Here is a 72,089-nt window from a genome sequence, read left to right on the forward strand (position 1 = left end):
CTTGCTGCGTCTGCCACTCGATTTGTATGATTATTTGCGGATACTTCACTGAATGCACTGCTCTTCTTTGTGTCTCTATATTTCCTCTCTGAAACCTATCTGGTACGGATTCCAGACTGACAAGCCACATTCAGATTTTGGTGGAACGAGGGTTTTGTAAACTATCTCCTTTGTGGGCAGACAACATATAAGGAGGATTCTTCCAATGAGTCTCAGCCTGTCATCTGCCTTAGCTGCGATTAGTTTTATTTGGTCGTTCCACTTTAATTCGCTAGATGTTTTATGGACGTGACTGATTCCACTGATTGTTCTGTAACCGTGTAATCATACAACAAACGATCTTCCTGCCTGTGTATTCGCTGTATGTTACATTTGTTTATGCTAAGGGTCAATAGCCAATCCCTGTAGGAAAATTCGATCCTCCGCAGGACTTCCCGGATATTGCTACAATTTTCTAGCTTGGTGACTTTTCTCTTTACAACGGCATCATCCACGAAAAGCCTCATGGAACTTCCGGAGTAATCCAGAGCTCTATTCCTTTGTTTTATCCTTGCCGGCCATATACTGGTGGTTGGGGAGCGTAGTGGTATTTCCTCATGCATGTCAATTGCCTCTTGACAACGGAATAATGGCCGAAATTGAGTAATATTGGAAAATAGACGGTAATTACAGTCTGTGTCGGAAATATTGCCACTCAAGAAAGTGTGGACATTGTTGCGGCCAGCAACGACAAAGTCAGCTACAAGACATACTCCGTAAACCACCGTGAAGTGCATGGCAGAGGGTTTGGAGAGCGAGTGGGCTGTCGCGTTTGAGGCGGGGAGTTCTGTGAAGTCATTTCGTAGAGTACGGTCCATGTACAGGGATTGGTCGAAAATATGGAACCACCACGAGGAATGAGTGCTTTAAGGTAACTGCAGATGCTAGCGAAGCTTCCAGGTGGCGCTGTTGTATTTGACTACTAACAGCACCTGTACAATGCCCTCAGTACGTTGCAATTGCAGTGTTCCGCGTAGTTGCAACTGCATGATGTTGAAGCTAACTGAATTCGAACGAGGGCACATCACTCTCACGGTGGGTGCTCCCGTAACCAAGGGAGCCCAAATATTTCCTGTTTCAATGGGCGCCGATTCGAAGATTTATACCATTTACAGAGAAAGCGGAAAAACATCATCCGCTAAGTAGATATCTTAGGTGTTGCGAAACAACTCAAATCACTTACGAATGGCAAGTCTTCCAGGCCAGATAGTATGCCAATCAGGTTCCTTTCAGAGTATGCAGACACAATAGCTTCTTTCTTAGCAATCATATACAACCGCTCACTTGACGAAAGGTCTGTTCCTAGAGACTGGAAAATTGCACAGGTCACACCAATATTCAAGAAAAGAGTAGGAGAAACCGATTGAATTACAGACCGATATCATTGACCTCGATTTGCAGTAGGATTTTGGAGCATATACAGTAGTCGAACATTATGAATCACCTTGAATAAAATGACTTACTGATACATAACCAACACGGATTCAGAAAATATCGTTCTTGTGCAACGCAACTAGCTCTTTATTCCCATGATTTAATGAGTGCTGTCGACAAGGGATCTCAGTTCGATTCCATATTCCTAGATTTCCAGAAGGCTTTTGATACCGTTCCTCACAAGCGACTATTAATCAAATTGCCTTCATTTGGAGTATCGTCTCAGTTGTGTGACTGGATTCGTGATTTCCTCTCAGAGAGGTCACAGTTCGTAGTGATAGACGGTAAATCATACAGAAGTGATATCTGGCGCTCCGCAAGGTAGTGTCATAGGCCCTCTGCTCTTCATAATTTACATAAATGATCTAGATGATAATCTGAACAACCCCCTTAGATTGTTTGCAGGTGACGCTGTAATTTACCGTCTAGTAAAATCATCAGACGATCAATTCCAATTACAAAATGATCTAGAAAGAATTTCTGTATGGTGCGAAAAGTAGCAACTGGCACTAAACCAACAAAAGTGCGAGATCATCCACATGGGTACTAAGAGAAATCCGATAAATTTTGGGTATACGATAAATCGCACAAATCTAAGGGCTGTCAATTCGACTAAATACCTAGGAATTACAATTACGGGCAACTTAAATTGGAAAGACCATATAGATAATATCGTGGGAAAGGCGAAACAAAGACTGTGCTTTGTTGGCAGAACACTTTAAGATACGACAAATCCACTAAAGATACAACCTACATTACACTTGTCCGTCCTCTGCCGGAATATTGCTGCGCGGTGTGGGATCCTTACCAGATAGGATTTACAGAGAACATCGAAAAAGTGCAAAGAAGGGCCGCCCGTTTCGTGTTATCGCGCAATAGGGATGAGAATGTCACTGATATGATACGCGTGTTGGGGTGGCAATCGCTGAAACAAAGGCGAGTTTCTTTGCGGCGAGATCTATGTACGAAATTTCAATCACCAACTATCTCTTCCGAATGCGAAAATATTTTTTTGACACCCACCTACGTAGGGAGAAATGATCATGATAGTAAAATGAGGGAAATCAGAGCTCGAACGGCAAGATTTAGGTGTTTCTTTTCCCACGTGCCATTCGAGAGTGGAATGGTAGAGAAGTAGTATGAAAATGGTTCGGCGAACCCTGTGCCAGGCACTTAAATGTGAATTGCAGAGTAACCATGTAGATGTGGATGTAGAAGTCACGACGAAACTGTGTGTTGACTAATCGCGAAGGAAGGGCATTGAAAAAGATCGTGATGAAAAATTAGAGGACGACATCCGCGAAAGTACTGCATCCACCAAGTTACAACGCAGACGAAAGTGTATATTGCGTGGTCGTGACGGACAGACATTATAGAGGACTGTGAGGAAAAATGAGAGGACAACAGCTGCAGAGGACACAGCAAAAATGAATGCCGCACACATGAAGCCTGTCAGCACCGAAACAACACCAGGGGAGCTCCAAAAGTGGTGGCGAACTGGTATTCCGTAACCACTCTTCAGTAATGCCCAGTACCCTTAACAGGTAAACGTGGTGCCGAAGCCATAAAAGCTGGACTATGGAGCAATGGAAAAACGTCATTTGGTTATATGAGCCTTGTTTCAAACTGTTTCGAGCTTCTGGTCGAGTTTATGTCCCAAGAGCGACTCATGGCGGGGGTTCGGTGATGATTTGGTCAGCCACATCATGATATTCCATGGACCCTTGGTTATTTCTGCATAATGCCAAGCATTATGTGATTATTTTGGCTGATCAGGTCTATCTCATGGTACAGTGTTTGATCCCCAATGGTGATGCTGTATTCCAAGACTAAAGGGCGCCTTCTCACACAGTTCGCATCGTCCAGAACTGGTTCTGTGGACACGAGGATGAACTGCAGCACTTCCTCTGGCCACCACAGTCATCAGATCTCAGCTTTTGTGGTCTGCTTTGGAGAGAAGGGGACGTGATCGCACTCCACCTCTATCATACTTACCTGAACTTGCCTCTATTTTGCAGGCAGAATGGTATAAGAGTCACCTGAAAACCATGCAGGACCCGTATTCATCAGTTCTGAGATGGGTGGAAGGCGTTTTGAATGCCAACAGTTTTTCTATGTCGTGTTAGGCACCAAAAGTGTTGTGTTTTTAGTGTTTCCGTATGTCTGACCAACACCCGCATTGGAAATATATGGAATAATTGTGCTAGTACTTCGACGAACTTTTTTTGTTTACGGTGACGTGAAATGTATCCGAAACAGGGATAACACAAATTATTACAGACAAATCGAGTTTAAGTAGGTATAATTTAAATCCTCATCGGGTTGCGCACTTTCAACGGCCATAAAGTGATAGTCGAGTAAGCTTAGGGCATTTACTAGATTGATTTTTGCAACCGCGAGTGGGACTGATTTTTGCAACCGCAGCTGTCTAGGTGACTGCTGTCTTTCTGGACACCAGATTCACGCTGGTTATAGACCCATGTCTCTAGTAATGTGCAAATTCAGAGGCAGCGCTGTGGTACCCAAAATGAATTTATGAATAATTAACTGATATTTTCAAAATAAATCGAAGACTAATGAAACTATATTTTGTAACTCTACTTATTTCAAGTTTTGCTCTGACTAATATTATTTAATATTGAGTCAGAAATTTAACTCTGATCGCATTTGTAAAGTACACGCGATCATTCTCAGCAAAAATTGGAATCTACGGATGTGCGCCCCATGTCTGAAGTCGGTCGAACTATAGTGGCAAAAACTAGTAGACATCTTGGAACAAGAAATTTAGTGACACAGAATTCGTTCGTTCATGGAGACAAGATACGCGTGCCTAAGAATAAATATTTTTTGATTATGATTTGTTATGTAATAGGTTGTTTTTGGGGGGGGGGGTGAATTCATAGCTTTCCTCAGTTTTTTCCTATCACGTGCTTTTCTCATAGCGTGGCTTCGTTATAAACTAAATGTAGCAAATAAAATCCAGTTGTGAAGAAAAGTATTTTACTTTTTCAATTTGATAAACTTTTTATTTAAATATAAACATCAAAACACCTCTTTATTACATAGGAATTGTGTACCCATGGCTTATACAATAACGGAACGATTATCCAAGTAGCGATGAACCAAAATATCGCTTAAAAGTGTGCCAGTAGGCATAGTAAGCGCGCTATGTGCCACATAAAAATTCCTGAAGGCAAACTGAAGCTGTAGCACTCGCGCAGTCTTTCTAAACCCGCGGACCGCGCCAGCGTGCACGCGGCCTCACAAACACAAGCGTCAAGAGACGCAGTTCGGCGGCAAAGAATCGTGAAGATATAATAAGGGTAGTTGTTATGACGTCACAGACTTGAAGCAGACCTCCGTCATGTTGCTTGCCGTAAACGTTAGCTGCTGGTGAAAGTGTTTCGATTAAAAATACCTGCTTGCGTCATTTACGCGTGTACTAATCATTCTGATTATAGTCTGAACTGTACAGGAATATCATTCATTCGTAAATAGGTTTGTTTTATCGATGTTTTCTTTTGTAGACTTTAATTTTGGCTTTAGATTTCTCATCAGTCCAGCTTGAAAAGCTCTCGGGTTAACGCTCTGAGAAGGAAAAATTAGAAACCCACCAAACATAGCAAACTATGCTCTCAGCATTTTCGGGAAGTGGACGTATGCCGAGCCTCAGTTTCGCCAGTCTGTTTTAAGCAACATGCTGGATTGTTAAAGTAGCCTTGTCACATGTCATACTTCTTATTTAGTCGAAACATGTAACGAAAAGAAAGTTACGTCAACGAGGCCAAATGTGTCATGTCACTGGATTAAACTTGCATTTAAGACCAGAAAATCTTCTGAAAATACCTTTCTGACTCTATGTTATTCACGAAAGTGTTGTAACAGCTACTATTTAAAGCAACTGTTGCGTTTAAACGGTTGAAATTAAGAATAAGAAGTAACTGCAGGCAGCAGTCTGCTAATGTTTTGGGGCATCTCACATGGCGGCGCCAGCTTCAAACAACTTACAGCGCAAGTCTGTAGCGCCATCTCCCCTTATTATATCTCTTTGCGACGGACTCAGCGTAAACTGAATCCGTGTTTACGCAGCCGAACCACGCTGGTATAGCGATGTGTAATTAGAAGCTGTACGAGGGCGATGTCTTTGCGCGTTTATTGAAGACTGCGCCGCATTCTACTCTTTGTCCGGACTGAAACTCCTACGTGTGTTAACTAAATTCACCGCCGAACGAATTTACACTACTTCCTTCGACCACTGAGTCCCAAAAAGATGAAGTCGACACAATAATTTCGACATTGTAACACAGCATTCAGTGAGTGGTGTCAATGCCGTGCTTACGGACTGGCTGGGCTGTGAGTACCTTTGGTGTTCTGTGCATCTTTCATGGATTGCACGCATCCTGTGCCCGACGTGTAAAAGGCCACACTCACAGAGTATCTTGTAAGCCTCAGCTTTACAGAGTATCAAGTCGTCTTTAATGGAACCCAAAAGTGCTGCTGTCTCCCTCAGAGGACGAAAAATCGCATTATGTTTGTGACTGTTAAGAATCCGACCTATTTTTGACAACAGGCATCCTACATATGACAAAAAGCAATTAATGTAGCTCACTCTATGCCATTTTCCTCATTCCTTAAATCCACCTTTAGTTTTATCCATAGTGCCGTAAATATCTAGAGAAGCTCAGCCAAAGACTTTCTCACCAGCCATGGTATGTTCTCTGTGAACGGAAGTTTTGAGAACACCCGTTACCTGGGATGGGTCGTGGAAGCTGGTAGCATCTAAATACAAGTCCACGTGAGGCAGCTTCCGATAAACTGCGTGTCACGAGGTGCCATCATCCTTGCGATGAACCGAAATATCTCCAAATAGAAGACATCATACCTTCCCCCGATTTTCATTGTAAACTGAATTTTTACGTGAATGGAATTTGGATGATTTACAAATTCCTGTGGTTTAAGCTCATCATTGGGTCACACTTCAAATGTGTCGTCAGAATATCCTCAAAGTACTGTGAGTTTCAAACTACAAGAATCTAGCCTCCATTTCTCGAAGTTTCCATAAAAAAAAATTGGTCACTGGGGAGCGACCCAGGATAAAATGGGTAACCTGTTAAAAAAATTCACTGTTAAATGATTTCGAAGTCGATATCAGAACTTTTTTGAATAAAGAAGTAACATTTTTATGAAAACTTTGCCAATAAGAGGACAATTCTCACAGGGTAACTGTGGTGAATAAGGAAATCATTTAAGCCTGACAAGAAAGTCTGCAGAGTTGCATTTATGATGAGCATATTTTCTCACAAGAATTCCTAATGACGAGGCTAAACGTCTGACACGATCGTAATTTGGAGAGCCATTGTTACTCACTGTTGGTCACAGGGGAATATCTTTCTTACGGATTTTTGGGAGTCTACTTGCGTTCAATCTTCGCACACCCTGTAGAGGTAAAGGAGTGGTGTTCAAAAGCACAGCAGTCTTCGATACAGCATTAAAACAGTGTCTTTACCCTTATCGCCGGCCGAAGTGGCCGTGCGGTTCTAGGCGCTGCAGTCTGGAACCGCGAGACCGCAGGTTCGAATCCTGCCTCGGGCATGGATGTGTGTGCTGTCCTTAGGTTAGTTAGGTTTAACTAGTTCTAAGTTCTAGGGGACTAATGACCTCAGAAGTTGAGTCCCATAGTGCTCAGAGCCATTTGAACCATTTTTTTACCCTTATCAGCTGGAAAAGAAAGTTTCTAAATGTTCTGACGAAGTGAGACTTGAGTTTCTCCTGTCGTATACGGTGTTCAAATAACTTACGGGAATGCAGCAGGGTAAAGTCGTCGACAACCGCCCATATTTCGATAGGAGCACTCGGTCATTGTCAAGGCAAAAATGCCGCATGAAAGCGTCGTGCAAGGGAATTTAAAAACACTGTAAACACTAGCGTCATCACAAACCAAAGATGAGCGATGTCTGAAGTTGAAGATAGTAAAATTGATAGTCAAAGGGTGAAGTAGCACAAACTCTGTCCCTATCGCTGTTGATATACTTTCCGGGATGTGAGGTCGTGGTCCAAGAACTTTTCTGCTCCTTACGTTTCGTCCAGAACTGCGCTGGACTTCCTCAGAGGCGCTGCTCCGCTGAGTCTTGCCGAGTCTTGCCGCCTGAGTCGGCAAGACTCAGCGGAGCAGCGCCTCTGAGGAAGTCCAGCGCAGTTCTGGACGAAACGTAAGGAGCAGAAAAGTTCTTGGACCACGACCTCACATCCCGGAAAGTATATCAACAGCCATGTCACCCGGTCGTGAAAGCCTTCATTCTACAATCTGTCCCTATCTTTTCTGACAAGGGAGAGAGCAGGTTACCATGCAGAATTTAAACAAAAACCACCATATCTGTCTATAAGATTTCTTGATAATTTAATTTCAACGGCTTCCTCAATAACAGTATCCCAATAGCTGCAAGTGCATGCCAGAATCTCCGTCTTGTTCTATTCCATACGATGACCAGTGCCAAGACAATGTTCTGCTATGGGGGATTTTATCAGCTGTTTCAAGTGTGTATGGTACTTATGCTCGGTTCACCGGTCCTCCAACTGCAACGAATACCGTAGTCACCCGCCTCACGCAAACCAAGACTGTCCTTTACGGAACCTAAAAGGACCCCCACCCTACATGGAGGTCACAATCCTTCAAATCATATTTTCGCAAAATACAACCAATCCTGTTCGAAAAGCTCCCCGTGTAAGACAAAAGGCCGTAGACTTTGGCGCCATCTCGGTATCACCATGACTCAACCAGCGCACAGTTGGTCCATACCGCAACGCACGTCTAATCTGTCATTCATTATCTACATCTACATCCATACTCCGCAATCCACCTCACAGTGTGTGGCGGAGGGTACTTTGAGGACCTCTATCGGTTTCTCCCTTCTATTCCAGTCTCGTATTGTTCGCGAAAAGAAAGATTGTCGGCATGCCTCTGTGTGGGCTCTAATCTCTCTGATTTTATCCTCATAGCCTCTTCGCGAGACATACGTAGCAGGGAGTAATATACTGCTTGACTCCTCGGTGAAGGTATGTTCTCGAAACTTTGACAAAAGCCCGTACCGAGATACTGAGCGTCTCTCCTGCAGAGTCTAACACTGGAGTTTATCTATCATCTATGTAACGCTTTCGCGATTACTAAATTATCCTGTAACGAAGCACGCTCTCTCCGTTGGATCTTCTCTATCTCTTCTATCAACCCTATCTGGTACGGATCCCACACCGGTGAGCAGTGTTTAAGCAGTGGGCGAACAAGTGTACTGTAACCTACTTCCTTTGTTTTCGGATTGCGTTTCCTTAGGATTCTTCCAATGAATCTCAGTCTGGCATCTGCTTTACCGACGATCAATTTTATATGGTCATTCCATTTTAAATCAGTCCTAATGCCTACTCCAAGATAATTTATGGAATTGACTGCTTCCGGTTGCTGATCTGCTATATTGTAGCTAAATGATAAAGGATCTTTCTTTCTGTGTATTCGCAGCACATTACATTTGTCTACATTGAGATTAAATTGCCATTCTCTGCACCATGCGTCAATTCGTTGCAGATCCTCCTGCATTTCAGTACAATCTTCCATTGTTACAACCTCTCGATATACCACAGCATCATCCGCAAAAAGCCTCAGTGAACTTCCGATGTTATCCACAAGATCATTTATGTATATTGTGAATAGCAACGGTCCTACGACACTCGCCTGTGGCACACCTGAAATCACTCTTACTTCGTAAGACTTCTCTTCATTGAGAATGACATGCTGCGTTATGTTATCTAGGAACTCTTCAATCCAATCACACAATTGGTCTGATAGTCCATATGCTCTTACTTTGTTCATTAAACGACTGTCGGGAACTGTATCAAACGCCTAGCGGAAGTCAAGGAACACGGCATTTACCTGGGAACCCTTGTCTATGGCCCTCTGAGTCTCGTGGACGAATAGCGCGAGCTGGGTTTCACACGATCGTCTTTTTCGAAACCCATGCTTAACATAATATGTGTTCCAAAATTCTACAACTGATGGACGTTAGAGATATAGGTCTATAGTTCTGCACATCTGTTCGACGTCCCTTCTTGGAAACGGGGATGACCTGTGCCATTTTCCAATCTTTTGGAACGCTACGCTCTTCTAGAGACCTACGATACACCGCTGCAAGAAGGGGGGCAAGTTACTTCGCGTACTCTGTGTAAAATCGAACTGATATACCATCAGGTCCAGCGGCATTTCCTCTTTTGAGCGATTTTAATTGTTTTTCTATCCCTCTGTCATCTATTTCGGTATCTACCATTTTGTCATCTGTGCGACAATCGGGAGAAGGAACTAAAGTAAATCTTCCTCTGTGAACCAGCTTTGGAAAAAGACATTTAGTATTTCGGCTTTAGTCTGTCATCCTATATTTTAGTACCTTTTTGGTCACAGTGTGTCTGGACATTTTGTTTTAATCCACTTACCTCTTTGACGTAAGGCCAACATTGCTTAGGATTTTCTGCCAAAACGATTCTGCGAAAGGTACCCCGAGATGTGCTAACTCAGCTGACAAACTCTCAGGGGCTGAGATGACGGCCCTGTGAACCCAGGCACTAAGTGCCCCTTCACGTTGAGCCGGATGGTGACAACTATCAGTCTGCAGATACAGGGTGTTTCAAAAATGACCGGTATATTTGAAACGGCAATAAAAACTAAACGAGCAGCGATAGAAATACACCGTTTGTTGCAATATGCTTAGGATAACAGTACATTTTCAGGCAGACAAACTTTCGAAATTACAGTAGTTATAATTTTCGACAACAGATGGCGCTGCAGTCTGGGAAACTCTATAGTACGATATTTTCCACATATCCACCATGTGTAGCAATAATATGGCGTAGTCTCTGAATGAAATTACCCGAAACCTTTGACAACGTGTCTAGCGGAATGGCTTCACATGCAGATGAGATGTATTGCTTCAGCTGTTCAATTGTTTCTGGATTCTGGCGGTACACCTGGTCTTTCAAGTGTCCCCAAAGAAAGAAGTCACAGGGGTTCATGTCTGGCGAATAGGGAGGCCAATCCACGCCGCCTCCTGTATGTTTCGGATAGCCCAAAGCAATCACACGATCACCGAAATATTCATTCAGGAAATTAAAGACGTCGGCCGTGCGATGTGGCCGGGCACCATCTTGCATAAACCACGAGGTGTTCGCAGTGTCGTCTAAGGCAGTTTGTACCGCCACAGATTCACGAAGAATGTCCAGATAGCGTGATGCAGTAATCGTTTCGAATCTGAAAAATGGGCCAATGATTCCTTTGGAAGAAATGGCGGCCCAGACCAGTACTTTTTGAGGATGCAGGGACGATGGGACTGCAAAATGGGGCTTTTCGGTTCCCCATATGCGCCAGTTCTGTTTATTGACGAAGCCGTCCAGGTAAAAATAAGCTTCGTCAGTAAACCAAATGCTGCCCACATGCATATCGCCGTCATCAATCCTGTGCACTATATCGTTAGCGAATGTCTCTCGTGCAGCAATGGTAGCGGCGCTGAGGGGCTGCCGCGTTTTAATTTTGTATGGATAGAGGTGTAAACTCTGGCGCATGAGACGATACGTGGACGTTGGCCTCATTTGGACCGCAGCTGCAACACGGCGAACGGAAACCCGAGGCCGCTGTTGGATCACCTGCTGCACTAGCTGCGCGTTGCCCTCTGTGGTTGCCGTACGCGGTCGCCCTATCTTTCCAGCACGTTCATCCGTCACGTTCCCAGTCCGTTGAAATTTTTCAAACAGATCCTTTATTGTATCGCTTTTCGGTCCTTTGTTTACATTAAACCTCCGTTGAAAACTTCGTCTTGTTGCAACAACACTGTGTTCTAGGCGGTGAAATTCCAACACCAGAAAAATCCTCTGTTCTAAGGAATAAACCATGTTGTCTACAGCACACTTGCACGTTGTGAACAGCCCACGCTTACAGCAGAAAGACGACGTACAGAATGGCGCACCCACAGACTGCGTTGTCTTCTATATCTTTCACATCACTTGCAGCGCCATCTGTTGTTGAAAATTGTAACTACTGTAATTTCGAAAGTTTGTCCGCCTGAAAATGTACTGTTGTCCCAAGCATATTGCAACAAACGGTGTATTTCTATCGCTGCTCGTTTAGTTTTTATTGCCGTTTCAAATATTCCGGTCATTTTTGAAACACCCTGTACAAGTCATTGTTAACAGGCTTCCATAAATAGCATGTTCCAGCTTACCATATACCTCCCTGCTTCGCCCAAGAAGACGAAGTAAAAAGAGAAAGGGTTGACGCTTGACTCCGTCGTCCAACCCCCAGGGCTAGTGGTGCGCAACAGACGCGCGATGGCACTGCTGGCATCAAGGAAGGGAAGACAGCCGCCCTTTTCCACCTCCACTGTGCAAAAGGGATTCTGGTGGATTGAATTCGGATATTCTAAAAAGTCATCTAATTTTCACTGCCATGAGTGAAAAAACAAAAGTATCATCTACATATCTGACAAAAACACGTAGGTTTCAAAGTTGCCGACTCCAAGGCACGTTCCTCGAAATCTTCTATAAAGAAATTGACAGTAATAGGTGTCAACGGGCTTCCCTTTGCAGCTCCATCTGTAGTCACTGAGTAAAAAGTAAAAGTCAACACATGTGGAAATAGGTTCGTTAATTCAGCATCAGACCTAACCTCAATCAACCGTAACGATCAGACTAAGGAACGCGAGTGAACAGAAAAACCATGTCAAAAGTTACTAGAATATGAGAGTCATCCAAACGCATTCCCTCTATTCGACGTAAGACATCCGCCGAGTTTTGATGTGTTTTACTCTGAAGAAATTGCAGAGAAGAAAGCCCCAAAATTAGAGGAGTTTAGAAGTGTCTGCACACATGATGACTCCCCCATGTCACACAGACTGCATTTCGATGCCACTTTTTTTTTTATTTGTGACTATTTGGTCTCTAATGTATTAGTGACGGAAGATTATTGGGAAGTAATGAGATTTTTGACAACTGTATATGGAAACTGTTATGTTAGCACTAAATACTTCGACACTAGGTGTGCAGGAACTACATCTACATCTACATGGATACTGTGCTAATCACATTTAAGTGCCTGGCAGAGGGTTCATCGAACCACCTCCACAATTCTCTATTATTCCAATCTCGTATAGCGCGCGGAAAGAATGAACACCTATATCCTTCCGTCAGAGCTCTGATTTCCCTTATTATATCGTAGTGATCGTTCCTCCTTATGTAAGTCGGCGTCAACAAAATATTTTCGCATTCGGAGGAGAAAGTTGGTGATTGAGAAGATTCCGTCGCAACGAAAAACGCCTTTCTTTTAATGATGTCCATCCCAAATACTGTATCATTTCTGTGACACTGTCTCCCATATTTCGCGATAATACAAAACGTGCTGTCTTTCTTTGAACTTTTTAGTTGTACTCAGTCGGTCCTATCTGGTAAGGATCCCAGACCGCGCATCAGTATCCTAAAAGGGGTTATGTTTTTGTTTTGGTGCAGTGTGAAGGTTTAAGGTTATATGATTGATGGGAGGCCTCGTTGACTAAATTTGCAAAGAGCTGTAATTGCCACTGACCACAGGGGCCTTTTTTAAGCAAGAAATCAGTGACGGAAGTCATCAAAGAAGCAAGAAGAAGAAGAAGGCTCAGAAAGAAAATAGAGGGAGAACAATACTAGAAACAAGATGAATATGGACCTGGGATGTATTAGTGTTATACAAGGTAATTAGAGAAACAAGCTTTAACTTGATTTTGAATTTCCCGGAGGTTCACTTGTTTTGACGTTCTGGTACACATTGGTTAAAAGATATTAGAGATAAAGGGCTCATATTTTCCACAGATTTTAAAACACAAGTGAAAAGCAAATTATTCTTGCCAGCTAAATTTCAAAATCAAAGACCTTTTTAAAGAAAAACGCTGAGTAAGTTATTGAATTTTTTGATAATCGTTATTATAAAATTTATTGGACCATTATGTAAGGCAGTAACATCTTTTTGAAAGGCTACTTTACTCATGGTAGTGGGAAAAACATCCATAAGAAAATCAAGATTCTACTTAGTTTTTATTTTGAGATATGTATATTTATGCTGTACATAAAAATAATTAACATACTTTTGTTGTACCAGATGGCAGTTACTAGAGTCGAGGGGCATGAAAGGGAAGCAGTATTTGGGAAGGGAGTGACACAGGGTTGTAGCCTCTCCCTGATGTTATTCAATCTGTATATTGAGCAAGCAATAAAGGAAACAAAAGAAAAATTCGGAGTAGGTATTAAAATCCATGGAGAAGACATAAAAACTTTGAGGTTCGCCGATGACATTGTAATTCTGTCAGAGACTGCAAAGAACTTGGAAGAGGAAATGAACGGAATGGACAGTGTCTTGAAAGGAGGATATAAGATGAACATCAACAAAAGCAAAACGAGGATAACCGAATGTAGTCGGATTAAGTCGGGTGATGCTGAGGGAGTCAGATTAGGAAATGAGACACTTAAAGTAGTAAAGGAGTTTTGCTATTTGGGGAGCAAAGTAGCTGATGATGGTCGAAGTAGAGAGGATATAAAATGTAGACTGGCAATGGCAAGAAAAGCGTTTGTGAAGAAGAGAAATTTGTTAACATCGAGTATAGGTTTAAGTGTCAGGAAGTCGTTTCTGAAAGTATCTGTATGGAGTGTAGCCATGTATGGAAGTGAAACATGGACGATAAATAGTTTGGACAAGAAGAGAATAGAAGCTTTCGAAAAGTGGTGCTACAGAAGAATGCTGTAGATATATGGGTAGATCACATAACTAATGAGGAGGTATTGAATAGAATTGGGGAGAAGAGGAGTTTGTGGCACAACTTGACTAGAAGAAGGGATCGGTTAGTAGGACATGTTCTGAGGCATCAAGGGATCACCAATTTAGTACTGGAGGGCAGCGTAGAGGGTAAAAATCGTAGAGGGAGACCAAGAAATGAATACACTAAGCAGATTCAGAAGGATGTAGGCTGCAGTAGGTACTGGGAGTCGAAGAAGCTTGCACAGGGTAGAGTAGCATGGAGGGTTGCATCAAACCAGTCTCAGGATTGAAGACCACAACGACAACAACAACAATAGTGGGAAGAACTTCGATAAGAAAATCAAGATTCTACTTTGTTTTTATTTTATAGATATGTGTATTTATGCTGTACATAAAAATAATTAACATACTTTTGTTGTGCACTGCTTCGTACAGAACGGTAAGGAGAGATGGGCTACAGAATAGTGCAGTAGCTGTCGTCGTAGGGAAGCTGGACAGGAGCTTAAATGATTATCGAACATGTAAATACAGTGAACAGAAGCTTTACTTAACTTGTAGGTTTTTCTAAGCGTTGTGAAGAAATTTTACAAAAGAACAAACAGTAATGAAGTCCATCTGTTACAAAAAGCAAGCTAAAGAGCGTCGTGCAGGGTGAGGCTCAGGATCCTAATGTATGAGCGAAGTGATGAAGGCTGACTAAACTGGTTTACGATAACAAAGCTTTATTTCACTTGCAACACAAAATACACTACTGGCCATTAAAATTGTTACACCACGAGGATGAAGTGCTACAGACGTGAAATTTAACCGACAGGAAGATGCTGCTGTTATATGCAAATGATGAGCTTTTCAGAGCATTCACATAATGTTGGCGCCGGTGGCGACACCTACAACGTGCTGACATGAGGAAAGTTTCCAACCGATTTCTCATACACAAACAGCAGTTGACTGGCGTTGCCTGGTGAAACGTTGTTGTGATGGCTCGTGTAAGGAGGAGAAATGCGTACCATCACGTTTCCGACTTTGATAAAGGTCGGACTGTAGCCTATCGCGATTGCGGTTTATCGTATCACAACATCGCTGCTCGCGTTGGTCGAGATCCAATGACTGTTAGCAGAACGTGGAATCGGTGGGTTCAGGAGGGTAATACGGGACGCCGTGCTGGATCCCAACGGCCTCATATCACTAGCAGTCGAGATGACAGCCATCTTATCCTCATGGCTGTAACGGATCGTGCAGCCACGTCTCGATCCCTGAGTCAACAGAAGTGGGGCGGTTTGCAAGACAACAACCATCTGCACGAACAGTTCGACGACCTTTGCAGCAGCATGGGCTATCAGCTCGGAGACCATGGCTGCGGTTACCCTTGACGTTGCATCACAAAAAGAACCGCCTGCGATGGTGTACTCAACGACGAACCTGGATGCACGAATGGCAAAACCTCATTTTTCGTATGAATCCAGGTTCTGTTTACAGCATCCGTGTTTGGCTACATCGCGGTGAACGCACATTGGAAACGTGTATTCGTCATGCCATACTGGCGTATCACCCGGCGTGATGCTATGGGGTGCCATTGGTTACACGTCTCGGTCACCTCTTGTTCGCATTGACGGCACTTTGAACAGTGGACGTTACATTTCAGATGTGTTACGACCCCTGGCTCTACCATTCATTCGATCCCTGCGAAAGCCTACAGTTCAGCAGGATCAAGCACGACCGCATGTTGCAGGTCCTGTACGGGCCTTTCTGTATACAGAAAATGTTCGACTGCTGCCCTGGCCAGCACATTCTCCAGTGTGCTCCCTGCCGCCGTGGGATAAGCAGCTGCAGCAGCAAGTCGTATACTCCTAGTCACTCATTTGTTACATGGTTTAATTCTTAATTTCTTTGCGTGTTTTTGGTACTTGCATTGTTTAATTCATAAATTTCGGGCGTATTATAGTATTTGAGAGTTGTAGCATTGCGTTTCAGTACCTGAATAGTGTAAATTCGCGTAGTCGTTTGTCTTCTGTTTTTGTTTTGAACGGCCAGTGTCGGTTGGTCACAATCAGTGTGCTCCCTGCCGCCGTTGGATAAGCAGCTGCAACAGCAAGTCGTATATTCCTAGATCACTCATTTGTTACATAGTTTAATTCTTAATTTCTTTGCGTGTTTTTGGTACTTGCATTGTTTAATTCATAAATTTCGGGCGTATTATAGTATTTGAGAGTTGTAGCATCGCGTTTTAGTACCTGAATAGTGTAAAATCGCGTAGTCTCCTTCCGCCGCCGAGCAGTGTGTCAGCAGTGCGCAAGTAGCAGCATTACTGAATTTACTAGGCACTCTTGTATTTTAATAACCGTTTAAATTTTGTGTCGATTTGTTTGCGCTCTCTGTAGATTAGTTCAGACGTTCTTTGCACAACAGTTTTTAGCATGGATAGGGATTGCAACTGCTGTGTTCGGATGCAGGCTGAGATGGCATCCTTTCGCTCCAGCTTCAGGCAGTGTTGGCTTCGGTCACACAACTTGAGGCTGTTGCCAATGGGCATCACTGTGGGGGTGCGGATGGGGGTTTGCCGGGGACGGCCAGCTCGTCCCACGCATCCCCCGATCGGACTACGACTGTGGTTGCCCGCGATACTGCCGGCATTGAGGCTGATCCCTCACCTGTGGTAGAGTGGGAGGTCGTCTCAAGGTGTGGCAGGGGGGCGAAAGACATTCCGGAGGGCTGAACGAAAGGCCTCTCCAGTTTGTCTGATGAACCAGTTTCAGGCTCTGTCTCAGGCTGATACTGATCTTCGGCCTGACATGGCTGCTTGTCCTGTTCCAGAGGTTGCGCCCCTGTCTGCAAGATCCGGGTGGTCGCAGAGGGTGGGCTTACTGGTAGTTGGGAGCTCCAACGTCAGGCGCGTAATGGGGCCCCTTAGGGATATGGCAGCAAGAGAGGGGAAGAAAACCAATGTGCACTCCGTGTGCATACCGGGGGGAGTCATTCCAGATGTGGAAAGGGTCCTTCCGGATGACATGAAGGGTACAGGGTGCACCCATCTGCAGGTGGTCGCTCATGTCGGCACCAATGATGTGTGTCGCTATGGATCGGAGGAAATCCTCTCTGGCTTCCGGCGGCTACCTGATTTGGTGAAGACTGCCAGTCTCGCTAGCGGGATGAAAGCGGAGCGCACCATCTGCAGCATCGTCGACAGGACTGGCTGCGGACCTTTGGTACAGAGCCGAGTGGAGGGTCTGAATCAGAGGCTGAGACGGTTCTGCGACCGTGTGAGCTGCAGATTCCTCGACTTGCGCCATAGGGTGGTGGGGTTTCGGGTTCCGCTGGATAGGTCAGGAGTCCACTACACGCAACAAGCGGCTACACGGGTAGCAGGGATTGTGTGGCGTGGGCTGGGCAGTTTTTTAGGTTAGATGGCCTTGGGCAAGTACAGAAAGGGCAACAGCCTCAACGGGTGCGGGGCAAAGTCAGGACATGCGGGGACCAAGCAGCAATCGGTATTGTAATTGGAAACTGTCGAAGCTGCGTTGGTAAAGTACCGGAACTTCAAGCGCTGATAGAAAGCACCGAAGCTGAAATCGTTATAGGTACAGAAAGCTGGCTGGAGCCAGAGATTAATTCTGCCGAAATTTTTACAAAGGTACAGACGGTGTTTAGAAAGGATAGATTGCATGCAACCGGTGGTGGAGTGTTCGTCGCTGTTAGTAGTAGTTTATCCTGTAGTGAAGTAGAAGTGGATAGTTCCTGTGAATTATTATGGGTTGAGGTTACACTCAACAACCGAGCTAGGTTAATAATTGGCTCTTTTTACCGATCTCCCGACTCAGCAGCCTTAGTGGCAGAACAACTGAGAGAAAATTTGGAATACATTTCACATAAATTTTCTCAGCTTGTTATAGTCTTAGGTGGAGATTTCAATTTATCAGATATAGACTGGGACACTCAGATGTTTAGGACGGGTGGTAGGGACAGAGCATCGAGTGACATTATACTGAGTGCACTATCCGAAAATTACCTCGAGCAATTAAACAGAGAACCGACTCGTGGAGATAACATCTTGGACCTACTGATAACAAACAGACCCGAACTTTTCGACTCTGTATGTGCAGAACAGGGAATCAGTGATCATAAGGCCGTTGCAGCATCCCTGAATATGGAAGTTAATAGGAATATAAAAAAAGGGAAGAAGGTTTATCTGTTTAGCAAGAGTAATAGAAGGCAGATTTCAGACTACCTAACAGATCAAAACGAAAATTTCTGTTCCGACACTGACAATGTTGAGTGTTTATGGAAAAAGTTCAAGGCAATCGTAAAATGCGTTTTAGACAGGTACGTGCCGAGTAAAACTGTGAGGGACGGGAAAAACCCACCGTGGTACAACAACAAAGTTAGGAAACTACTGCGAAAGCAAAGAGAGCTTCACTGCAAGTTTAAACGCAGCCAAAACCTCTCAGACAAACAGAAGCTAAACGATGTCAAAGTTAGCGTAAGGAGGGCTATGCGTGAAGCGTTCAGTGAATTCGAAAGTAAAATTCTATGTACCGACTTGACAGAAAATCCTAGGAAGTTCTGGCCTTACGTTAAATCAGTAAGTGGCTCGAAACAGCATATCCAGACACTCCGGGATGATGAAGGCATTGAAACAGAGGATGACATGGGTAAAGCTGAAATACTAAACACCTTTTTCCAAAGCTGTTTCACAGAGGAAGACCGCACTGCAGTTCCTTCTCTAAATCCTCACACAGACGAAAAAATGGCTGACATCGAAATAAGTGTCCAAGGAATAGAAAAGCAACTGGAATCACTCAACAGAGGAAAGTCCACTGGACCTGACAGGATACCAATTCGATTCTACACAGAGTACGCGAAAGAACTTGCCCCCCTTCAAACAGCCGTGTACCGCAAGTCTCTAGAGGAACGGAAGGTTCCAAATGATTGGAAAAGAGCGCAGGTAGTCCCAGTCTTCAAGAAGGGTCGTCGAGCAGATGCGCAAAACTATAGATCTATATCTCTGACGTCGATCTGTTGTAGAATTTTAGAACATGTTTTTTGCTCGAGTATCATGTGGTTTTTGGAAACCCAGAATCTACTATGTAGGAATCAACATGGATTTCGGAAACAGCGATCGTGTGAGACCCAACTCGCTTTATTTGTTCATGAGCCCCATAAAATATTAGATACAGGCTCCCAGGTAGATGCTATTTTCCTTGACTTCCGGAAGGCGTTCGATACAGTTCCGCACTGTCGCCTGATAAACAAAGTAAGAGCCTATGGAATATCAGACCAGCTGTGTGGCTGGATTGAAGAGTTTGTAGCAAACAGAACACAGCATGTTGTTATCAATGGAGAGACGTGTAGAGACGTTAAAGTAAGCTCTGGCGTGCCACAGGGGAGTGTTATGGGACCATTGCTTTTCACAATATATATAAATGACCTAGGAGATAGTATCGGAAGTTCCATGCGGCTTTTCGCGGATGATGCTGTAGTATACAGAGAAGTTGCAGCATTAGAAAATTGTAGCGAAATGCAGGAAGATCTGCAGCGGATACGCACTTGGTGCAGGGAGTGGCAACTGACCCTTAACATAGACCAATGTAATGTATTGTGAATACATAGAAAGAAGGATCCTTTATTTTGTGATTATATGATAGCGGAATAAACACTGGTAGCAGTTACTTCTGTAAAGTATCTGGGAGTATGCGTGCGGAACGATTTGAAGTGGAATGATCATATAAAATTAATTGTTGGTAAGGCGGATATCAGGTTGACATTCATTGGGAGAGTCCTTAGAAAATGTAGTCCATCAACAAAGGAGGTGGCTTACAAAACACTCGTTCGACCTATACTTGAGTATTGCTCATCAGTGTGGGATCCGTACCAGATCTGGTTGACGGAGGAGATAGAGAAGATCCAAAGAAGAGCGGCGCGTTTCGTCACAGGGTTATTTGGTAACCGTGATAGCGTTACGGAGATGTTTAACAAACTCAAGTGGCAGACTCTGCAAGAGAGGCGCTCTGCATCGCGGTGTAGCTTGCTCTCCAGGTTTCGAGAGGGTGCGTTTCTGGATGAGGTATCGAATATATTGCTTCCCCCTACTATTCCTCCCGAGGAGATCACGAATGTAAAATTAGAGAGATTAGAGCGCGCAAGGAGGATTTCAGACAGTCGTTCTTCCCGCGAACCATACGCGACTGGAATAGGAAAGGGAGGTAATGACAGTGGCACGTAAAGTGCCCTCCGCCACACACCGTTGGGTGGCTTGCGGAGTATAAATGTAGATGTAGATGTAGATGCAGATCTCTCACCAATCGAAAACGTCTGGTCAATGCTGGTAGAGCAACTGACTCGTCACAATACGCCAGTCACTACTCTTGATGAACTGTGGTATCGTGTTGAAGCTGCATGGGCAGCTGTACCTGTACACGCCATCCAAACTCTGTTTGACTCAATGCCCAGACGTATCAAGACCGTTATTACGGCCAGAGGTGGTTGTTCTGGGTACTGATTTCTCAGGATCCATACACGCAAATTGCGTGAAAATGTAATCACATGTCAGTTCTAGTATAATATATTTGTCCAATGAATACGCGTTTATCATCTGAATTTCTTCTTGGAGTAGCAATTTTAATGGCCAGTAGTGTAGAAGGTGAGTATCGTGGCAGACGAGACGAAGAAGTGAAAGCGGATTATGTCGGGCCAGGCGGGGCTGTGGAGACATCGGCCGGGCGCGACTTTCGGGCGCAGACAAACGAGGCTGATTACGGCGGTGGCCGCGACTGTGGCGCCGGGTGCTTTCTCACGGAGCTGCGAGCCAGACGACCGGCCGCCGTGATTACATTGTAATTAAAGCTCCGATACTTAGCGGAGCGGGCGCCACACTTGTGTTGCTGACGTAATTGTTAACTGCGCGACGGCGCCGGGAGAGGTAGGGTAGGGCGGGGGGCTCGGCAGACCTGTGGTTTTTACCTTTCCCCGAGTGCGTTATTACCTTTAATTTTGATGGGTAATTACAGGTGGTCGGAGAACAAAAAGCGGCGCCGTTGTCGGCTTTTGTTGCGCTGCCGGGGTCGCCGTCGTGTTCGCGAACCCTGCGCACTCCCGCAAACGAGCGCCAACGGTTCTGGGACAGGGCAGAGGGTAAGCGGTCTGCCCGTCTCCACCGCACCGCCGCTCTCCCGAGCGCCATTTCCGTACCGCGACAGTACTCGCAGCCAGATTTATTCGGGCGCACTTCATGTGGGCCTCTGTCAAAACTCGACTGCATAGGTAGAGCGAGTAATCGGTATTCATCTGTTACTAAAACAACCTGTTGGTAACTTCTGTTCTCTATTTATCAATACAGTTAAGGTGTGGAGCATGTCTAAGAATCTTGACTATAATTGTGAGACGTGGAATAATCTTACGCTGCTGTAAGCGGTATTCATCTGTTACTAAGAATCTTGACTATAGTTGTGAGACGTGGAATAATCTTACACTGCTGTAAGCGGCATTCATCTGTTACTAAAACAACCTGTTGGTAACTTGTGTTCTTTATTTATCAATACAGTTGAGGTGTGGAGCATGTCTAAGAATCTGACTATAAATGTGATATGTGGAATAATCTTACACTGCCGTAAGCGGTATTCATCTGTTACTAAAACAACCTGATGGTAACTTGTGTGCTTTCTGCATCAATACAATGGTGGTTTAGAGCAGGTCCAACAATCTGACCATAAATGTGATATGTGGAATAATTTTGTACTGCTGCAGTCATTTAGTACTAATATTTTTTTAGAGCAATGCATTTCGGCAGCAAGCTGCCATCATCAGGTGCATTATACAGTCACTTATACATCAGCTGACAGGTTATGTGCATTACCTGTGTGTGCCAGTGGGGTTAGGAATCGAAAAATAAACAGTGTGGAAGGATGAATCTGTTGCAGTGTGTATATTATGTGATTAGCTTGATTAGGTAATATATATTAATACGTTTACTTACATTTATGTTGGCGATTTCGTATTCTGGCACACAGAGCACAACAACAGGTAAATCACAACTTAGCATTTCCTCAAACGTGGGGTGGCCGAGCGGTTCTAGGCGCTACAGTCTGGAACCGCGCGACCGCTGCGGTCGCAGGTTCGAATCTTGCCTCGGGCATGGATGTGTGTGATGTCCTTAGGTTAGTTAGGTTTAAGTAGTTCTAAGTTCTAGGGGACTGATGACCTCAGCAATTAAGTCCCATAGTGCTCAGAGCCATTTGAACCATTTTTTTCCACAAACGTCTGTTTCAACTTTCCAAAGAGTTTTAAAATCCAAGATAAACTACTTATAATTTCAAAGAATGTATACAACTTTCAAAAGAGTCGTAAAATCTGAGATAACCTACTTAAAATTTCAATGACAGTAATATATACCTCTGGTGAAGATGAAAACTTTTAGCTAGTTGTATTGGCAATATGGAGAATGTTACATGGATACTTAATGAAAACTATTCTGTCAATGAAATAAACATTTTATGTTGGATAAGTTTTTCAGGAAGTTAACATTATTACTTTCAAGCTTATCATTTAATAATACATCTCCATGTGCTGTGGCATGAATGAAGATTTCCAGTTCTTCATATAAGTCCATTTGGTGTCCCGTATCAAATGTTCAAATGTGTGTGAAATCTTATGGGACTTAACTGCTAAGGTCATCAGTCCCTAAGCTTACACACTACTTAACCTAAATTATCCTAAGGCCGAACACACACACCCATATCCGAGGGAGGACTCGAATCTCCGCTGGGATCATCCGCACAGTCCATGACTGCAGCGCCCCAGACCGCTCGGCTAATCCCGCGCGGCTGTCCCTTATCCTTTTTATGTAATATATGAAGATGGTGATTATGGGTGGCCTGTGTCTATTATGGGGGTGGCTATTGCTGATCCATTGCAATTGTTAGTGTCGTAAGCATTTGTGTGTTCATTATATCTTGTTTGAAAGTCTCTCCCAGTTTGGCCCATATAAAAATATCTGCAGATATTACGTACTATTTTATATATGCCTGATTGTGAGTGTTGATCAGTCTATGTGTGTATATTGTGTCTTAGTGTGTGTTGCAGTTTGTCGTGTGTTGTAAAGGCAATGTTAATGTCGTGTTGTCTGAGAATGTTTGCTATGTTGCTGATCAACTGATGTATAAGTAACTGTATAATGCACCTGATGACGGCAGCATGCTGCCGAAATACATTGTGCTAATAAAATATTAGTAAAAAGTGACTGCAGCAGTATAAAATTATTCCACGTAATGTTATAATGATCAGTTTGGATTCCGTAGAAATGTTGGAACACGTGAGGCAATCCTGACCCTACGACTTATCTTAGAAGAAAGATTAAGGAAAGGCAAACCTACGTTTCTAGTATTTGTAGACTTAGAGAAAGCTTTTGGCAGTGTTGACTGGAATACTCTCTTTCAAATTGTGAAGGTGGCAGGGGTAAAATACAGGGAGCGAATTTGTACAGGAAGCAGATGGCAGTTATAAGAGTCGAGAGACATGAAAGGGAAGCAGTGGTTGGGAAGGGAGTGAGACAGGGTTGTAGCCTCTCCCCGATGCTATTCAATCTGTATATTGAGCAAGCAGTAAAGGAAACAAAAGAACAGTTCGGAGTAGGTATTAAAATCCATGGAGAAGACATAAAAACTTTGAGATTCGCCGATGACATTGTAATTCTGTCAGAGACAGCAAAGGACTTGGAAGAGCGGTTGAACGGAATGGACAATGTCTTGAAAGGAGGGTATAAGATGAATATCAACAAAAGCAAAACGAGGATAATGGAATGTAGTCGAATTAAGTCGGGTGATGCTGAGGGAATTAGATTAGGAAATGAGACACTTAAAGTGGTAAAGGAGTTTTGCTATTTGGGGAGCAAAATAACTGATGATGGTCGAAGTAGAGAGTATATAAAATGTAGACTGGCAATGGCAAGGAAAGCGTTTCTGAAGAAGAAGAAATTTAACATCGAGTATTGATTTAAGTGTCAGGAAGTCGTTTCTGAATGTATCTGTATGGAGTGTAGCCATGTATGGAAGTGAAACATGGACGATAAATAGTTTAGACAAGAAGAGAATAGAAGCTTTCGAAATGTGGTGCTAGAGAAGAATGCTGAAGATTATATGGGTAGATCACATAACTAATGAGGAGGTATTGAATAGAATTGGGGAGAAGAGGAGTTTGTGGTACAACCTGAGTAGAGGAAGGGATCGGTTGGTAGAACATGTTCTGAGGCATCATGGGATCACCAATTTAGTATTGGAGCGCAGCGTGGAGGGTAAAAATCGTAGAGGGAGACCAAGAGATGAATACACTAAGCAGATTCAGAAGGATGTAGGTTGCAGTAAGTACTGGGAGATGAAGAAGCTTGCACAGGATAGAGTAGCATGGAGTTGCATCAAACCAGTCTCAGGACTGAAGACCACAACAACAACAACAATAATGTTATAATACAGTCGCAGACCTCAAACAACATCCATATAACATGGATAAATTTAAAAATATAAATGTGTTATTTGTGATTAAGAAAAGGACACATCGCGGGGTGAACATTAATAAAACGGACTAACTGCAGGAACGGCTTGCTGGTTGGAAAGGGAGGCAAAAAGGCTCTATGAACATGTGTTCGGGAAAGCATCGTTAATGCTATAGAAAGCACTGACAAATGACGATTCCTCTGACCAGGTGCAATGTGTTCGTTGTATGTTGCAAGCTGTGTGACTGCCGCAGCGTACTGTAAGCTGCAGAATGGTCCGACATTCATATCGGAAACAAACCGAGATTGTGTTTGTGTTAGGCCAACAGATGGAAACGGCCGAGAGGCAGCACGGCATTACCAGACCATGTACCCTCACAGAGAGCAACCTCATCACACAAACATTTCAGTCCTTCTCGGGCGTTCGTGTGATCATGGATCCTTTGAGATAGACAAACTTGCAGGGAGACGGCGGACTGCACGTACATCAGATATGAAGGACCGATTTCTGCAGGATTTTGAGACGAACCATAGTACAAGCTCCAGCCAAGTGGCCTCCACACATGGAGTAAGCCAAAGTGCGATTATGTATAGCCTAGATGACAACCGCTACTATCCCTGTCACTTGCAATCCCATGAACACCACTTTGAACATTTGTTACGACGTGGATGCGATGCAGCTCGTTACTGATTTCTGGGATGATTTGTTGTCTTTGCACGTCCATTTCCAGTCAGGAATCCGCCCAGCAGTTTTCGGTTCTATTAATATTCACCCTGTTTATGAAAAATGCAGTGATAACGCGTAAAGCCTGCAGTAATCAGTTTAAAAATAAGTTGTTGTTGTCTTCAGTCCTGAGACTGGTTTGATGCACCTCTCCATGCTACTCTATCCTGTGCAAGCTCCTTCATCTTCCAGTACCTAATGCAACCTACATCCTTCTGAACCTGCTTAGCGTATTCATCTATTGGTCTCCCTCTACGATTTTTACCCTCCACGCTGCCCTCCAATACTAAATTGGTGATCCCTTGGTGCCTCAGAACGTGTCCTACCAACAGATCCCTTCTTCTAGTCAAGTTGTGCCACAAACTTCTCTTCTCCTCAATCCTATTCAATACCTCCTCATTAGTTATATGATCTACTCATCTAATCTTCAACATTCCTCTGTAGCACCACATTTCGAAAGCTTCTATTCTCTTCTTATCCAAACTATTTATAGTCCATGTTTCACTTCCATACATGGCTACACTCCATAAAAACACTTTAAGAAACGACTTCCTCACACTTAAATCTATACTCGATGTTAAAAAATTTCTCTTCTTCAGAAACGCTTTCCTTGCCATTGTAAGTCTACATTTTATATCCTCTCTACTTCGACCATCATCAGTTATTTTGCTCCCCAAATAGCAAAACTCCTTTACTACTTTAAGTGTCTCATTTCCTAATCTGACTCCCTCAGCATCACCCGACTTAATTCGACTACATTCCATTATCCTCGTTTTGCTTTTGTTGATATTCATCTTACAACCTCCTTTCAAGACACTATCCATTACGCTCAACTGCTCTTCCAAGTCCTTTGCTGTCTCTGACAGAATTACAATGTCATCGGCGAACCTCAAAGTTTTTATTTCTTCTCCATGGATTTTAATATCTACTCCGAACTTTTCTTTTGTTTCCTTTATTGCTTGCTCAGTATACAGATCGAATAACATCGGAGGGAGGCTACAACCCTGTCTCAATCCCTTTCCAACCACTGCTTCCCATTCATGTCCCTCGACTCTTATAACTGCCATCTGGTTTCTGTACAAATTGTAAATAGCCTTTCGCTCCCTGTATTTTGCCCCTGCCACCTTCAGAATTTGAAAGAGATTATTCCATTGAACATTGTCAAAAGCTTTCTCTAAGTCTACAAATGCTAGAAACGTAGGTTTACCTTTCCTTAATCTATCTTCTAAGATGAGTCGTAGGGTCGGTATTGCCTCACGTGTTCCTATATTTCTACGGAATCCAAACTGATCTCCGAGGTCGGCTTCTACCACTTTTTCCATTCGTCTGTAAAGAATTGGCGCTAGTATTTTGCATCCGTGACTTACTAAATTGATTGTTCGGTAATTTTCACATCTGTCAACACCTGCTTTCTTTGGGATTTGAATTATTATATTCTTCTTGAAGTCAGAGGATATTTCGCCTGTCTCATGCATCTTGCTCACCAGATGGTAGAGTTTTGTCAGGACTGGCTCTCCCAAGGCCGTCAGTAGTTCTAATGGAATGTTGTCTACTCCCGGGGCCTTGTTTCGACTTAGGTCTTTCAGTGCTCTATCAAATTCTTCACGCAGTATCATATCTCCCATTTCATCTTCATCTACATCCTCTTCCATTTCCATAATATTGTCCTCAAGAACATCGCCCTTGTATAGACCCTCTATATACTCCTTCCACCTCTCTGCTTTCCCTTTTTTGCTTAGAACCGGGTTTCCATCCGAGCTCTTGATATTAATACAAGTGGTTCTCTTTTCTCCAAAGGTGTCTTTAATTTTCCTGTAGGCAGTAGCTATCTTACCCCTAGTGAGATAAGCCTCTACATCCTTACATTTGTCCTCTACCCGTCCCTGCTTACCCATTTTGCACTTCCTGTCGATCTCATCTTTGAGACGTTTGTATTCCTTTTTTCCTGCTTCATTTACTGCATTTTTATATTTTCTCCTTTCATCAATATTTCCTCAGAAATAAGTTATCGTTATTAAACAATATCCGTCTTTTAGTGACATACTTTACTTATTACAGTACTTCCTTTGTCACCTTTCCTACTTTTAGCTGCGATCTGTTAAGCCCCATGTATTAATGTAAGTTTCTTCAAGTGAGAATAATGACACATTTTTGTTCAAACAGTGTGTCATATTCTTTCCTTTTGTACCACTAATATCCTTGATATGTTATTGACAGGTATTACAGCGGAAGTGCGGGTGAGTTTAATTGTACGATAGCGAATAACCAGATTGGCCGATGTCTGTTTAGCCACCATTACGACTATCTCACTGAGATCGCTACAATTTGTAGTTATTATTCAGGACCTGCTTGCTTTTTAATTTTACGTAGCCCCATTTGCTATTGCGAACAATATTGGCGCACTTGAGATATTCTGTTGACACGGTCCGGAAAATAAGATCAAGCCAGTTATTCCTGCAACACAAAATATTTCGCACAAACTGAGATTTTCTATTCCCCCATCGTCAGTTTAAATTTCCAGTACGGTTAAATTACATACAGAAACAGTTACACAAACATAGTTCTTGTTTTTGAATGAGACGTATTTTCCTAGAAATAAAGCTGAAGTATATTGCAGTACTTTACAAGTTAAACGCCTTTTGGAAGCTGCACATGTATTTTTTATTTTATTTATGTTCCTAGAAGCGTTTCGCCTTTTTAACATGGCATCTTCAGTTCCTTCCCTACAATGCAACATGATACTGTTCGTCGTAAGATATTCCTTAGCGATTCATGGAACTTTTTATAGTAAAATGGAAAGGCGCTTACAGATCAGCGTCTATTTCGTTATTTGAGAACCAAGCAGCTTAGCCACATGTAAAAAATCTGTTGAAAGCCTACAGTTTTTCGTGTACTCACTGTGTTTTCGTAAAATGACACTTTAACTGCTGTTCTCTATGTTTAGACTCTAGAGTGTCATTTCTTTTTCTAAGTGTTTCCAACCTTTCCGCGCTTGTTGCTTTCACTTGACTTTTCCTTTGACTATAGACAATTCTTCCTATATATGATCACAAATACCATTCCTCTCCGAAGAATATAATCAAATAATATTTATGGAGACACACACTGACTCTCTCTCTCTCTCCATCTCTCTTTCTCCCTCTGTCTCCCTCTCTTTCACACACGCACGCACACACACACACACACACACACACACACACACACACACACGCAACATTATATCAACACACGTACAGTCAAAGAAAAACAGCAAAAACCGGGCCAATTGGCAATACTTACATAATCACATGACACTCTCGACCAGGGGTTCCCAAACATTTCTCTGACGGAACACTTTGAGAATCCTGGTACTTTGATGGAGCACCTAGTTTATTTTGAAAGTTAATAAAAAATTTAAAAAAATGAGAAAACTTCTTTTATTCATTGATTACTTCAATTTTAAATCATAATTAACATCACAGAAATCACAAAAATAATTTAAAAAGTAATTAGTAAAACGTAGGAAAAATGTGATATTAATAATTTTTGCGGGGCACTTACTCACTTCCCGCGGAACATCCGTGTTCTGCGGAACATGGCTTGGAAAACCCTACGCTAGACACAGAAATTGGCACTTACAATGTTCTGTTAAGAAAACTCAGTGAGTCCAGTAGACACTGAAGGTTTTCAACTTGTTTACCACACCAGGGAAATATGCTTGTTTTTCAAATGATGAATTAGACGCTGATCTGTGTAAGTACCTTTCTGTTTTATTAATAAAGAACTTAACCGAAATGTTTTAAATCTGTAACTAGTGTGTAACAACGACAGAATCATATAATATTGCAGGACACCCACTGAAAACTCCCTGTTATAAAGGCGAAATGCATCTGGGTGCAGAATAAAATAGAAAGTGATGTGTAGAATGGAAAAGGCGTTTTCCTTGTAAACTACTGCAGTTTATAAAGAGCTGCAGTCAAGATGGGCCCCACAAGAGACTTGTTAAACTAAAATTAATTACTCCTTGGTTCTGACCAAGCTTTTCGAGTGGTTGCACTTGGTTTCAAGGTAAATTGGGAGCCCAATCATTCCCAATAGGCATCCTGTCTGCCCATTACAAAATGGTTCAAATGGCTGTGAGCACTATGGGACTTAACTTCTGAGGTCATCAGTCCCCTAGAACTTAGAACTACTTAACCCTAACTAACCTAAGGACATCACACACATCCATGCCCGAGGCAGGATTCGAATCTGCGACCGTAGTGGTCGCGCGGTTCCAGACTGTAGCGACTAGAACCGCTCGACCACTCCGGCCGGCTGCCCACTACAAGATGACCTGATAATCAACGGGATGTGTCCAAACACGAAGAGTTGACTCTACTCTTTGCGATAAGAAATGATGAATGGTTTTTTCTCTCCAGGGAAAACCAAATTTGTCGCTGAAATAGAAACAGAAAATAATGAGAAATTCAGGTATAGAGGATCTAAAATTCAAGAAAATGAGTTAGAAACATCTGTCATACATAAAAGGATACACAAAATGGAAAGAGTGTATGAAAAGCAAAAATATTTACAACGAAACTTCTTATCAAGAAATGCAACGCTAATGCATTACAACACGGAGCTGTAACCAGATTTCCCCTCTGCAAGTGAATGCCTGGCACAGAATTATAAATTAAAGAATCTAGAAGTAATAAACAGAAGAATTACGAAAAAAGTTTTCTTTAACTGGACCTTCCGTCGGTTTTGAAAAGCGCAGTATTTGCGTATATGCTACACTATTCTGTAGTAATAGTGTAGGACTTGGACAATAATATTCTTTTCATTTAAGATTAGGAAAATTTTAGGTCGAATAAAATGAAAGAAGTCCGAAAATTAAATAGTAATGATGCAATATAGCAAAAATACAGGAGAAATAACAGAAACAATACGGAAAGATATCTAATATTTTTTAGTTACCAGTTATAGAGTGCAGCAATCAGTCGTCCTTTTTCAGATTTTATTACCCAAATCCAGATTTCGGCTAGTGGCTAGCCATTCTCAATGCACTATTTTCTGTTATCGATGCATGTAAGTCCCTGTTGTTCGGGCATGGTCGTGTGTGTTGTCCTTAGCGTAAGTTAGTTTAAATTAGAGCGCACCCACTTTCCGAATGGAAGGTAACCTGATAATATTTTTTAGTCGTTTGAACAGTTTTAATGACAGTACGCCCATGAAGCGGATCTTCAAGCATTTCTGGGAAAACAAACTGACAACGGGTTGAATCCGAGAACTTAACAAGGAATTAGAAATGCCCAACATAAAAACAGAAGAAGTAGCGGAGAGAAATAGTTTCAGGAAGAAGGTGTTAAATTTATACAGATTTCAAAGCAGAAGCAGTAAGAGGACAGATGTGAAGTGCTCTCAACAAAAGAAAAAGTAACGTGATGAAAAGGTGAACGACTATAAGAGAAATTGAATGACAAACTAAAATTGTCATGTTTTCAAATGGCTCTAAGCACTATGGGACCTAACATCTGAGGTCATCAGTGCCCTAGACTTAGAACTACTTAAACCTAACTAACCTAAGGACATCACACACAGCCAAGCCCGAGGCAGGATTCGAACCTGCGACCACAGCAGCAGCGCGGTTCCGGACTGAAGCGCCTAGAACCGCTCGGTCACAACGGCCGGCTGTCATGTTTTCCTTAGCAGGCCAAAACAGGAGGAGAGGAAAGAAAAAGCATTTAGCTCACAGGCAATTCTGTTGTCAAGATATACTAATGCTGGATGTAACGTCTCGCGGCGAGAGGTGAGAGTGTGAGCCGCGCGGTGTAAAGCGTCTTGTCATGTCTTTTTCCAAAGCTGTTTCACAGAGGAAGACTGCACTGTAGTTCCTTCTCTAGATCAGATGACAAAATGTTAGATATCGAAATAGATGACAGAGGGATAGAGAAACAATTAAAATCGCTCAAAAGAGGAAAGGCCGCTGGACCTGATGGGATACCAGTTCGATTTTACACAGAGTACGCGAAGGAACTTGCCCCCCTTCTTCCAGCGGTGTACCGTAGGTCTCTAGAAGAGCGTAGCGTTCCAAAGGATTGGAAAAGGGCAAAGGGCACAGGTCATCCCCGTTTTCAAGGGACGTCGAACAGATGTGCAGAACTATCTATAGACGTATATCTCTAACGTCGATCAGTTGTAGAATTTTTGAACATGTATTATGTTCGAATATAATGACATTTCTGGAGACTAGAAATCTACTCTGTAGGAATCAGCATGGGTTTCGAAAAAGACGATCGTGTGAAACCCAGCTCGCGCTATTCGTCCACGAGACTCAGGGGGCCGTAGACACGGGTTTCCAGGTAGATGCCGTGTTTCTTGACTACCGTAAGGCGTTCGATACAGTTCTCCACAGTCGCGTTATGAACAAAGTAAGAGCATATGCACTATCAGACCAGTTGCGTGATTGGATTGAAGAGTTCCTAAATAACATAACGCAGCATGTCAATCTCAATGGAGAGACGTCTTCCGAAGTAGGAGTGATTTCAAGTGTGCCGCAGGGGAGTGTCGTAGGACCGTTGCTATTCACAATATACATAAATGAGCTTGTGGATGACATCGTAAGTTCACTAAGGCTTTTTGCGGATGATGCTGTGGTATATCGAGAGGTTGTAGCAATGGAAAATTGTACCGAAATGCAGGAGGATCTGCAGCGAATTGACGCATGGTGCAGGGAATGGCAATTGAATCTCAATGTAGACATGTGTAATGTGCTGCGAATACATAGAAAGAAAGATCCCATATCATTTAGCTGCAATATAGCAGGTCAGCAACTGGAAGCAGTTAATTCCATAAATTATCTGGGAGTATGCATTAGGAGTGATTTAAAATGGAATGATCATATAAAGTTGATCATCGGTGAAGCAGATGCCAGACTGAGATTCATTGGAAGAATCCTAAGAAAATTCAATCCGAAAACAAAGGAAGTAGGTTACAGTACACTTGTTCGCCCACTGCTTGAATACTGCTCAGCAGTGTGGGATCCGTACCAGATAGGGTTGATAGAAGAGATAGTGAAGATCCAACGGAGAGCAGGGCGCTTCGTTACAGGATCATTTAGTAATCGCGAAAGCGTTACGGAGATGATAGATAAACTCCAGTGGATGACTCTGCAGGACAGACGCTGAGTAGCTCGGTACGGGCTTTTGTTGAAGTTTCGAGAACATACCTTCACCGAAGAGTCAAGCAGTATATTGCTCCCTCCTACGTATATCTCGCGAAGAGACCATGAAGATAAAATCAGAGAGATTAGAGCCCACACAGAGGCATACCGACAATCCTTCTTTGCAAGAACAATACGAGACTGCAAAAGAAGGGAAAACCGATAGAGGTACTCAAGGTACCCTCCGCCACACACCGTCAGGTGGCTTGCGGAGTATGGATGTAGATGTAGATGTAGATGTAGATGGCCCAGGTGGCTCCCCGCGTCGGAGGTTCGAGTCCTCCCTCGGGCATGGGTGTGTGTGTTGTCCTTAGCGTAAGTTGGTTTGAGTTAGATTAAGTAGTGCGTAAGCTTACGGACCGATGACCTCAGCAGTTTGGTCCCTAGGATCTTTTCACAAATTTCCCAAAATTTGAGAGTATGAAATACACCCAGGAATATGGCCGAAAATGATTGTTTTGGTGGTCCCGGTGTCATGGTGTGGGGAGGCATAATGTTGCATTGGCGTACTGACCAAATTTTTGAATTCGGTGCGCTCACCGGTCAACGATACTGTAACACTGTTCTCCTCCGCCATGTGACTCTTTCTAGGGGTGCATTTGACCCTGGCGAATGCACCCCTGGAAAGAGGCACATGGCGAAGGAGAACAATGTTACAGTATCGTTGACAGGTGAGTGTACCGAATTCAAAAATTTGGAGGTCAGTACGCCAATGCAACGTTATGACTCCCCAGACCATGACACCGGGACCACCAAAACAATCATTTTCGACCATATTCCTGGGTGCATTTTTATGGACGACAATGCGCAGGTAGAGGGGGGTCTTGGGACGAGGATATTCGCCGAATGGTATGGCCTTCCGGTTCCCTCGACTCAAAATTCATCGAGCACGGTTGGGATGCATTGGGTACAGGTATTGCAGCACGTCCAGTTGCACCAGCCACCATCCAGCAGATGTTAACCGCGCTGGTGGAAGAATGGAACACATTGCCACAAAAACACCTTACCAACTTAAATTTTTGGATGATCCATCACTGAAGTGGACATGAAACAGCGGCTGACCATAAACGTGTAGAAATAAGGAATACCAACAGCCATACTCTTTATAAAATATATTAATTACGTGACCGTTTCCGACACTACATCATTGTCATCTTCAGGCCCATGTACAGACTGAATGGTGAGATCCACCCCCTGGAGTATTCGGACATGTACCATGTACGACTGATCTGACGGATTTTTATTTACACAATGTGTTCACTCCATCCATCTGACAACAGTTATCGAAGCTGTCGCACTTCACCTCTAAAGGAAATCGAGTATATAAAATTTGTACGATCCTTTCTTGAGTCTGCTTGAGTTTTTCGGATCTCTACCAGTTTGCATGAACGGAAGACATCGAAAAAACTCAGAGGCATGTTGCTAGATTTATTACTGGTTGGTTCGATCAACACGCAAGTATTAAGAATCTACTCCGTGAGCTCAAGTGGTAATCTCTGGAGGGATCGAGACGTTCTTTTTGCAAAACAGAATCGAAAAGCCAGAGAGAAGTTTCAATCGCCTTCCTCCTGATTTATAATCAAGTGATAGTAGGAAGATACGTTTCCGCCCTGAAAAGGGAAAAGTACTTAAAATGTATACCCGGAGTCGAGCATCTATGTTAGACTTGGCACTTCGACTTACAAAAAATGCTATTGATTATTTACAAGTTTCTGTGATTGCATCCGAATTAACAGTGTCTTTTCTTTAATGTTCCATCAAACACTGTTCATTTCAAGAAGATTTTGGCTTTCAATATAATTTTCAGTTCATGGGATTATAGTTAATTAAGTCAAGAGTTAGTACCGTACCGACGTAGACGACTTACGGTGGTAGAGTGGTTGGATTCCCATTCGGGAGAACGGCAGTTCCAATCCGCGCCCGGCCATGTAGTTCATGATTTCCCAATGTCGTCTAAGTGAAATAACTCCGTTGAAAATTCCAGACCGATTTGCTTCCCGTATCTTCCCACAAACCGAGCTTCTGCTCAGTCTTCAGCGCCTCAGTTGTCGGTGGGAATTTTAACCCTATTGTTCCTTTCTTCCTTTTGTCTCCACTAAAAATCTGGAAATTACAAGATTTCTACTGATGAGCGCGAAAGTAACAGGCCATTTTTGGCTTCGATAATCGCCTCATCTGCATATTATAAATCAATCGCGACCCCTATTAGAAGAATAATTAGGGAGCAGTTGTCGTGTTCCAGTTGCTCTCAAAGAATAAGAATAGATTTTACACTAATAGAGGAAAGAAGCGCCAAAGATTAATGAGCATCTGTCACCAAAGGGACTTACGGTGTTTTGGATGCCAAAGTCATCCGTACTTCTTGTTAGGTGGGCCTCCAAATTATTTTGACCATATTTGTCACATTATTGTAGAAGAGATGAAAGGTGGGGATGCAAGCGAAATGAGAAATGTTGTTGTTGGCGAAATCCTAAGAATGCCCGGCTAGGTCTTAGGGCTACAAAGCTGTCACAGTAAAGTTCAAATCCAATGCCAACGATCGGAGAGAGAAGTGGTAGCCGAACATAGTAGAGGTGAGTACCACAAAAAAAGCCGCACCGGCACTACCGGTGTATGACTCGAGTAAAGCGTTGTTGGACAGTGGCGTGTGGAAACGTTTGACACTCGTTATACATATTCCAAAATGGTTGAATTGGCTCTAAGCACTAAGGGACTGAGGTCATCATTCTCCTAGACTTAGAACTACCTAAACCTAACTAACCTCAGGACATCACACACATCAGTGCCCGAGGCAGGATTCGAACCTGCGACCATAGCAGCCGCGTGGTTCCAGAAGTGCCTAGAACCGCTCGGCCACAGCGGCCGGCTTATACATACTCCGCAGGCCACCGTAGACTGCGTGGTGGAGGGCACCGCGTGTCACTGCTATACTTTTCCTTTCATGTTCCATTCGCAAATAGAGCGAGGCAATAACGACTGTCTATATGCGTCCGTATGAGCCCTAATTTCTGATATATTCGTGGTCCTTATGCAAAATGTACGTTTGCGACGGCAGTGGAATCGATCTGCAGTCAGCTTCAAATGCCGATTCTCTAAATTCTATCAACAGCATTTCTCGAAAAGAAAGTCGCCTTCGCTTCAGAGATTTCCATTTGAATTCCGAAAGCATCTTCATAATACATGCTTGCTCATCAAGCTACCGGTAACAACTCTTGCAGGACGCCTGTGAATTGCTTCGATGTCGTCCTTTAATCCGACTTTATGCGCATCCCAGACAGTCGAGAAGTACTCATCGATAGGTCGCACTAGCATCCTATATGTGGTCTCCTTTATACACACATCAAAAAAAAGTTTTGCATCACCCCGGTTCCCAGAACTCCTGAAGATAGACGTCTGCTATGGATATTGTATCACAGACACAGTTCCTTTGACTGTTCAAAGAGGTCACTAAACCCACCCAAAGATGTAAACGACCTGCATGAGCAGCGCCAACGGAGGGGATCCGACAGCCGATCAGTTCCACTCATTCCACCAGGACGAAGGTGCACGGCCCGTGTTGTCCGTAGTTCAACCATGCCTAAACGGTCAATACCGCAGTTCGATCGCGTCCGCATTGTTACTTTGTGCCAGTAACGGCTTTCAGCAAGGGAAGTGTCCAGGCGTCTCAGGCTGAACCAAAGCCATGTTGTTTGGACATGGGGGAGACACAGAGAGACAGGAACTGTTGAACTGCAGTGGATGACCGCTACCTACGGATTATGGCAGTGAGGAATCTTGATAGCAACGCCACCATGTTGAATAATGCCTTTCGTGCAGCCACAGGACGTCGAGTTACGACTCAAACTGTGCGCAATAGGCTGCATGATATGCAACTTCACTCACGACGTCCACGGTGAGGTCCATCTTTGCAACCACGACACCATGCAACGCCGTCCAGATGGGCCCAACAACATGCCGAATGGACCGCTTGGGATTGGCATCATGGTCTCTTCACCGATGAGTGTCGCATTTGCCTTCAACCAGACAATCGTCGGAGACGTGTTTGGAGGCAACCCGGTCAGGCTGAACACGTTAGACACACTGCCCAGCGAGTGCAGCAAGGTGGAGGTTCTCTGATGTTTTGGGGTGGCATTATATGGGACCGACGTACGGCGCTGGTGGTCATGGAAGGCGCCGTAACAGCTGTACGATACGTGAATGCCATCCTCAGACCGATAGTGCAACTATATCGGCAGCATATTGGCGAGGCATTCGTCTTCATGGACGACAATTCGCTCCCCCATCCTGCACATCTTGTGAATGACTTCCTTCAGGATAGCAACATCAGTCGATTAGAGTGGCCAGCATGTTCTCCAGACATGAACACTATCGAACATGCCAGGGATAGACTGAAAAGGGCTGTTTGTGGAAGACGTGACCTACCAACCACTCTGAGGGATGTACGCCGAATCGCCGTTGAGGAGTACGACAATCTGGATCAATAGTGCCTTGACGAACTTGTGGATAGTATTCCACGACGAATACAGGCATGCATAAATGTAAGAGCACGTGCTAATGGGTATTAGAGGTACCGGTGTGTACAGCAATCTGGGCCAACACCTCTGAAGGTCTCGCAGTATGGTGGTACAACATACAATTTGTGGTTTTCATGAGCAATAAAAAGGGCGGAATGGTGTTTATGTTGATCTCTATTCCAATTTTCTTTACAGGTTCCGGAACTCTCGGAACCGAGGTGATGCAAAACTTTTTTTGATGTGAGTAGATGAACCACACCATCCCAAAATTCTCCCAATAAACTGAAGTCGACCATTTGCCTTTCCTACCTCAGTCCTCACATGTGAGTTCCATTTCATACCGCTCTGAAACGTTACGCCCAGACATTTAAACGATGTGATTGTCTTCAAGCAGGACACTTTTGACGCTGTATCCGAACATTATGGGTTTGTTCTTCCCACTCATCCGCATGAATTTACATTTTTCTAGATTTCGAGCTATTTGCCATTCATTATACCATTTACAAATTTTGTCTATGTCATCTATTATCCTCCTGCAGTCATTCCTGCTCGCCCTGTCGACCAGATCATTTATGTATGTAGAAAATAATAGCGGTCCTGTCTCACTTTCTTTGGGCGCTCCTGACGGTAATCTTGTCTCTGCTGAACACTCGCCATCGAGGACAACATAATGGGTGGTAGTGGGTGAGTCTTCAACTCACTTACATATCTGGGAATCCATTCCACATACTCGTACCTTCGTTAACAGGTATATTTTTTGTTGAGAGAAATGTGGAAGATAGGAGTGCTGTAATTACATTTTGCCCTTATAAATAATTTAGCAGCTTATTTACAACAAGAACAAAAAAGAGAAACTGAAACAAAACTAACAGAAAATTTACAAAAACGATAATTAAAACATGTTCTTTGTGGTCAAATGTCGGATCTGATAACCTTGTGCGAAAGCGTGTGCCTTGAAACCGGAAAGTTGCTGGATCAAATACCAGTCGAACCACGGAATTTTCGGTCTGAGTTTAAACCTAGCCTTCAACTCTCAGTTGCTCGCTATAATTTAAATCCTCATCGGGGTGTGCATCTTTAACGGCGCTAAAGTGATTCGTCGAGTTTGATTAGAGCATTTAGTAGAGTGATTTCTGCAACTGCGAGTCTCTTTCAGGATACCAGGCGACTGATATCTTTCAGGACACCGGATTCATGCTAGTTAGCTTGGAATAACTGATAGACCCATGTCTCTAGTAATGTTCAAATGTGCGTGAAATCTTATGGGATTTAACTGCTAAGGTCATCAGTCCCTAAGCTTACATACTACTGAACCTAAATTATCCTAAGGACAAACACACACACCCATGCTCGAGGGAGCACTCGAACCTCCGCCGGGACCAGCCGCACAGTCCATGGCTGCAGCGCCCTAGACCGCTCGGCTAATCCCGCGCGGCGTGCAAATACAAAGGCAGCGTTGTGGTATGCCAAATGAGTGTGTCTGATTTATGACTGATACGGAAAATTATGTGATATTTTTAAAAAAATCGAAGAATAATGAAATTACATTTTGTAGATTATCTTATTTTAAGTTTTCCTCTCACTAATAGTATTTAATATTGAATCAGAAAATTAACTGTGATCGCATTTGTAAGTACACGCGATCAGTACAGCAGCAATTGGAATCTACGGATGTGAGCTCTATGTCTAATCTCTGTCGGAATTTGTGGCAAAAGCTGCTAGACATCTTGCAATGAGAGACTTAGTGACACAGAATTCGCTCATTCATCGAGACGAGTTACCCGTGCCTACGAAAAAACGTTTTTTGATTACGTTTTGTTAGGTATTAGGTTTAACTCACTATTTTTTGGGCAGTGAATTCATAGCTGACCTCAGTTTTTACCTATATCGTAGTTTTCTCACGGTGTGACTTCGTTATCAACTAGGTGTAGCAAATAAAACTTAATTGCGGAGAAAAGTATTTCATTTTTTTAATACGAACAAGTTTTTATTTAAGCATTTGCATGAAAATACCTCCGTATTACATAGGAATTGTGTGGCCATGGCTTCTACAATAAGGCAACGATTATCCAAGTAGCAATGAACAACACGTGATCCGAATTCCACGTCAAACAGTAGGTTCCCCTTCCCCATTAGAATTACTGGGGTAGCATCGAGCAAATCGCTGAGTTACACGGAATTATTATTATTACTTAGTCAAATATTATGTAATATCTTTTGTCTCTGAGTTGTTTTACTGAGTCCTTCATTGTATACACACATTCACTGCTCTCGACTTACTGTGTCAACTTGTGCGTCCAATCCTCATTTAAAATTAATAATCGCCTTGAAATATTAAGAATCATTTTGAAAGAGCAAGGATCCTCTTAACGTAAAAACAATCCTCTCGGGACATTAAGAATTTTCTTAAAAACTAAAAGCGCCCTTGAAAGCTGAAAAATTGTCTTGAAAGAACGAAATAGTTGGCTGAATTAAGCGAGAAGTTGACCCTAAACAATATGAAAATGATTGTACGTCCTCCTCGCATGCTGCGTAGTGGCTTGCGAAGTGAACGTTCTACGCTGTCCGTCCAGAAAGTTCCGAGACTGATTTTATTCCTGTTGTATGTGTGATGTCAGCGCAATAACTGCGATGGCAGATTGAATTAACAACTGTAAACAACAGATTTGCATTCGAACAGTCAGTGCCGGCCAGGGTGGCCGAGCGGTTCGAGGCGCTACAGTCTGGAACCGCGAGGCCGCTACGGTCGCAGGTTCGAATCCTGCCTCGGGCATGGATGTGTGTGATGTCCTTAGGTTAGTTAGGTTTAAGTAGTTCTAAGTTCTAGGGGACTGATGACCTTAGAAGTTAAGTCCCATAGCGCTCAGAGCCATTTGAACCATTTGAACAGTCAGTTATGAGCAGACAGTTTTAAGTAGCGGACAACGTTGTTGCGTCACAAATCGCAATAGATCAACATCTCTAAATCAAGGGTTCAAGACATTCTCAAGAATTATTTCAAGAAGAGAAAACTGTTTGCAAAATTTGTCCCGCACACCTTGTCTCCCGAACAGAAACAACGACGCATGGGCACCTGCCACGACTTGATTCATTTGCAAAACGCGGACAATACTTATCTGGAAAAAATCATCACAAGTGATGAGACTTTGTGTTATCAACACGAATCTACCACGAGGCAACAAAATGGAGAAACTCACATGAATCGCAAATGGTTCGACTATACAACTGACATTCAAGTCAAGGTAACACGACAAGGTAACGTCCGACATTCCAAAGAATGACTCTTCTGAGAGTTTCGCATGGTGGTACGAACATTACGTGCCTTGTACTAAAGTGAGGGGAGGCTATGTAGGACATGTGAAGCATTAAAACCACCATCTTAATTTTTCTGTATTTTTTATTAATGCACTCTCGAAACTTTTAGGGCTGACGGAGTATGTCGATTCCCAGCGACCACCTCGGTTTATTATGAAGTGTGAAGGATTGGAATGTCCTTGTGACCCAATCTGAGAAGTTACACTGAAAAATAAGTAGCTGACACTAAACCGCGAAAATCGCAACAATTGGAAAGATTTACACATGGGCGAAGGGCACGTAACGTTTATTTAATGTAGTTGGGTGGATTTTTTATTCCAGGTTTTATGTAATCGGAACCTAATATTAAAGACACGTCTGTATCATTAAGTGACGTGGTGATAAAATGGATTCCCCAGCGTGGACATTAGGAGCATAAATGATTGAAAGATAGCGACCCACAGTGGAAGTGAGACCGGCAAACTTGCTCAGAAACAATGTGTGCCGTTTTCTGTATATACTTCTAGAAACAATATTTGCAACACCGACAGAGACGTGCTTACTTATTTATTCCATGAGCACCACGCGTCTCCAGTGAATTCTAGAGCTCCACGTGGAGAGAAATATCATAGTAGCCGTTACTGCAACCCGGTGTAGCAGATGGTACGAAAGTTGCATAGAACGTGAAAATCGGTGCAGTTTTCGTGGAAACGCGCAGAAACACATGGAACTTCTTAGGGGGATTATAATTGAAGTTAAGCTTTGAAACCGCTGTAGAAATAACGCCACGGATCAGAATGACGTCAAACTGCAACGGAATATTATCGGAGAAAGGGGAAAACGTATGGCAGAAGAGAAATAAGAAGTTAGAGAATGTACCAACAGATGACGCTGTGAGCATCATAATTTAATAGTGGTCGATTGCAAATGACAAACGCATCATACAACAATGCCTAAGGTGTACACGTTTGACATTACATGTTGTACTACTCAGTGTGCATTGGTCTACAGTTGTGACACTGTTAGTTACGTAAGCCCGTCCCCCAGCACGGCAAGGTCATATCACATCGGATGGGAAAAATCAGTTTTTAACTGTCCTGAGGCCAAAAACCGCATAAAAAGCATCACTCACATCGGTTTTTAATCGTCCTGAGGCCAAAACCGCATAAAAAGCATCAATCAAAATCAGATCGGTTTATTAACATATTCAGTATGCTGTCCACCGTTTTGTGCAACAAGTTTAAATCGAGAAACAGCATGTGCCACATCTGATCGAAGTGTTTCCAGGGTCACGTTCAGAATGTGTTGCGCAGTGCGTGCCTTCAATGCAGCTAAGTTCGTAATCGAAACATTGAACACATCTTTCAGATAGCCCCACAGCCACAAGTCACACGGATTAAGATCAGGTGATTGGGACGGCCAGGCTGTAGAGAAATCGTGCCTGATAATTCGAGTATTTCCGAAATGGCGCTTCAGCGGCTGCTTAATTGGATTTGCAATGTGCGGAGATGCGCCATCTTGCACAAAAATGATCCCATCCACACATCCACGCCGCTGGAGACCTGGAATGACGTAGTTGCGCAAAAGACACTCATAGCGCTTACCAGTGACGGTACAGGTAACAGGTCCGGAAGCACCTGTCTCTTCGAAAAAATATGTCTCTATGATAAATCATGCCGTAAACGCGCTCCACACAGTGACCTTTTAAGTACGAAGTGGTACTGGTTGATTTGCGTGTGGATTTTCCGTTGCCCACATTCGACAGTTCTGTGTGTTGATATATCCTGTCAGATGAAAGCAGGCTTCGTATTTCCATAATATTTTCCATGGTCAATCATTGTCCACTTCCGTGCGAGCAAGAAATTCTAAGGCAAACATCTTTCTTGCTGGCAGGTCAACAAGAAGCAACTAGTGCACATGGGTAATTTGAATGGACAGCAAAGAAGAATGTTTCGTAGGATTTTATGCACCGTGCTCACCGGTATGTCCAATGTTCGGGAAATTCTCCGTGCACTGCACGTTTGCACACCAACACTCGTCTCCTCCTGCACTGCTGTGGCCACTGCTTACACTGACGTCGGAAATTCGTTTCCTCTCTCTACTAGGTTGGATACCAAAAGAACCCGTCTTTTCGAATTTCCAAATCGTTTTCTCCAGATCCACGGTAGTCATCGGACCAACGTCTTTTTTCAGACCCTTCAGTGTCCGGAATTCCTGCAGAGCAATGTGTGCGCAGTCACCATTCTTGTAACACAGCTTTACAAGCAGAACGCGATCCTGCATTGAGACAGTCATGGCGAACGTAGCAGACGCGGAAGAAGGAAAAGCCGTGTAGCCGGCGTGTTTATACTAACTTCAATGAGCCATGCCCATGATAGGTGTTTTCATTTACGTATTCTGACACATACACCGCTGTCTATTGATCAATTTTCGCACTATTATTTTTCTTCTGCCATACGTTTTCCCCCTTCTCCGATAATATTCCGGTCAATTTGACCTCATTCTGACCAGTAGTGTTATTTCTAAAGCCTTTTGAAAGTTTAACTTTAATTATAATCACACTGTGTATATCGCTCAGAGATGGCAAAGTAGTGGTGCCACGGTATTCTACTCGTCATCATTCAAGAAGCTTTCGTGGCTTTTACAAATGAAAAATATGTGGACTAGGGGTTGAACGTCTTGTACACATGCTACGAATTTTTTCGTTGGTTAAATGACGACAGATACAGCTGTAGGCAGAGACGGATTTAGGTCGATCGAGGCCCCAGACACAGAAAAATTATGGGCCCTCACAAAAACAAAATTCTCAATCGATAGCCAAAGTCTTAGCTATTCGAGTGCAAACACGCGAAATGAACCTTATGTCTTCACCCAACTACACCACAGTAACCATGAAATTGGACAGATTTCATAGGAAATATTTTATTCTAATTACTCTATAATATCACGCCCTACAATATTTAATATTATTTCTGAGATACACTGAAAATTGTGAACCAATCACTTATCACAAGTAGACACCCTGATGAAGGCTACCTTCAATAGTAGGCGAATCGTAGGTAGCATCCATCATACGAAGCAGTTACACATACAGAAGAATCTTATACTGCAATACTTTTCGGTTGGATACGGCGTGCTTCACAAAAGCACGACTAAAGTAAACGCTATACGGCAACTAGGTACGGCTGCTAGTGGTAGCTGCTCGCTGCTTGACAGCTGGTGTAGACAGCAGCCTCAGAACTTCATAACCATTGTACGAATATTTTCTTCGTACAGCACTGTTTCACAGACGGTACAGCTACAGTACGTGAAGCTGGTATTAGTCAGTTTTTTTTCGTTTTTAGGGGCAGTTTCGTAGCTGATTCGAAATTTATTTAAGGGAATAACAGTTCCACCTTATTTCTTTCTTTATTGAGTTTTTCTATGCCAAAGCCTCATTATCAAGTCCTAACGCTCGTTGAAGCCACGCATAAGTTGTAATTGTATTATCAACATCGACAACTTACGTCCGGCTTCAGAGTTGAAACTACATTCATGCTCATAAATTAAGGATAATGATGATACATGATGAAACAACGCTCTGGTGGGCCGTTTGCGGGCTTAAATCACCTCGGGGTATGACCATGCGGTGCATTTGACCTGCGGTCGTCGCACGGTGGCGCTGGCAGCAGTCCACATACGCAGACGTGTGTTGGTGCATGTCAGAGTAAAGTGCAGCGAGTCAATGTGCAGACGTTTTCGGACGTGCTAATGGCGACTGTTTGTTGAAAATGGCTCAAAGATTATGACAACGATTCCAGCAGACTGGAAACGTGTCCAGGCGCTACAGTACGGGACATCCACAGTGTACAGCACCGCAAGAAGACAGATACCTCACCATCAGTGCCCGCAGACGGCCACGGAGTACTGCAGGTAGCATTGCTCGGGAACTTACCGCAGCCACTGGAACAGTTGTCTCCAGACACACAGTCTACAGACGACTGAACAGACAGGTCACAGGAGAGCCCGTAAAGAACACAGTACATCGTCATTGGAACAGTGGTCCCAGGTTATGTTCACGGACGAGTCCAGGTATAGTCTGAATAGTGATTCTCGCCGGGTTTTCATCTAGCGTGAACCAGGAACCAGATACCAAGCCCTTAATGTCCTTGAAAGGGACCTGCATGGAGGCCCTGGTTTGATGATGTGGGGTGGGATTATGATTAGCGCACGTACAACCCTGCATGTCTTTGACAGAGGAACTGTAACAGGTCAGGTGTATCGGGACGTCATTTTGCACCAGTATGTCCGCCTTTTCAGCGGTGCATTGGGTCCCGCCTTCCTCCTGATGGATGATAACGCACGGCTCCACCGGGCTGCCATCGTGGAGGAGTACCTTGAAACAGAAGATATCAGGTGAATGGGGTGTCCTGCCTGTTCTCCACACCTAAACCCCATCGAGCACATCTTGGATGCTCTCGGTCGACGTATCGCTGCACGTCTTCAAACCCCTCCGACACTTCAGGAGCTGCGACAGGCACTGGTGCAAGAATAGGAGGCTACACCCCAGCAGCTGCTCGACGACCTGATCCAGAGTATGCCAACCCGTTGTGCGGCCTGTGTACGTGTGCATGGTGATCATATCCCATACTGATGTCGGGGTACATGCGCAGGAAACAGTGGCTTTTTGTAGCGCATGTGTTTCGGAACGGTTTTCTCAACTTATCATCAATACCGTGGGCATACAGATCTGTGTCGTATGTGTTCCCTACGTGCCTACGCTGTTAGCGCCAGTTTTGTGTAGTGCCACGTTGTGTGGAACCACATTCTGCAATTATCCCTCATTTATGAGCATGATTGTAGTTGTAACTAAACAGAGAAAGAGATGAAGTGTAGCTGTGGAAGAGTTCTTTCCTAAAATAAGACAGTTTCGTGTTAAGCGTTCTGTCCTTATGTAAATGCGTTTCTGTCAGACACGATTTTTCAGAGAACAATCGCTCTCCATCCACGCCGAACATCTAAAGGCACTACGGCATCAGATCATAAACAGACCTGAGGCGAATGCGGAGACTATGTGTTGGTGATCTGCGTCTTGTTGCATTTAGGAACCCCGCGGTTGCTGAACTGCATTCTCCTTCCTATTCCAAAGGGTTCTGAGAAAAGTCTAACGACTGTCTTTGTCGAAGATCTTGCCGTCAACCTCTTTCAGTACTCTCTGCTGTAAGGAGACGACTCAACAGTTGTAAAATTACACTCTGCAACGCTCGACTGACATTAGCTACCTCATACGTCAGCAGTGGCACGCCTTGTAAGTTAGTGCCCTACCTTGTATTGAATTGGTACTAATACCGAACAGCCCAGTACGTTAGAACAACGATACGTTAACAAGTCATGTCACTAGTCGAGAGGAATATACTTTTTCTTTTTCTGATGATGTGATTTTCGGTTTGTGGAGCTCTCAACTGCGCGGTCATTAGCGCCTGTACGAAGTCCCAATGTTTACACCAATTTTTTTACGCAGTCAAATCTAGCCACTGTCACGAATGATGATGACGATGATGAAATGATGAGGACAACACTAACACCCAGTCCCCGGGCAGAAAAAAATCCTCAACCCCCCCGGGAATCGAAGCCGAGACCCCGTGATGCAGAGGCAGCAACACTAGCCACTAGACGACGATCTGCGGGCTTTTCTCTTCCTTTAGTGATACCAAACAGCTCAACTCCAATTTATGCATAAAATGATCTCACCTGCCCGTGTTATTTATTTATTGCTTGTTTAGCCCGACCAGATTATGGCTTAAGGCCCTACTTAACATCTGACCAGGTGCTGCACATACCAAAGACATCACAAAACTTTCAAAATGATAATAATAATAGTAATAACTGATACTAATGGCAGTCGTAATAACAGTAGTGTTAGTAATCAGCATTTAGAACGACACATATTAGTTTAATACATTTGAGCCCATGTTTAATAGTACCAAAAGTGGAATCGATAAAGGAAGAAAAGAGGATTGAAATGACTGTGACAATGGCTGTTCGGGAAGAACAGAATATAAATAGAGAACACTGTTGCCGAGGGTTAGGAAAAGTTCTGGGGAAAGGGGACTGACGAGGAAGAGCTGTACCGAGTGTAAGAGTGATGGTTATTGTGATAGCAGGTGGACCATTAGCTGCCTTTCGAAGTTTGAAAGGAATTTAATGTTACTGACATTTTGAGAAAGAGCCTTCAACGTCGGGTTCCTGATACAGAAACTGATTTAGAGAACACGACAATGCTATGTGATGGTAGAGAGAGAATTTTACTTTGTTGACAAAGCGTATTTCTGTTGTGCCGTTCAGATAGTAGAATACGAGTTGAAGACAAATAAAAGGGAGAGCAGTGATTGACAAGACGATAGACATAGATTGTGATAGTCTTTACGCTTATCAGCATGTAGCCATGATAACTGTTCGTAGACTGGCGTGATATAGTCGAAAAAGCGTACCTCACAAATGACCGAGCGAGGTGGCGCAGTGGTTAGACACTGGACTCGCATTCGGGAGGACGACGGTTCAATCCCGCGTCCGGCCATCCTGATTTAGGTTTTCCGTGATTTCCCTAAATCGCTCCAGGCAAATGCCGGGATGGTTCCTTTCAAAGGGCACGGCCGACTTCCTTCCCCGTCCTTCCCTAATCCGATGAGACCGATGACCTCGCTGTCTGGTCTCCTTCCCCCCAACCAACCAACCTCACAAATGTACGACAACATTCCTCGCCAGTCCCAGTCTATGTGAGGTTTCATACGAAAGTCCTTGGAGAATGGCATCACCATGGTCAAGTACTGGCAGTATTAGTGTCTCTATGATCTTTTTAAGCTCGAAATGAAATTCTTTTTTGTATTTCTGCGGTAAGTGGTGTGATGCTGACGCCTTACAGACTGTAGACCTGTGTTTAGTTCAATCTAAATGATGTTCCAGAGTTATCCCCACTGTGCAGTGCCTTAGCTCATTACACAACCTCACACATTGCTTAGCATTGCCTACCGAAATGTGTGACTTAGGAGCTGTTCCACCACTGTATTCCATTCTTTTAACTACCTACGCACTGTCACTGTGTTAGCTGGACTGCTGGTAGCACTCTGGAAGACAGGAAAGATTCCTCCAGCTGATTTGACGCGATTTTGTACAGGCATCCTCCTCAATGCTCGACGGTCATTGTCCGTTAGTACGTGAGGTTTGCCCGGTGTTGGGTTAGCAGTGGCTGTTTACTCGCGTTTCCAGTTCCCATTCACATCACCAACAGTCGATTTCGGCAGCTTGAGAAATCTTTGGAAATTTGTGGTAAGGTCTTGTGGGACCAAACTGCTGAGGCCATCGGTGTCTAAGCTTAAGCACTACTTCATCTAACTTAAAATAGCCGGTCAGAGTGGCCGTGCGGTTCTAGGCGCTACAGTCTGGAGCCGAGCGACCGCTATGGTCGCAGGATCGAATCCTGCCTCGGGCATGGTTGTATGTGATGTCCTTAGGTTAGTTAGGTTTAATTAGTTCTAAGTTCTAGGCGACTGATGACCTCAGAAGTTAAGTCGCATAGTGCTCAGAGCCATTTGAACCATTTTTAACTTAAAATAACTTACGCTAAAGACAACACACACACCCATGCTCGAGGGAGGACTCGAACCTCCGATGGGGGGCAGCCGCGCGGACCGTGACAAGATTTCTCAAACAGAGCGGCTACCCCGCGCGGCTCGGCAGCTTGAGAAAGGACGAAGTGTCACAGATGGATCCGCTGCTCAGGTGACATCCAATGACTAGTCCACGCTGGAGATCAGTGTACTCCCCTGTCTGACCCATTGTGTAGTTGCTACTACTTTACTGACAATAATTCCCGTCTGATTTTGTACTGGCGGGTTCACCTCTCGTCACATATGGTGGTCCACTTAGCACTCTGGGTTCTCGTGATCTCATTATATACAGAGCTGTCTAGATCTTTCACTATATTTTTATTTACTACGACCGATCAGAAGTTTCGAGTGGAGCCTGTGGTGTCACCGCCAGACACCACACTTGCTAGGTGGTAGCCTTTAAATCGGCCGCGGTCCGTTAGTATACGTCGGACCCGAGTGTCGCCACTATCAGTGATTGCAGACCGAGCGCCGCCACACGGCAGGTCTAGAGACACTTCCTAGCACTCGCCCCAGTTGTACAGCTGACATTGCTAGCAATGGTTCACTGACAAAATACGCTCTCGTCTGCCGAGACGACAGTTAGCACAGCCTTCAGCTACGTCATTTGCTACGATCTAGCAAGGCGCCATTACGTTACTATTGATGCTGTAAAACATGTACCGTCAAGAGCGATGTTCACCATTTATGGATTAAAGTTAAGTATTCCACAGCTACGTCCTTTTTCGCTAGTTTAATTTCCTTGACCTGTTGGAGACCTCACGCCAGCCTGCGTGAGCTAAAACGCGTGCCTTTCGGCTTCCTCTCATACCGGTTTGGCTCTCTTGCCAATCCACAACAGAGCCTACACCCAGTGGGTCTCTGATGCGCAAGCTGTTGTAGTTCGTACTTAGACGCTTCAAATGCAGGTCGCTGTAATGTATCCTCTTAATCGGTAGTGCTTACTCCACTGTTCGGCACCTGTCAGATGGTATACGAGTACAGCAGGCTCGAAGCTCGAAAACACTCGAGTATTTGTTGCGTCTGAGCATGTGAGATGCAACGGCGTGAAAGGTAAGGAACTTCGGTGACTCATTGGGTTCATGCTTCCCTTGTTACAGCTAACATATCGCTGAGGAAGACGTTTTATAGCAACTGACTCTGAATGTTGTTCTACAAGTTCTCACTTTTGATCTGACGACGCTAGTACACAGAAACGCAACGCGCATCGGACCATGAGGCGAAGAAAGTTTTTGAACACTGTAAATTCAATTTCGATCGTTAGGATTCTGACCCCAAAGCCTATATTCAGAGCAAGTAATGAGGGTTTGCTGTTGTATAGTAACATGAGAGAAAATTAAGATTTGGATTCCGGTGTCCGTATGGAATTTCGTTTCCTTAATTGCGGAGGCGGGTTTGTAATGAGCTAAGCTTAGGAATAAAATAAAAATGTTTATATTCCAGTTCTTTGAAAAGAAGTCATTTACTTCCACGTTATTCGCTTGGAGGCTAGAGTTACTTCCCATATACGAAGGAGTAAATGAATAAGTCTAATTAAAACCATCCAGCTAGTACACTCCCTCGCTGTAGTAATCATACAGGAAATACGTTACCACAACTACTACAATGTGATTTCTCTTGTGCAATGGCTTTCATTTTACCTACTCGGTGAACAGATGTGCTGCGCTACTTTCTGAAAATAAAGTTATAATCGGTCCCACGTAACTGAAACGGTGTTCCGATTTATTGCAGCTTGTTTCGGACAGCAGAACTCTTTTGTACTGATTTTTCTTTAAAATTAAAGTACTGTAATTCAGTTTTTACAAGGAAAGGAACCGTCTCCAATCTGATAAATGAAGGGAAAGAAATGATTACTTACATTGTATTTAACATTCCTCTTAATTAGCATACATTTGTTACTTACATTTCCTCGTAAGTTTTTCAATGGTCGGTGCTCTTTACTTCTTGAAATTTTACAATAGATCTTTTTCGTGTATGTTATCTCTCAGGAGACACATTCTCCATCTGTGAAACAAGAGAACACTTGTGTACTCACCTGATGATGGCCGGACGTCTCTGGGCCGAAATATCGTGGCAGAATGTCGACGGGATCCGGCTGCATACCCGGAAATTATTAGAAGAAGAAATACGCCGGGAAAATTTCAGAAGTCACAAGAGAACACACTTCAGAATAAATTAATACTTCTCCACATCAAAGAATAATTATTTTTTTTATAGGTACGTCTATGCCGCTGATTTTAAACTCACTAGCGCTGCATAGTTTTTCTGGCTCGCGCATATATGTCACTCTTGTCGACACATCATGTTCGCCGGCCGGTGTGGCCGAGCAGTTCTAGGCGCTTCAGTCTGCAACCGCGCGACCGCTACGGTCGCAGGTTCGAATCCTGCCTCGGGCATGGATATGTGTGATGTCCTTAGGTTAGTTAGGTTTAAGTAGTTCCAAGTTCTAGGGGAATGATGACCTCAGATGTTAAGTCCCATAGTGCACAGAGCCATAGTGCTCAGAGCCATTTGAAGATCATGTCATCTCTATTATCCCAACAGGTGACAATACTGTCATCTGTCCGAGATTGTATTTGTTGCTATCTTCGTCGTTTGGGGTACGAAATAACGAAATAAAACCCATTTTAATTCTATAAGTAGTGTCCAGATTCTCTGCTGTGTGAAAGTAATACTCATTTCTTCCCCTTCCACTACAGAACTCTTTCGGCTAAATTGACATTACCAAGTGATCTGCTGTGCAATGATGGTGACCTTATTTTCATAACAAATTTTATGTTATAATAGAACACTGAACATCGATTGCTACTTGCGTATATATTATCTAGATTAGCTTTGGTCAAAAGAAACCGGTATTCGTGCGGCCTGCGGTACTCAGCCAAATTTTATAAGAACATGCGCCTAGCAACTAAAAGCCGAATCAAAAAACGTCAAGTAACGTTAACGGCCTCTTAAGAGTGTACATTTCTTGCTCAGTAACAAACAAAAATGCTTAAAGAGACAGTAATATCTTAAGATGCTCTGAATTTTAATTTTTCCCCCAAGCAGGCCATGAAGGCCCAACAGCACCGATTGGCCGCCTTATCATCCTCAGCCCACAGGCGTCACTGGATGCGGATATGGAGGGACATGTGGTCAGCACACCGCTCTTCCGGCCTGATGTCAGTTCCCGAGACCGGAGCCGCTACTTGTCAGTCAAGTAGCTCCTCAGTTTGCCTCACAAGGGCTGAGTGCATCCGACACCCCCGGGATAACAAGGCCGCCCAGCAGTGTTAGTGACGTCACATTAAGCGGCCCATAGCCGACGCAGCAGTCCACGGACACCTCCGTACAGACGCGCCTGATGCTAACGACCTTCTGTCCGTCATACAGAAAGGAGCCAACTATAATTCGAACCAAAGACCAAATTATATATATTCTTGTAAACAGCATGAAGGTTCATAACGAAATACCGATTACATATACGGGCAGGAATAAGTTTAATCGATTGAGGAACTTTGCCACTATTTTATAATTGTCAGAACACTATTTAGCTTTAAAACTCGCATACAGGTGGTGACAAATGCCAACTGACAGCAGGACTTAGCATTTTCAAGCTATTACACTGAAAGTAAATTGTCTTAAACACTGTCGTACATAGCAAAACCCTCACAACTTTCGTTTACAGTAAGGTAACAAGAGTTCGCTTTATCTCATAAAACACATGACTATTGTGAATTTACTCATATGTTCATGGTGACAGCTCTTTTCAAGAATTTTTACAATTGTATCCCCAGTAATAAAGAATGGAAACAAAAGATATATATCAAATATTCTCATTTTAACATAGACATCACTGAACACAAGATTCGGTCTTGCACTGTGATACTAAGGGACTGCTCTTTCCTTTAAGAAAAGCCTGACAATTTGAAGTTCACTCTGCTATTGAAGATACACTTCTTGAAATAATATTAAAAATGTTATGAAAGGTAAGGAAATGAAAAACAACCAAGTGCATTACGTGTAAGAATGTGAGCAAAAGGCTGAGGCTCTCTTTACTTACCATTTTCAATCTCTCTACAGCTTATTTCCTTTTCCACGTAGAAATCACCAACTGCAAGTCTCATTATTGCTGTCTGTTACTAACAAAGTGCTTTTCTATTTAGAAAACCTGACAGTTTGATGTTCATTCTGGTACTGAAGATAAACACTTTTCAGAGGAGTTCTAGAACCTATTCCTGCCCGTAGATGTAATCGGTATTTCGTTATGAACCTTTATGCTGTTTACAAGAATATATATAATTTGGTCTTTGGTTCGAATTATAGTTCGCTCCTTTCTGTATGACGGACAGAAGATCGTTAGCATCAGGCGCGTCTGTACGGAGCTGTCCTTGGACTGCTGCCTCGGCTATGGGCGCTTAGTGTGACGTCACTAACACTGCTGGGCGGCCTTGTTATCCCGGGGGTGTCGGTGCATCCCGCTTGCCAAGAGCGCTCGGCACACCGGATGGTCACCCTCCCAAGTGATAGCCCAGTCCGACAGCGCTTAACTTCGGTGATCAGACGGGAACCGGTGTTACCACTACGACATGGCCGCTGGCTAAATTTTAATTGACATCGGTGAATTCGGCGCTGAGCTACGTGAAACTGGTCGCTTCCCTTAGGGGCAGAGGGGTAAGTAACACAGCTAGTATGGGGTTGGGTGATGTGAGAGTAGGTTACCAATTAATAATAAGATCGGTGCATATGCAGCCCGAGATGCCACAGCACCATGCCAGTATTGCCTTTTGAGCAAAAAGGTTTGACGACTATTGGTCAAGGTGGAGTGACGTACATTTAACATCGTTGGCAACTATGTTTTGACTGTAGTTCTACATTTGCTGAAATAAGGTGGTAATTAATTTGCTACGAAAGTAATCTGACAGTTTTACAACTACGATGACATATGTTTAAAAAGTATAAGTACTGTTATTCAGACGATATATACGTTATTTGGTTGCCCACGTATCTATTGTTGCTGCATTTTCTTAGTGGTCTATGTTTATAGTAATAAAAGGAAATTTATAGATATTTATTGGATAGGCGTTTTTTATTTGACGTGTACGCTTTTCTTAACTTCTATTTCAGATAATTTTTCGTAAACTGTGGCATTCTCATACTTACTATATTGACTCTCTGGCACATGTTCGTAGAGTGTGTACATCAGTAACAGTGTATAGGTTTTATGTTGCTGTGTACCTCTTACTTAAATCATATACCATTTGTGATTTGCAAGAAATTATCTGCATTTTGTGGGGTACAAAAAACACATTGCTTGTGAATGAAATTCGCGTCAAAGTATGTACATGATTATGTGTTATCTTACAATGATGGCACTAGGCGAAACATTGTATGTTGTTTTTGTTGGGGTCTTCAGTCCTGAGACTGGTTTGATGCAGCTCTCCATGCTACTCTCTCCTGTGCAAGCTTCTTCATCTCCCAGTACCTACTGCAACCTACATCCTTCTGAACCTGCTTAGCGTATTCATCTCTTGGCCTCCCTCTACGATTTTTACCCTCCACGCTGTCGTCTAGTACTAAATTGGTGATTCCTTGATGCCTCAGAACATGTCCTACCAACCGATCCCTTCGTCTAGTCAAGTTGTGCCACAAACTCTTGTTCTCCCCAATTCTATTCAATACCTCCTCATTAGTTGTGTGATCTACCATCTAATCTTCAGCATTCTTCTGAAGCACCACATTTCGAAAGCTTCTATTCTCTTCTTGTCTAAACTATTTATCGTCCATGTTTCACTTACATACATGGCTACACTCCACACAAATACTTTCAGAAACGACGTCCTGACACTTAAATCTATACTCGATGTTAACAAATTTCTCTTCTTCAGAAACTCTTTCCTTGCCATTGCCAGTCTACATTTTATATCCTCTCTACTTCGACCATCATCAGTTATTTTGATCCCCAAATAGCAGAACTCCTTTACTACTTAAAGTATCTCATTTCCTAATCTAATTCCCTCAGCATCACCCGACTTAATTCGACTACATTCCATTATCCTCGTTTTGCTTTTGTTGATGTTCATCTTATATCCTCCTTTAAAGACACTGTCCATTCCGTTCAACTGCTCTTCCAAGTCCTTTGCCGTCTCTGACAGAATTACAATGTCATCGGCGACCCTCAAAGTTTTTATTTCTTCTCCATGGATCTTAATACCTACTCCGAACTTTTCTTTTGTTTCCTTTACTGCTTGCTCAATATACAGATTGAACAGCATCGGGGACAGGCTACAACCCTGCCTCACTCCCTTCCCAACCACTGCTTCCCTTTCATGTCCGTCGACTTGTAATAAATTAAAATACATCAAGCGGTCTAAAAAATCGATAATTGTTGGAGACCCGTGTGTATTTCACAAATACAGCCGAAAACAAGAGGGGCTTTGAACTTCATTACGAGTAGTATCTTAGCCATTGTCTTAATTGTTTTTCTAAGTGTTCTAAACACTGCAGCAACAGACCGAGTAGCGGACTAGTTTAGCGACGGGGCAGTGCGCCATGGCGCAGAAAAAGAGACTGTCCGGACGGGAGTTGAGGAATATAATTAGGCAAGTCATTGGCGGCGCCAGGCCGTAAACAAACGTAATTGCCGAGCGGCGGGCAGGAAATCAAATAACAGCTCGTGGGAGCCGGCAGGTAAGGCGCCGCTCGGGACCCGACCCACACCCCGGCGCGGCGCGGGTCGGCCCCACTCACCACTTCACACTCGCCGAGCCACCTGCCGGCCAAGCGCCGGCGCGGGAACCACTTGTCGCTCGCTGCCGGAACGAGCGGCGGCAGCGCGGTTCCAGTGGCCAAGGTCGACGCCACATCACTGTGTGGTACTGCCTCTGACGATGACCGCTCTTTGTACCGTTAAACTGCGTTGAGGACAGTTGGGAATTAAAAAAAAAAACGTATACACACTTTGAAGCGTCATAGAAAATTTATTTCCCGTTCTAAATTAAAATTTCTGGAAATGGAAAGCTTAATGTCCAATAGGAAAAATAAATGTACTTTGCAAATGTTGTGTACATAGTTCTGCGTAGTCAGCACGTACACAACTTTCCCAATAGAGCGCGCCCCGCTAAGCACAACAACGCAGGCGCAGCGCTCGTCCGTCTCCGCACTACGAGATGGCGCTGTCTTAGAGACGGACCAAATTCTGCTTCCGTCGATCCGCGTATTAATATGTAACGCAACCAATGAGATTGCTGCTAACGTAGAACCTTTTCTCCTCGCGGATCACACTCGCGCAGTGATACCTGAACGCTCGAGGTATTATAACGAGTGTACAGACCTCCGATTAGTCAGTCTGCATTAGTCTGTAGTCAAGTTTCAGTCTGCGCCTAATAAGATTATCATATTCCTGTACATAGCCATGAAGAGAAATGTATAGACACTTTGTCAAGTATCAGAGATATGCGAGAATAAGATTAACGTACCAATACCAAAGGAACTTCAGATTGTCAATAGTAAATAGCATCCAGAATCAAGTTAAGTAATTTTATGTTGTTATTATTTTAATAAAGGTGTGTGAAAATTAATCAAGTACTGTTTAAAGTTGGTCACCGTCAATCTGCTACTCTAAGCGTGCAAGTGGCATTTCTATCGTCTGACCTAACGGCAGAAGATAAACACGCCACGATAAGACCACGAGACATATTGCTGACACTCGCCTACTTCGCTAGAGCGACAAGTCAAATAATCTGATGGTGTGTGTAACGAAGGTCTTACAGTACGCACACCACAGCAAATGTGATTAATGTTCAAACTGGTGGCCTTGAGCATAAATACATTTCTGAGTACGAGTCACTAGTGATTTCGTACATCGTACCAAAGTGTGCAATGAGATTTCTGCGCACATCGCCTGAATCTCATTCCAAAGTGTGTCTAGGTTACGTGGTTTACGTTTGTACACCTCATCTTTTACTGTGCCCCCTAAGAAGAAAGCCAGCAGCGTGAGGTCTGGAGAGCGTGCAGGCAACTCGATTGGTCCCCTGCGTCCTATCCACTGACCCGGCACATTGTGATGATCGTACGTCCCTGTAATGTGCGGCGGGGCGGCATCTTGTTGGACATAAAACTCATCATTACCGTATAATGCACGAATGGCAGGGAATATTGAGTCAGAAAGAAATGTTAGGTACGTTTCTCCAGTAACAGTACCTTCAAAGTGGAAAGGCCCAATGAGTCTCCTTGCAGACAAACCGCACCACACATTTATACCAGGCAAATTCACAGCCTTTTCAACTGTAATAATGAGGATTATCTTCAGTCCATTACACACAATTGTGCCTATTGACAGTTCCATTGAGTTTGAATTGGGCTTCATCCGACCAAATTATGCTACCCATAAATCCCGGTTCACGTCTCACCATCTCCTGAACCCATTCACAAAATTCTAACCTTCGATCTGGATCGTCGTCACTTAGCTGTTGCAGCACTCACGGAATGTACACACGAAACTTGCCTTTCTTCAGAATACGTAGCACACTACTAGCAGTCCGCCGCTCGTGGTCTCGCGGTAGCGTTCTCGCTTCCCGAGCACGGGGTCCCGGGTTCGATTCCCGGCGGGGTCAGGGATTTTCACCTGCCTCGAGATGACTGGGTGTTTGTGTTGTCATCATTTCATCATCATCCCGTAAAGTGTCGAAATTGGACTGAGCAAAGATTGGGTAATTGTACGGGCGCTGATAACCACGCAGTTGAGCGCCCCACAAACCAAACATCATCATCATCATCACACTACTAGCACTTACATTACTCTCACGTGCCGCTTGCCTTGAAGAGTTTTGAGGCGAGCGCTGAAACAGCTCCAAGACCGCAGTTGTGGAATCATCACTTGTAGCTGTACGAGGTCGCCCTGATCGACCTTTATGCACATCACACACTGTTCCATGAATTTCGAATTTGTCTCGTAAACGTGTAATTGTTAACCTTGAAGGTGGTTCTGTACCATACTCACTTCTCCACTGTCTTCGAACCGCAGCTACATTCTCAAACTTTCAGCACCACTTAATTATCTGCTTCCGCGCTTTAAAGCTAAAACGCACGTCCGCCATGTTACAGTTACTTCCTTGCCACTGCTGCCACCTGTTGAAGAAACATAACATTACTTTCTCACAGATATTGAACCTTGTAGAACGGGAAATAAATTGTCTATGACAGTTCAAAGTGTGTATACATTTTTTTGACGCACCCTGTATGTTTCAATAAAAATTCAAGTCACGGACTGCGCGGCCTCTTTCGCCGGAGGTTCGAGTCCTCTCTCGCGCATGGGTCTGTGTGTTGTTCTTACCATAAGTTACTTAAGTAGTGTGTAAGTCTAGGGACCGATGACCTCGGTAGTTTGGTCCCTTAGAAATTAACACACATTTGAATATTTTGTTGAAAAATTCTAATATTCCGAGTAATAAACATTTGATACCCCTCCTCTTCATCCTGTCATCCAGTCAGCTTACAGCCAGGATGGCCAGACATTTTCAACAGGAAGGTGTTTGGAGCACGTATAGTGTACTACAGGTTTCATGTCAGGAGGATTAGTAAATACTTTAGGAGGCAGCAGTACAATCCATATCACAAGTACCTAGTTATTATTGGCTACAGCCATGTTTTTCAACCTTTTGGAGTTCCTTGCTCGCCTGACATACGATTTTGTTTTCGTGGCTCCCCAATAGGATACCTTGTAAAAAACAGAAATAATTAATTTAAAAAGTTACAAATGAAATACTACTTACCTCAGTGTCACTCTTGAGCATGCTTCTTGCTACAAAACCTTTCAAATCTTGGCACCAAATGGGATACAGCTACCCTGATTTCCATTTTAATACTTTCAGTTCTTTCTTGCTCAAGCTTCACAACTCTTTTTCTTACTGAGTACCAAAACGTTGGCAATATCATTGATGAAAGCTTCGCTTTTAGTCAAGATGAAGGTCTGTCAACTCTTCTGTAGCACGGAACTCAGAGGGGCAATCATTCATGAAAGGATTTTGAACTCACTGGAAACTATCACAGTTCTGAGGAAAGTAGTTTTCAAGATCAACAAGAAGTTCAGAAAAATGTCCTGCAATATAGAAAAATTATCTGCAGTGAGGACTATCTGATTGTCGTTTATAAAATATTGCAAACATGGGAAGTAGTTCGTATCTCCTCCATCCTTCGTTTTTCTCTGCAGAAGAAGAAGCTTCTTTTTGAAGGTCGAATATTTGTCCATAGGCTAAAAGAGAATAGCTTCACATCATTGCAGAGATTTATTCAAAGAGTTAACTGGTCAAATATATCACATAAATGGCGACTTTTAATAGAAAGTCAGGTCTAGATAGCACTTAGCACTGATATGACTTCCTTCTTCCACATAAGAACAGAATTCTGACCCAAGTTCAAAAATGTGCGATAATATGTTTCCACTGGAAAGCCAACGAGTGCTGCTACAAAATAAGAGATGTACTTTCAGCCCCAGTACCGTAACACATTTGTCTAAAAGTCTAGCTTTCTGAGGATGAGGTTTAATAACATTTACTATCTTTACGACAGTCTGCAGTACTTGATTCAGATCAACACTCAAATGTTGAGAAGAAGTGCTTTTCTATAGATAGTGCAATGAGTTAACATAAGATTACCATCTTTCCCGCCGATATGTGCTTGTAGACTTCTGTAACGCCCCGATATGGATCGCACTCCACCAGTCCACGCACGAAACAAACAACTGAAAGATTTGTAAGCAAATAAATCACCAGGTCCGGATGGAATCCCAATTCGGTTTTACAAAGAGTGCTGTACGGTATTGGCACCTTACGTAACTTGCATTTACCGTGAATCCGTCGCCCAGCGGGAAGTCCCAAGCGACTGGAAAAAAGTGCAGGTGACTCAGCATACAAAAAGGGTAAAAGAACGCACCCCCAAAATTACAGGGCAATATCCCTAACTTCTGTTTGCTGCAGAATCCTTTAATATATTCTCTCTTGAGACTGAGAAGCTTATGTCCATGGATTAGCATGGTTTTAGAAAGCATCGCTCGTGCTAAACTCAGCCTGCCCTTTTCTCACTTGATATACTGCATACTATGCATGGAGGGCAACAGGCGAGTGCCATATTTCTAGATTATTTTAAAGCATTTAACACGGTGTTCCATTGCAGGCTGTTAACGAAGGTACGAGCATATGGAATAATGGAATAATTTCACAGATATGTGAGTAGCACATAGATTTCTCAAGTAATTGAACTCACTATGTCGTCCTCGACTGCGAATGTTCGTCAGAGACAAGGGACCGTCAGGAGTGCCCCACCCGGAAGTGTGTTGTCCCCTGCATGCATAAATGGTTTGATAGATACGGTGATCTGCGGTTGTTTGCTCAAATCTTCAAATTTGAGTGAAATCTTATGGGACTTAACTGCTAAGGTCATCAGTCCCTAAGCTTACACACTACTTACCCTAAATTATCATAAGGACAAACACACACACACCCATGCCCGAGGGAGGACTCGAACCTCCGCCGGGACCAGCCGCACAGTCCATGACTTCAGCGCCTCAGACCGCTCGGCTAATCCCGCGCGGCGGTTGTTTGCTGATGATGCTGTGGTGTATGGTAAGGCGTCGAAGTTGAATGTCTGTAGGAAGACACAAGACGATTTACACAAAATTTCTAGTTGTTGTGATGACTGGCAGCTAGCCCTAAATGTGGAAAAATGTATAGGGTCTTATAAATTATTTGTAGTTGCGTTCTGACTGAGTTATTGGTAAAAGAGACTATGTGTTATTTCAAAGAAGAACTAAAACACGTACAAAATGAATCAAGGAGAAATGAGATACCTACTGCTGACTGCGATTTCACATTGCGCTATTCATTCTATGGACAAGAGAGAAAGAAGGAACGTTTGCAAAATATACTGTAATAATTTACGTTAAAATTATGTATTACCTTGTTTAATTTGTTCTTTGTTTAATATGTTTAATTTGTATGTTTAGTGATAATAGTCACCACTAATTCACAACAGATATCAAACTTATTGTAGAACACTCAGCTGTTCTGGTGCATGCATACTACAAAAAAATGTCGCCCCTAGCTGCTACGTACGATACTTTGGGGATATGTGTTAAAACAGCAGAATGGGCCGTCTCAATGGAAACCACGATTCCCGACCAACTGAACCGTTCTATTGCGCTTTGCGATGTATATACGCAGTAGGAAAACTCTATGAGCTTATATTGTAACCACGTTGGGTGGTTGATTTAACTTTGTCTGCATACTTTAAATGTAATGATTATAATCTGTTATTAAAATGTGCTTAAATATAGATCATTTTCGAAACTATGTATGGAAAGTGTACACAAACCGCAAAAGTCACATTTATAAAATTTATACACAAAGGCCAATTAGTAATTACTCTTCAACTTAATAAAAAGACATAGGAAATATGTTAGCAATAAAATGTTGTTGTTGTTGTCTTCAGTCCTGAGAGTGGTTTGATGCAGCTCTCCATGCTACTCTATCCTGTGCAAGCCTCTTCATCTCCCAGTACCTACCGCAACCTACATCCTTCTGAATCTGCTTAGTGTATTCATCTCTTGGTCTCCCTCTACGATTTTTACCCACCACGCTGCCTCCAATGCTAAATTTGTGATCCCTTGATGACCCAGAACATGGCCTACCAACAAATCTCTTCTTCTAGTCAAGTTGTGCCACAAACTCCTCTTCTCCCCAATTCTATTCAATACCTCCTCATTAGTTACGTGATCTACCCGTCTAATCTTCAGCATTCTTCTGTAGCACCACATTTCAAAAGCTTCTATTCTCTTCTTGTCCAAACTGTTTATCGTCCATGTTTCACTTCCATACATGGCTACACTCCATACAAATACTTTCAGAAACGACTTCCTGACACTTAAATCTATACTCGATGTTAATAAATTTCTCTTCATCAGAAACGCTTTCCTTGCCATTGCCAGTCTACATTTTATATCCTCTCTACTTCGACCATCATCAGTTATTTTGATCCCCAAATAGCAAAACTCCTTTACTACTTTAAGTGTCTCATTTCCTAATCTAATTCCCTCAGCATCACCTGACTTAATTCGACTACATTCCATTATCCTCGTTTAACTTTTGTTGATGTTCATCTTATATCCTCCTTTCAAGACACTGTCCATTCCGTTCAACTGCTCTTCCAAGTCCTTTGCTGTCTCTGACAAAATTACAATGTCATCGGCGAACCTCAAAGTTTTTATTTCTTCTCCATGGATTTTAATACTTACTCCGAATTTTTCTTTTGTTTGCTTTACTGCTTGCCCAATATACAGATTGAATAACATCGGGGATAGACTACAACCCTGTCTCACTCCCTTCCCAACCACTGCTTCCCTTTCATGTCCCTCGACTCTTATAATTGCCACCTGGTTTCTGTACAAATTTTAAATAGCCTTTCGCTCCTTGTATTTTACCCCTGCCACCTTCAGAATTTGAAAGAGAGTATTCCAGTCAATATTGTCAAAAGCTTTCTCTACGTCTACAAATGCTAGAAACGTAGGTTTGCCTTTCCTTAATCTTTCTTCTAAGATAAGTCGTAAGGTCAGTATTGCCTCACGTGTTCCAATATTTCTACGGAATCCAAACTGATCTTCCCCGAGGTTGGCTTCTACCAGTTTTTCCATTCGTCTGTAAAGAATTCGCGTTAGTATTTTGCAGCTGTGACTTATTAAACTGATAGTTCGGTAATTTTCACATCTGTCAACACCTGCTTTCTTTGAGATTGGAATTATTATATTCTTCTTGAAGTCTCAGGATATTTCGCCTGTCTCATACATCTTGCTCACCAGATGGTAGAGTTTTGTCAGGACTGGCTCTCCCAAGGCCATCAGTAGTTCTAATGGAATGTTGTCTACTCCCGGGGCCTTGTTTCGACTCAGGTCTTTCAGTGCTCTGTCAAACTCTTCACGCAGTGTCGTATCTTCCATTTCATCTTCATCTATATCCCCTTCCATTTCCAATAATATTGTCCTCAAGTACATCGCCCTTGTATAGACCCTCTATGGGCTTCGAGTCTATCTTGGCCACAATAATGCTTTCACTGTGCTGTTTGTAGTAGCTTACCCGCACTCCTATTTTTTCACTCATTATTAAACCTACTCGTGCATTACGCCTATTTGATTTTGTATTATAACCCTGTATTCACCTGACCAAATGTCTTGTTCCTCCTGCCACCGAACTTCACTAATTCTCACTATATCTAACTTTAACCTTTCCATTCCCCTTTTTAAATTTTCTAACCTACCTGCCCGATTAAGGGATCTGACATTCCATGCTCCGACCTGTAGATCGCCAGTTTTCTTTCCCCTGATAACGACGTCCTCTTGAGTAGTCCCCGCCCGGAGATCCGAATGGGGGACTATTTTACCTCCGGAATATTTTACCCAACAGGACGCCATCATCATTTAACCATACAGTAAGCTGCATGCCCTCGGTAAAAATTACGGCTGTAGTTTCCCCTCGCTTTCAGCCGTTCGCAGTACCAGCACAGGAAGGCCGTTTTGGTTAGTGTTGCAAGGCCAGATCAGTCAATCATCCAGACTGTTGCCCCTGCAATTACTGAAAAGGCTGCTGCCTCTCTTCAGGAACCATACGTTTGTCTGGCCACTCAACAGATACCCCTCCGTTGTGGTTGCACCTACGGTACGGCCATCTGTATCGCTGAGGCACGCAAGCCTCCCCACCGACGGCAAGGTCCATTATCGCTTTACGTAAATTATTATTTTAAAAAGGTACTTCAAACGTTTGAGCAATGATAACTGTTAAATCCCCCCCAACCACTCTCTTCATATGAACCATGGACGTTGCCGGTTGGTAATGCAGGGGTAGGTTTAATAATGAGTAAAAAATAGGAATGCGAATAAGCTACTATGAACAGCATAGTGAACGCATTATTATAGCCAAGACAGACACGAAGCCCACATACACCACAGTGGTACAAGCTTATATGCCAACTAGCTCCGCAGATGATGAGTAGATTGAGGAAATGTATAACGAGATGAAAGAAATTATTCACACAGTTAACGGAGCCGAAAATTTAATAGTCATAAGGGGACAGGAATACGATAGTAGGAAAAGGAAGAGAATGAAAAGCAGTAGATGAAAGGAATGAAAGAGGAAGCCACCTGGCAGAATTTTGTACTGAGCGTAACTTAATCATAGCTAACTCTCGGTTTAAGAATCACGATAGAGTGTTATATACGCGGAAGAGACCTGGAGACACCGGAAGGTTTCAGATATACCTAATGGTTAGACAGAGATTTAGGAACCAGATTTTAAATTGTAAGACATTTCCAGGGGCAAATGTGGACTCTGACCACAATTTATTGACTGTGAACAACAGATTAAATCTGAAGGAACTGCAAAAAGGTGGGAATGTAAGGAGATGGGACCTGGATAGCTGAAAGAACCAGAGGTTGTAGAGAACTTCAGAGGGAGCATTAAGGAACAACTGACAAGAACGGGGGAAAGGACTACAGTAGAAGAAGATGGGGTAACTTTGAGAAATGAAATAGTGAAGGCAGCAGGGGACCAAGTAAGTAAAAAGACGAGGGATAATAGAAATCCATGGGTAACATAAGAGATATTGAATTTAATAGATGAAATCACGAAATATAAAAATGCAAGAAATGTATCAGGCGAAAATTAATACAAACTTCTCAAAAATGAGATCGACGGGAAGTGTGAAATGGCTGAACAGGAATGGCTGGAGAACAAATGTAAGGACGTACAAGCATGTATCACTAGGGGTAAGATAGACACTGCCCACAGGAAAATTAAAGAGACCTTTGGAGAAAAGTGAACCACCTGTATGAATATCAATAGCTCAGATGGAAAACCAGTCCTAAGTAAAGAAGGGTAAGGAAAAAGGTGGAAGGAGTCTATACAAGGTAGATGTACTTGAGGTCATTATTATGGAAATGGAAGGGGAGGTAGAGGAAGATGAGAAGGGAAGTATGATACTGCGTGAAGAATTTAACAACGTACTGAAAGACTTAAGTGGAAACAAGGTGTTTGAAAACCTGATCAGGTTCGTACTACATTACATCGTAATGTGACGAAAGCAGGAGACTGGAACTGAAAAACCTGCTGTAATTGTAGCTCTGCATCAAGATAATAGCAACAATAGTTGGTGCAGCGCCTGCTTCAGCGGTGTATACGTAGCAGCGGTTCAAGCAAACTGGTGCCAGTGCAAGTGTTTCGCTATCTGGAAGCCTCGAGTAACGTCATGCAGGGAAGATCAGTTCATACGAGTACAGAGTAAACGTCAGAGGACTCCTATAGCACGTGGAATTCTCGAAGAAGTAAACAGTATGCGAGCAGCTCCAAACGCTGTCTCAACAGTGCAACGACGTCTCCATGAACGAGATCTACAGGGGTGTATATCGCCCGAAAGACCTTTGTTCCGAAAACATAATAACGTGAAACAATTGCAATGGGCATAGTAACATAAAAAATGGAGCCTGCAGCGATGGTACAAGGTGTTATTCACGGACGAATCTGAGTTTGAAGTATTTGGTAACCATCGTCAAATGTTTGTTCGTCAACTTCGTGGAGGACGTATGAAGTGTGTGCGACTCCAACGGTGAAATGTGGTGGAGCGTCGGTCATGGTATGGAGATGTTCTGCGGGTGATCGAGTCGGTGATCCAGTTAGAATTAATAGAGGATTACAGAAGGAGGAATATCACAGGATACAGATCAACTGTGCGATTCCATCTGACAAGAGTGTTATTAGTCGTGGATGTGTTGTGCAGCAGGATAATGATCACAAACATGCTTCAAAAACTGTGCAGAGGGTATATCAATAGAGAAGAAACTGAAGAGTATGATTTGGCTAAGTCTGTTACCTGACTTAAACCCCACTGAACTCTTATTGGATGAACTTGAGAGGGAGATCAGAAAACTGAGGTCATCTGCTGTTGAAGGTAAACTATGTGACCAAAAGTATCCGGACACCCCCCAAAACAGGCTTTTTTCGTATTAGGTGCATTGTGCTGCCACATACTGCCAGATACTCCTTATCAGCGACCTCAGTAGACATCGTGAGAGAGCAGAATGGGGCGCTCCGCGGAACTCACCGATTTCGAACGTAGTCAGATGATTGGGTGTCACTTGTGTCATACGTCTGTACGCCAGATTTCCACACTCCTAAACATCCATAGGTCCACTGTTTCCGATGTGATAGTGAAGTGGAAACATGAAGTGTCACGTACAGCACAAAAGCTTACAGGCCGACCTCGTCTGTTGACTGACAGATGCCGCTGACAGTTGAAGAGGGTCGTAATGTGTGGCCACACCAGGAATCCCAGACTGCGTCAGGATCAACTACAAGTACAATGACAGTTAGGTGGGAAGTGAGAAAACTTGGATTTCCTGGTCGAGCGGCTGCTTATAAGCCACACATCACGCTGGTGAATGGCAAACAACGCCTCGCTTGGTGTTAAGGGCGTAAACATTGGACGATTGAACAGTGGAAAAACATTGTGTGGAGCGACGAATCACAGTACACAATGTGGCGATCCGATGGCAGGGCGTGGGTATGGCGAATGCCCGGTGGATGTCATCTGCCAGTGTATGCAATGCCAACAGTAAAATTCGGAGGCAGCGGTGTTATGGTGTGGTCGTGTTTTTCATGGATGGGGCTTGCACCCTTTGTTGTTTTGCGTGACACCACCACAGCACAGGTCTACATTGATGTTTTAAGCACCTTCTTGCATTCCACAGTTGGGCATAGCGATTGCATCTTTCAACACTATCGAGCACCTGTTCATAATTCACGGCCTGTCGCGGAGTGGTTACACGACAATAACATCCCTGTAATGGACTGACCTCCACAGAGTCCTGACCTGAATCCTATAGAACACCTTAAGGATGTTTTAGAACGCCGACTTCGTGCCAGGCCTCAAAAATGGGCTCTGAGCACTATGGGACTTAACATCTATGGTCATCAGTCCCCTAGAACTTAGAAATACTTAAACCTAACTAACCTAAGGACATCACACAACACCCTGCCATCACGAGGCAGAGAAAATCCCTGACCCCGTCGGGAATCGAACCCGGGAACCCGGGCGTGGGAAGCGAGAACGCTACCGCACGACCACGAGATGCGGGCCAATGTGCCAGGCCTCACCGACCGGCGTCGATACCTCTTCCCAGTGCAGCACTCCGTGAAAAATGGGCTGCCATTCCCCAAGAAACATTCCAGCACGTGATTGAACGTGTGCCTGCGAGATTGGAAGCTGTCATCAAGGCCAAGTGTGGGCTAACACCATACTGAATTCCAGCATTACCGTTGGAAGGCACCACCAACTTGTACGTCGTTTTCAGCCAGGTGTCCGGGTACTTTTGATCACATCGTGTATATGGAATTTACAGACGTGTTGGACTGCAATATCTCAAAAAAAGAAAACTACTAAAATCATATCTCCAAAATGCTGTTCTGGTGGAAAAGCGTGGATACTTTAAAGTGGCTGAAATCTAAACCATATTGTATTGTACTTAACGTTTGGGAGGGAAAGCAACTATTTTGTTGATCTATTTAGTTTGCACAGCGTGTTCGTACTATGAAATGAGGCATATAATTTTTTTCATGACTGATCGAAAACTTTTGACCCATAGTGTATGTGCCACATAAATCCACTTCATGATAGATGTTTAAACCTTTTGAAGCGCGTTCTGGTAACACACTGAGGTGACATAAGTGAAGGAATTGCGATAAGCCCATATACCTATGGCGGTAGTACCGCGTACACAATGTACAAAAGGGCAGTGCATCGATGCAGGTGTCATTTGTAATCAGGTGATTCATGTGAAAAGGTTTCCGACATGATTTTGGCCGCACGACGGGACTTAAGACTTAGAATGCAGAACGGTAGTTAGAGCTAGACACATGGGGCACTCCATTTCGTAATTCTATATTCCGAGGTCTACAGAGGCAAGAATGTGCCGAGAATACCGAATATCAAACATTACCTGTCACCACGGACAATGCAATGGTCGACAGCCTTCACTTAACGACCGAGAGCAGCGGCGTTTGCGTAGAGTTATCAATGCCAGCAAACAAGCATCACTGTGTGAAATAACCACAGAAATCAATGTGGGACGTATGTCGAACGTATCCGTTAAGACATTTAGGCGACGAAGTTTGGCGCTATTGGGCTATGGCAGCAGACGACCGACGTGAGTGCCTTTGCTAATAGCACAACATGGCGTGCAGTGCCCCTCTCTTGGGCTCGTGACCAATCAGTTGGACCCTAAAGAGCTGGAAAACCGTCGCCTGATGAGATGAGTCCCGATTTCAGTTGGTAAGAGCTGATGGAAGGGTTCGAGTGTGGCGCAGATCCCACGAAGCCATGGACCCGAATTGTCAACAAGGGTCTGTGTAAGCTTTTGGTGGCTCCACAATGGTGTGGGCTGTGTTTACATGGAATCGACTGGGTCCTCTGTTCTAAGTGAGCCGATCATTGACTGGAAATGGCTATGTTTGGCTTCCTGCAGACCATTTCCAGCCATTCATCGATTTGATGTTCCCAACTGACGATATCATGACACTGGACCACAATTGTTTGCGAGTGGTTTGAAGAACATTGTTGACATTTCGGGCGAAATATTTGGCCATCTAGACCGCCCGTCATGAATTCCATCGAAGATTTATGTGACATGATCGTGCACAAAACCCTGTGTCAGCAACACTTTTGCAATTACGCAGCAAGGCTCAGAATTTCTGTAGGGGACTTCTGACAACTTGTTGAGACTATGCCATGTCTAGTTGCTGGACTACGTCGCACTAAAGGGGGCCCGACGCGACAGTGAGAAGTATCTCATGACTTTTGTCACCTCAGTGTAGGAGCCCCGTATTTTTGTCCATCGTTTAGCGGAAGATCTTTCTACAAAACAGCGAACCATATTCAGAAATTTTTTTTTTTTTTTTGCTATACTAGACAGTGCCACAGGTTACTTCGAAGTCATAAAACAAGACTTAATATGAATTGTGACTAAGGAAGTCGGGATGAGGGGTACACTCAGCATGGAAGGTCAAGGCCCATATAATGTCACTCCTTAAACACAAGAACTACCAAAACAATAAATTAACAGAATGTCTGCCAGAAAGTTTCAATAAATTAACAATTTATTCAAGACAATATTTATAAAACAGCTAATGACAATCAACACGTGGCCATCTTTAAGACAATACCAAAATCACAGATAGCTTGCTTCTCAAACAAGGCAGCAAATTATAATTACTAAGACTGACTTAAAGAGATGAGCCACAAAGATTTCAATAGTTAAAGGAACAATAAATTACAATCTGGAGGTGAGTTAAAGGAATGTAACACAGATAATTCTTTTTTAAAGAGCAATAATTTGCAATATCAAAGTGATTTGTGAAACGCACACCAGTTCATTAAGAAACCAAATAACACAAGCAGCAGAACAAGATACCAATTACTACAATTCATTCCCAAGCAAATTAAAAAAACCTTAGTTTTTTTAAAAAATATGCATGAAACACGTTAAAAGTTTACCAAACGGGCAGTGACGCCAGGCTACCCTGAGCAAAAGGTGACTCAACTTAAAATGGCTGAAGCAGCAGACCAGCCGTCCAAAATAACACCTAAACGCTGGGGCCCAACCGGGAGTCACTTCCCATTCGCCGTCACGTGACAGCTTCTGTGCACCGAAGCGAAACGTGGCGCCGCTCCCGCACACCCCAACTCGCGGAAAACTGGAACACAAACAGACCGCAGAAGACACGGCAAACACCAAGCAAACATCGATTAATATAAGTTAAGAGATCAATAAATAACAATATAACTGAAGTAGTTGCTCTGAGTGAGTGCTTTCAAATAAATGCACGTATGTAAGTGGCCCGGATTTTACAGCAACATACAAGGAACGTCGACTTGATGGCAATCAAAATACACTGAAAACCTCATATAGACAAACGTCATTTTTTCGGATGAATCCAGGTTCTGTTCACAGCATCGTGATGGTCGCTTCTGGATACTGTACCAAAAAGCTAAAAAAAATATAACACACACACCTTCGAGCTAATCAGCTTCCTAGTAGTAATCCAACCAGTGGATTTTTAAAAGGAAGAAGTAACTGCTGGTCTCCATGCGGTCACACAATTTACCGGCTGCTCTTACTTCAACAACGCGTACATTAGGGCAACCAAGCAACAAGTACACTCGCTGGAACGCAAATGGTTCAACGAAACGAAGGCACCAAAATCACTTATACCTTCGATGGAGAGCGTTGTTCGAGATGGTCTCCAGGGATGGGTCTCTCCGAGAAAAAAGGCACCAAGGCACTGCGACGAACAACTCCTGGAGTTGACATCAGGCAGGTCCACCACAAACTCGCGACAGTCTTACGAGGTAGGCCCGGCGTGCCGCTGCTGGCCGAGCACGCGTTTTCCTCTTTCGTCCACTCAAGCACCTCCTTGCGCCCCGTAGCGAGTCCAACATCAACTGCTACGAGTGCCAAACACCCGCGAGATCACAACAGGTGCAAAGATCCTAGTACAACCGGGTAATCGATAGTGTCGTGCCAAAGAGATGGTGTCCAGAAAAGGTGCACCACGGGTCAATAATAAACCATATTAATCCACATAAATCTACCTGACGATGGAGGTTTGCACCTTCGAAACGCTTTGTAGTTCACTACTGGCCATTAAAATTGCTACACCATGAAGATGACGTGCTGCAGACGCGAAATTTAACCGACAGGAAGAAGATGCTGTGATATGCAAATGATGAGCTTTTCAGAGCATTCACACATGGTTGGCGCCGGTGGCGACACCTACAACGTGCTGACATGACGAAAGTTTCCAACCGATTTCTCATACACAAACAGCAGTTGACCGGCGTTGCCTGGTGAAACGTTGTTGTGATGCCTCGTGTAAGGAGGAGAAATGTGCACCATCACGTTTCCGACTTTCATAAAGGTCGGATTGTAGCCTATCGCGAATGCGGTTTATCGTATCGCGACATTGCTGCTCGCGTTGGTCGAGATCCAATGACTGTTAGCAGAAAATGGAATCGCTGGGTTCAGGAGGGTGATACGGAACGCCGTGCTGGATCCCAACGGCCTCGTATCACTGGCAGTCGAGATGACAGGCATCTTATCCGTATGGCTGTAACGTATCGTGCAGCCACATCTCGATTCCTGAGTTAACAGATAGGGACGTTTGCAAGACAACAACCATGTGCACGAAAAGTTGGACGACGTTTGCAGCAGCGTGGACTATCAGCTCGGTTACCCTTGACGCTGCATCGCAGACAGGAGCGCCTGTCTGGGCGCACGAATGGCAAAACGTCATTTTTTCGGATGAATCCAGGTTCTGTTCACAGCATCGTGATGGTCGCATCCGTGTTTGATGACATCGCGATGAACGCACATTGGAAGCGTGTATTCGTCATCGCCATACTGGCGTATCACCCGGCGTGATGGTATGGGGTGCCATTGGTTGCACGTCTGGGTCACCTCTTGTTCGCATTTACGGCACTTTGAACAGTGGACGTTACATTTCAGATGTGTTACGACCCGTGGCTCTACCCTTCATTCGATCCCTGCGAAACCCTGTATTTCAGCAGGATAATGCACGACCGCATGTTGCAGGTCCTGTACGGGCCTTTCTGGATACAGAAAATGTTCCACTGCTGCCCTGGCCAGCACATTCTCCAGATCTCTCACTAATTGAAAACGTCTGGTCAATGGTGGCCGAGCAACTGGCTCGTCACAAAACGCCAGTCACTACTCTCGATGAACTGTGGTATTGTGTTGATGCTGCACGGGAAGCTGTACCCGTACACGCCAACCAAGCTCTGTTTGACTCAATGCCCAGCCGTATCAAGGCCGCTATTACAGCCAGAGTTGGTTGTTCTGGGCACTGATTTCTCAGGATCTATGCACGCAAATTGCGAGAAAATGTAATCACATGTCAGTTCTAGTATAATATATTTGTCCAATGAATACCCGTTTATCATCTGCATTTCCACTTGGTGTAGCAATTTTAATGGCCAATAGTGTAATAAATAATAAGTGAATGGTAACTGAACTGTGTCGGCTCCCTTTCCTTTTACAAACTGCCCGCCTCGTCTGCACGAGTTCGCAACCGCGGTGTAGAGTGGGCAGTTTATTTAGGGGAGGCGGTGGTGCTGCCGCAGTCGGAGAAGCGAGGCGTTGCCGCTGGGAGTAGCGAGCTAGGACCAGTGGCGCGTGGGCGTCGACGTCCTCCTCTATTGGTGTCAAGGGGGTCACGTGGCTCGAGCTTCTGGCGAGGCATACTGACTTCGGCCTTTGGGAAGTTTGTATGTGTACAACGGCTTTCTTAGTGCTGAGCTCACTCAACTCTTCCGCAATTGATTCATTTGCAGCGTCGTACTCTTGGTGCGCTTGCTAGCTGATTCATGTCAGCGGAATTAAGATCCTTTGTAGCTTATTCGTTTAGTGTGAATTCTGGCTACGAGAAGCCACTTCTTCTCTGAAAGGGTAGATCGAACTATTACAGGTGAGCCTGATTGTTCCGTGCGTGTAAGAGTCTCTCTGCCCCGCCTGTCTCCTTCCCGGTGCCTCTGCAAATGGGAGAGGAACCGAGATGAGTTGCAAACTTCTGGCTGTTTAGGTTTCTTCGTCCACGCTCCACAGTACTTCTGGAATTATTTTTTGTACTGCTATCTTTTGTGATACCCACAGTGCTGAGCACTGTGACTGCTGCAGTGTTGAGCATGCTTAGACGCGCCTTTAACCTGTTACAGCGTCACGGGCAGTGTAGCATGCCACCTTATGGAACTCTTGGACCGCAGTGTCTTGGCAGCTGTGCTTCTACACGCAACGCCGGCCTGCAACGTCTTCGCCGAGGAGGTCGCCGCTCGCCATATTATGTAATTGTATTGGTTAAAAACAGTCTTGGTTGCAATTTTAGT

This window comes from Schistocerca cancellata, chromosome 3 (assembly GCF_023864275.1).
Source record: "Schistocerca cancellata isolate TAMUIC-IGC-003103 chromosome 3, iqSchCanc2.1, whole genome shotgun sequence".
Lineage (NCBI taxonomy): Eukaryota > Metazoa > Arthropoda > Insecta > Orthoptera > Acrididae > Schistocerca > Schistocerca cancellata.